Genomic DNA, 72,089 nt, shown 5'->3' with positions numbered 1-72,089 from the left:
TCGTTCATTAGATGTGATGAAAGATATATTTCAACCTTAAGATGATAATGAAGAACTTCTTGGTCCTGAAGTACCATATTTTAGTGTAATTGGTGCATTTATTTATCTTACTAATAATACAAGACAAGGTATTGCATTTTCAATAAATTTATTAGCAAGATATAATTTTTCTCCAACTAAGAGACATTGGAACGAAATTAAAAATATACTCTGTTATCTTCGGAGAATGATTGATATGAGTTTGTTTTATTCAAATAAATCGAATTTTGATCTGGTTGGTTATGCAGATTTTAGATATTTATCTGATCTACACAAAACTAGATCTCAAACAGGTTATCTATTCACATGTGGAGGAACTGCTATATCATGACGATCAGTGAAATAAACCATAATAGTCACTTCCTCAAATCATGTTGCAATTCTTGCAATGCACGAGGTTAGTCGAGAATGTGTATGGCTAAGATCGACGACTCAACACATTCGTTGAACATGTGGTTTGTCTTTTAGTAAAAATCTTCCAATAATATTATACAAAGACAACATAGCATGCATATCTTAAATCAAAGGAGGATATAGTAAAGGAGATTGAACAAAACATATTTTACCAAAACTTTTCTACACTCATGATCTTGAAGAAAATGGTGGCATTATTATACAACAAATTTGTTCAAATGATAACCTGACGGACTTATTTACGAAGTTATTACATATAACAACTTTTGAAAAATTGGTGCACAACATTGAAATGCGGCGACTCAGAGATCTAAAGTGATGTTTCCATGAGGGGAGTAAATATACTGTATTCTTTTTAAGAATATTAGATTATATGAAATATGTATTTTTTTTCCTTCACTAGGATTTTTTTCCCAATGGGTTTTTTCCTAGTAAGGTTTTAACGATATATTATATATATATAATGAGCTTCTAAAGGGGAGTATTATAAATATTATAGAGTATAAATGTCCATTAAATGCTCGTGCTTAGTGTCTATTGACCATGTGTCATGCCCCCATTTTTTTAAAGTGTTGTCCACGTGTCTTGTAAATACTCATTCTTAGTGTCCATGTAATCCACCTTGTACTTGTCAAATTTCCTGTAAATGGTGTTATTTGGTGAGTTTTGAAAAACACACCCACATTGGAAAAATTCCAAAAAGTTTGGAGAAAGTGGAGAAATCTCTAATTTGTTATTTTATTTACTTTTGTTATTTATTTTATATATTTATATATATCATGTTTAAATTTTTTTTAATATTTATTTATTTCATATATTTATATTATATCTATTTATTTTAATATTATATTTTATTTTATATATTTCGTCTCAAATTCACAACAAACTCTAAATTGATTCCTCATAGGGCGACTTTGGGACCATCTGATCCGCTTCAAATTTAGGAGGCTCGGGTTGGTCGAGGTCCTTTGGTAACGGGCAGTCAAGTCATCCGTCCCGAGAGAAGGTGGGTCAGCTGTTGGTGGGCCGTAAATCATTACTGGGTTACCGGCTGTTGCAAGACACCTTGAATTTGGGGAAGATTTTTCCCTTGGTGAACCATCCATCCATCACTAGTCTCACTGTTTGAAGCTACGATCTGAATCGGAGAGAGGAGCTTCTTAGTTCCTTTGCTCATTCGAACTTCTATGTATGTCGATGCGGCCTGCCAGATTGGGAAGGATGTTACCGGTTTTGGTGTGGTTTTGCTAGATGCATCGGGATGAAATGTGCCAAATATCGTTTCTGAAATTCCTATTTCTCTCCTATATATTTTTTTTAATAAATATGAAGTCGGAAGGTCTTTGTTATTTCAACACTAATAGAATAATTCAAACATCTAATCTTTTGGTCAGCGACACATATTTTATGCCAATTGAACCATGTTTACTTTTGATATTTGACACATCAATTATACTAATGTCTTATGAAAATTTGAACTTCATACTTAAAAGAATAGGTATTTGTCGATTGACGTTTAGTTATATTCGTGATAAATACTTATTAAATATAAAATTAGGGGGTCATTAAAAACTTTAAACCCACGCACCATTTTAATTACAAAAATCTTATTGAGACAATTTTAAAACTTTTGAAATTAAAGAAAAGGGAAAGTTAAAGTTTTCAAGACAACGCTCATGTGTGTATGTAAATAGGCGTTTTTCTCAATTGCTTCATATCCATAATTACCATTTACCTTAACAAAATGTCTGAACAAAATTGGTTCAAAAACTTGAAATAATGTATTATTTCAATTTAGAAACTATACAGAAAGTGCCAATGGTTTTTTCTAACAAAATATATAACACACAATGGAGAAATTTTAAACATATAAATGACAAAGTAGGACATTTAATATCGTCACAAGCCAGACATATTTATCCATCTTTTTTTTTTTCCTTTCTATTGAACCCAACAAACACTTTGAATAGAGAAGTGAACTTTCTAACCGTTTGATTGATGATATATGTCACGAGTTAGGTTATTGTCAAATTGTTGATTATTAAGTTTAACTACATGCTATATTGTCAAAGTAAAATTAGCTTAATAGTATTAACATACGCTCATCTCTAGAAGTTAGAGTTTAAATTCCCATCCAACAATTGTTGTACTAAAAAATAAATAACAACATATAAAATGTTTGAATCCCGTATCAAGTATAATTTTATTTTTCCTTTTGCGACAATATATGGGGATAGCATATAGGAGATTTGAACCTATTAATCATAATCCATGCTAGTTATAGATTGAAATTAAATTAAGAGGAAAGTATATAATCGTTTCAAAAAAAGGAAAAAGAAAAGTAGGGTAGATAAGTGAAGGTTGAAATGTCCGCCATATAGATATATTAATTATCCCATGTTAATCTAACAAATGTGTAACGGTCACTATTCTTACCTAACAAAGAGAGGCAACCAATGAGATATTTTAAAGCCATAAAAAAAAAAAAATTTAAATTTAATACATTGATCCGAAACTTGAGATTTATTACAACAATGCCCTCGAATTTATGAAACACAGACCCATTTCCCCGCAGGGGCAATTCCGGAGTTATCCCTAAAATGAATGGCCAATGCTTATAATGGATACTGACCGCCAAAAAAGCCCTAGTTACAGCCGTTCAGGCGCCAGCCATAGCTTCTTTTCCTTCTCCGATTGAATTATGAACTGCGTTTATTTCGTTCTTTTTTCCTCTTTTCATTTCCCTCCATTACTTATATCTTAATTCAAATCATCTCTTACTTCTTCAATCAATCAACAATTCCATTTCTTTTTCTTTTCTTATTCTCTTTTGATTTGAATCCGTTTCTCTCCTTTTATCGCTTTTACCTTCTGATCGCCATGTCTAAAAGGTTAGTTTCTCGTTTTGATTACGCTTCTTTATATGTTCTTGTTGATATTGGCACTTGTTTTTATAAGTATTGATGATTGGATGGCGGATTAGGATTATGCGCTCCGATCATCGCTTCTTGATATTGATATTCTTGCATAGTCGAGTTATCTTCATCACGGTTCTTTGGTATCTGGTTTAATTTATTAGGCTATGTAGAGGGGCTGGGTTATTCGATATTTGGAATTAAGTTTCTTGAAAGGTGTTTTGTTGGGTTGGTGTTATTGATGCTGTATTTTTATGTTTATTATGAAGTTTGGGTTGTTGTTCATTTACTTTTGTGGTTTGTTTAGGGTCCTATGCAAGTATTTTGCGCATGGAGCATGTTTAAAAGGGGAATATTGTGAGTTTTCTCATGACTGGACGGCTCCACCAAGCAATGTAAATATTTTTACTTCCACTCCTCTGCGTTGCCATGTATTATAGAAACCAACAGTCAGTTTGGTGTTCCGACTATTGTTTCTTTCTGATGTATCTATCGTCCATAATAGGTTTGTACTTACTATCAAAAGGGAAGGTGTGCTTTTGGCAGTCGATGCAGATATGACCATGTTAAAGTTTCTCACGCAGAATCATCTTCGAATTCTCAGCAATCTCATGTGTCTGAATCTGTTTCTATTGCGCATCCTCATTTATCAAGCCCACTTTCTCCTTTTCCTGGATCTACAAGCGAGCTTGCTGGTTCAGAGATACCCAGTCTTCCCTTGCGGGTTGAAAATGCTTGGAGTGGAGAGTCTGAGCGTCCAGATGGTCTTGATGATTGGGGGAATGGCGAGGCAAGGATTATTCATCCAGCTGATATACCTATTTGTTCTTTTGCTGCGGCTGGTAGTGAATGTCCGCGTGGTGAAAATTGTCCTCATATTCATGGGGACTTATGCCCCACATGTGGAAAACAATGTTTACATCCTTATAGGACTGACGAAAGGGAGGAGCACATGAAGGCATGTGAGAAAAAGCAAAAACATCTCGAGTCTTTGAAACATAGCCAAGACATAGAGTGTAGTGTCTGCCTGGAGCGTGTTCTTTCTAAAACCGAAATAGCTGAGAGGAAATTTGGACTTCTATCAGAATGTGATCATCCATTTTGCATATCTTGTATTAGAAACTGGCGCAATAGTTCATCTACCTCTGGAATGGATGTTAATAGTGCTTTAAGAGCCTGCCCAATTTGTAGGAAGTTGTCATACTTTGTTATTCCAAGTGTCATTTGGTATTCTTCGAAGGAAGAAAAGCAGGAGATTGTTGATAGCTACAAGTCAAGGCTGCGGTAAATCTATTTACATAACTCCTAATATGTGATTGCAATCTGGAAACTGTTCAATTGTTTTCCATCCTGTTCATGTTTTTTGCTTCCCATTTGTTTTGTTTTTTATTTGTTTTCTGTCAAACTCAATTTGTCAGTAGAAATAATTGCATATCAAATGTAATCTGAAAAGCTCCATAGCCCACAGGAATGATCAATAAAAGTTATTTAGAGAATTGAGATTGCGTAACTGCTAAAGTAATTGTATGAGCTATTATATGAGATAATTTTGTTACTCTGATCTCTGAGTTTATATTATTTTCATGCACAGATCAATAGATTGCAAGCACTTCAACTTTGGAAATGGGAACTGCCCTTTTGGATCAAGTTGTTTTTACAAGGTAAGTTTACCTATGAAAGCATTTACTTCAGTTTCCTTATCTTAATTGTGCTCTTCCAAGCATGCTGGATGCTGTTATAGATGGCCTTTTGTTGTGAGGAACTTGCAATTTTCCTGAATTTTATTCTTCTTCCTTTTTGTTTTACTTATGCCTCTGTCCAAATTGTTTTTTCTTCCTCCTTTTATTGACCATTGATATGCAGCCTGCTGAATGGAAATCCAACCTGTTTTGGTTTTGCTAATTCGTGAACGCCCTAGGAAATGTGTTGAATAGTTACATCATTACATGTTTGGCTTCATGGACATGAGTTTATGGAATGAAATCTTGTTGAGAGATTTGGATATCTAGTACGACGGAAGATACTTTTATCCTTGTTATCCTCTGTTGGTTTCATAAAGGTACCCCATCTGCGATGGCTATCCAATCATGGCTGGTTGTATAATGATGAATAGTACTCATGTCAATTTTTTTTTATTGGTAGAAACAACTGCTTTCATTGAGAACTTCCAATTCTCATAGTGATCTTCTATTTGAAATCCCCGTTTCAATTAGAGTAGTTTGAGGACGAGGAAGGGGGGATGAATTTCCTTTATTTGCTCCCACCTGTTTGCCTACTATGACCAAGTTTTATAAACAATAATTCTTTTTGGTGTATACCATAGATAATCTATATCCATGAACTTTTAGTTTTCGATTTTTTTAAATTTATGTTTGTTCATTAACAATTTTCTTTGTTCTTTGATCTATTTTTTAAAATGTAAACAAATTATATTTAAAAAGAAAGTAGATTTAAAAAACATGATAATTTTATGTTTGAGGAGTGGCTAAAAAAGTGATTTTAAAATGTGAAGGCTAAATAAAAAATAGTTTTAAAAAATATATATATTTAATTTGCTCGAACCTTTGAGTAACCATTTCTTCAATTTTCTATTTAAGTTTTAAGAATGTTTTAAAAATCTAAACCAAAATGTTAAAAGATTCCAAATAATTGTCATTTTTATTATTAAATTTTGGGTTAGCATCTTCAAGTGTTATTTCCCCAAAAAACAAAAGGGTTTATTTTTTATTTTTTTTTAATAACCATTTCATTTTTTGTTTTGTTTTGTTTTTTTTTTAAAAAAATTAAGCTTATAGACATTGCTTCTATCTATGAGTTTCTTTGTTATATGATGTGATTTTATGAGTATTTTAAAAACCAAGTAAGTTTTGATAACTAAAAATAGTACTCTTTACAAAAAAAACTTGGTTGTTATGGAATTTGATTTGAAGTCACGTCTCTAGGCAATATGGAAACCATTATGGAGAAATTGTGTGAAAACAAACACAATTTCCAAAATTAAGAAACCAAATGGTTATCAAATAGGGCCTAAAAATCTAAAAAACCATACTAGGAAATGGTCAGTAATCTAGCTTAATCTTTGCAATTACTGTTGTTGTCCCTCTAAGAAAATTTCTATGGCTCCGTTCGGATTGAAAGTGATGTGCTGACTACTTGGGCTGGTTGGCTCTGCCGCCTCTGTATAGTAATGTGCCTAATCGGTCTTAGTTAATTTCTTAGTACAATGAAATTATATAATATATTTTGGACACCGAGATTGTATTGCTGGACCTGCTACAATTGATTGATAGGATCTCTCTGATTCAAATTAATAAAACGTAATATACTTCCGGCCTTACAGATGTTTGATTTGAAGGTGTTATCCTGGGAAGATAATTGTAGGTTAGCACTGTAGCAAGACTGGCGGGACCTCTTCTAAACTGCATTCTGTTAATCTATATATGCTTGCCATTTGCCAATCATCTGCACTCGTCTATTTTAGAAAATACATATGCAACTGCTATGTCTCATTCTTCTTCGTCCCATACCAATATGAGTGTTGCAAACTCGACGATCCTTGTATTTTTGGGTGACGTGTGACATGTCATAGGTGTCACATAAGCAGTGCTGTACATTTTCAATCAGTTTTTGTGTTAGATATTGAAAGATGTGATTCATAATGGATGTTATCTTCAGATCTATGCTGTTTGTCATTTAATTTCATTAGAGCAGATTGGCTTTCCAATCTTTTGATTGATGCAATGTTTGTTGTGTTCCAGCATTTGGTCATTCCTGGTTCATACACATGGAAATATCACAGGCCACCTCCACGCCGACCACACTCATGGAGAACTCCTCCAAGCAGATCTAATATTGTCGATATGGATGCGTTTTTTGATATGTTCGAAGACTTAGAGGATTTGGATTTTAGTGGTGAAGATTTAGATTTTGAAGATTTAACACTTTTGGAGATGGCACTAATGCAGTTGAGTTGTGAAGCTAATTCGTCAAGTGATGAAGAGTCATAGTTTTTGGGCTACATTTTTCTTAGGTAGTCGTAACCTGGTGTATGTTTGGTGTTTGGCGAGTTCCTTTGCCCAAAAACTTTGAATATTTGCTACTCTAGCATTTTTGATGACCTAGCAGTGCCCTGTGTGCAGTAAGACAAGCTTGTAGACTTCTTTAATTGTCATAAATGCCATGTTACTTGGGAAGAATACTTTGCGGAAGGCAATAGTCACCCTGGGGCAAGTTAGTTACCAAGTTAACAAAGATGAGGATGGTCGTCTATTTATGGAAGAACCTTTCTTTGTGTAGATTATGTTATGACTTCTTAAGTGTTGTACTTTATTACTGGGAATTAGGAATATTTTTTACCGGCTAACTTCTTCATTCCTAGATTTTACTCAAAGTTCCATTTCACCCTTTTGCATACTAAACCAAGTACACTCTCCTAATGTTCGATTTGTGCATTTTGCAAAGTCCTGTGCAGGCTGAATTCTTCCCAGTTTGGTTGTTTATTATTTGAGTATGCCTGTAGTTTGAAGTGAATGTTCGATTAATATGTTCTATTATCCATGAAGTAGTTTTCCGATATCTGGACTTTTTGCACATGGTGATGCTTGTTTCTCGATTGAAGCCTTGTCTTTTTGCAATTGGGAAGTGTATTTTTGTTTTTTCTTTTTGTTTCGAATATTTGGCTTCTTTCTTCCATCCTAATATGCATCTGCTCTGTACTCTGCTGTTTTAACTTCAAAATGAGAGTCAAATTTTCATGTGATTTTTTCACTGCAGCATGCACATCGGGATGGTCGGTTGGAAGAGATAGCTCTGCGTCATATTGGGAATGAAGATGGCCTCACTGTTATAGCTAAAAATATTAGGTTTTGTTTTGTGCATTTCTTAATAATGTCAATTTCTTGTGCATCTTTACCTTCAAATAAATTTGAAGCTATTTTCAGGTTGTCGGACTTTCTCAGTGACTTGCATATCAGGTGAAGAACCAATTCATTCAGGTATGGAACATACTAAGCACTCCTTACCCTTAAGCTCAGCTTCTTGCTATTTTGCTGTCTACTACTTGATATTTCACATTTTATTATGACAATCATTTGGCGTTTTGGATGGGGGAACTCCAACCAACCTTAAAAATTTATAAGGCTGGTCATTTCCAGCTTTCATTAAGTCTTGGGATTTCGAAATTCAGTATCTTTATCAATTGGAATTCTAACATATTTATTAGAAATAGAGTCTATTAATCTTGTTATCACTATATTTCAACACTTGGACCTTGGCTCAAAGAGTCCATGATATCCCAAACTTGGTGTGTTGTATCAGTCTTTAGTAACTCTTGCAATGTCATCTAATAGTTTGAAACCGAAATCAATGTGTATTTTTATATTATTAGTCTTCATTCTCACGTGCAATGTAATCAAAGAGTTTGAAAACAAAACTGTTTCAGATGTCGAATTGCTTGGTGTGGAGTCTGATATTGAGAAATGGAAGGGTGGGGTATCGGACATGGTGCTTCAAACTTCATCTTATACAAATCAAATAAAGCTAAAGGCATTGTCATAGTGAGAAATGAATGTTGGAAATCCAAGCTTATTGTTCGGATGATGGTGAAATAAAGGTTATCTCACATTCACATCTCACATGTATCACAGCTGAATAAAATAATGTACTGGTTCTTCTACATGCTGTACTCTAAAACAATTGGAAAATGACGGAATGTATTGGTTTTGTATTTTGAAAGGAAGATAAATGGGATTGTCAATGTCGTGTTTGGTTTGATACAGAAACAAAAACCAAAAAGAAAAAAAAAAAAACAAAAGTAACATCAGGGTTTGGCTTTGGATGAAACATTGTACTCAAATTTTACAATAAAAGAAACAGTTGTTTTTTCTTTGTTTTATTATTATTATTATTGCTGTTGTCGTCATTATAATGCTTTTATCTTTTTGTCAGTGATAATTTGTAATATGGGTAATTATTAGAGGCAAAAACTGTTCTAATGGTTTGATAGCATCTTGATGAAATTGTTTCCCATTTTCAGTGAAATATGTGTTCGGTGGTAGCTGTCTCTGTTTTATCAATTTTGAGAAATCTTTCCATAAAATGGAAAAAATCAGATGAAATTTTTAATTGCTTGACCAGTATACATATAATTTTTAAGAAAGATTGAAAGTTTACCATTCTTTTTAGATGTAATATAATTATATTTGATTATATCCCGTGTTCTTTATTTTTAAATAATTCAAAAGCTTTAATAAGTATTAATTTAGTTATCGTATTGTTTTTTTAGTACAATATAAGTAAGTGGATTTCAAATGACAGATTTTTTGGTCACTAAACATCCTAGATTAACTATGTTCTCTTTATACTTTTAATTTTGTAACTATTTAATTTTTAAACTTTAATATGTATTGATTTAGTCATTTTATTCTACAATTTATAGCGATTTAGTCTCTATAATAAAATATACTATTAAGATTTGATTAAATGAATGTATGTAGATTGAAAAACGGATTAAATATCAAGTTTGTAATATACTAAATCATTATATAATCAAAATTAACAATTTAGTTCGATACAATTTTTGTCGGGAGAGGGGTTTGATTTTTCTTTCTTTCTTTTCTTTTCTTTTCTTTTCTTTTAATTAATTTTTTTAAAAGCTTTGTGAAAGCAATTTGAAGTTACGGGCGTTCATTACTTGTTTGATTTTCGAGGATGCCGTCGGCTTGTAATCTTTCAAAAATAGAGGCTCTATTGCAATTGCTTTTCTTTTTCCTGGCTTAAAAATTCTTCGGAGATTATTAATTATAACTTATGCATGACACATTAATTTATTCAAATATTTCATCTTTGATTTTGAGCTTTTTTTTAGGTATGTAGGCCATTCAATTTATTTTCCCCAATTGAAAATATTAGCAAGGTTTTGAAGTCTACGTTACTTTCCTACATATGAGGCCATTTTTGTTTGTTTTGGTTTAGAATTTAGGTTTGGAAATTATATAAAAAAATTAATGTTTATGTTAAAATGAGCATAGCTCAACCGACAACATAGTATTTATATTGTCAACTTCAACATCAAAGGTTCGATCCCTTTTTCATATTGTAAAAAAAAAAAAAAAAAAAAAAAATTGATGTTTGTTTCTTAGATGTTTACTTATAAAAATCTAGATTATTATTACTCATGTATAAAATATCCTATGAAATATGTGTATCCTTTTCCTTGGGAAATTAATAAGAGAAACTGCCCAAATTATTTTCTAGTTAATATGTAAATTAATTTAAAATGCTTTAACTAACTAACTAATTAAAATATATTCTAAAATAAATTAAAAATGTTAAAATATTATTTTAGTCCTTGTATTCTATGTTTTATTCCTTATCGATTCATTTACTTTAAGTAATCCAATTTTTAATCTATATGCTTTGAACAAATCTTAATATTAACACATTTAATTTATTGTCGATTTTCTTCAAAATAAAAAGTTAGTCTCGATGAACATTATTTTTATAAATTGTGCAAATATATTTACAATATCTTTTCTTGCATGAATATTATTAATATTATTTAATCAATTTCAATAATGATAAATTTTGACTAAATTTAAGATTCATTAAAAATACAAGACGTTAATATTATTTTAACCACTAAAATATTTTTTTAATTAAACCTAATAAATTTGAATAAATCTTTTTTCATAAGAATGGTATGTAATAATTTAATATAATATTATTTTATTATGTAAGAGGGTTGCAAAGTAAGATGAATATTTGATTATTTTGGTGGGGCACTTGCAAAAAGAGCAAACTAAACTACTAGGCTAATAGCCTATATGTTTGTTGTTTGCAAAAATAGCAAAAATGAAGTCTAATCCACATATAAAAGATGTAAAATTTCACAAATGTCCGCTGCTAATATACACTACTAATATACACTCAATACAATTGATTGATATACTTGATAATGATGCACTGGATTGAGATATTTGACATACTTGTCAATCATGCACTCATTTATACTATTGATACACTTGATTAATATATTTGATATACTTGATAGTGATATATGTTACTTAGAAATTGATCTTATGTCACACAACGCATGGATGCATATGATGCAAGCAAGGTACAAATCCATGTGATACTACTTCTAGATATGCATTAATTAACAATGTTCTTGTAGTATGTTGTGCATTGTCACAAGTTTCCTTGCGTTGAAACCAAGTATAATTTCACCACAAGTTTCTCAGTCTGATCCAATGTCGAACACAGGGACTATTTGAGGTTATTGCGTTATGCTTGTGATACATGCGACAAGGGGTTTTCAATTAATAAAACTTGTTGTGTACAAGAATATAAAAGTAAAGTAAAGCAGTAAAGATGCGATAATAAAATAAATTGCGTTAAAGTAAATCTAAGCTAAGATGATACAAGATACAAGTTTCATGATACAAGATAGTGAGGTCAAGGCTGGCTATGAAGATTATGCAAAGATCGTGTAATGCGGTGACAAGTCTTATGTGTGAAACAGAAAGGGAAAAGATAATTAGTACAAACATCGCAAGTTCTTTAATTGCGTTAAAGGCATAAATACGGTTCCGCTTTTCCCTTAACGTACACCTCTCGGTGATCAACCACGTTTCCACATCTCTGTGGTGAAACAGGGATAAATGTAATGAACGCAAGGTTGCTTCCATCCCTGGAAGTACTTCTTACTTTAGTTAACGCATTCTTCTAACCTTCTCTCGACAGATCAGAATGACATCTTCACTTCTACTCTCACAGGTGAAGATGCCATCTAGCATACTTTAGCTAAACGTTCTTATTTCTTTAGCACAGAGTAAGTTACTTGTTTAATTCATATTAATTACCAAGGGATTAAGAAGACTTTATGAAGAAAGCGATAAATGGAGGAACGAAAATAGACAGAAAAGGGGATATGAAATCGATCGAGACATTCAATATTTCTATTCAGCATCTGATACATGATTTGTGAATGAAGAGATTAAGAAGATGAAATACAGTGATGAATAGAGTTAGAAACAAATACAAATAAACGTCAACGTCTTGGCGCCAATCTAGATGGAGATTTGCTTGCCAACGTGGATGGATCGTGCGGACGGATGAGCTTCCCTCTCAGGCTTGCTCAACCGGTAGCAGGGATCTGAGTATAGAGCTTCGCGACGGGGATCTGGCAAAATAGCACTGAGACTCACTTCTCGGCCTTGTCTCTCTTCTTCCCGGATTTCTTCCGTTCAATACTCAGCTCAACCTTTTCTCTCTATAATTTAGCAGCAATTAGCCCTCGTATCAATTATACCCGTATCAAGTATATATTTCTCTGAATTCTATGGGGGTATTTATAGGTGAAAAGCTTTGACTTTTGGCTTGTGGACCCCACTTTTTGTTATGGAAATTCCAGAGATGGAGGAATAAATATTCCTTCTGTTATGCAATCAGACTGTCAAATCTGCACAACAGTTAGTTATACACGTGTCGCAATCCTCCGCCTTTGCGTTGCTCATTTGCATCTTTCGATCGGTTGCTCGTATGCAGTGTTGTTTTTATTACCGCATGCGGTTGAAATTCAGCTCAGGATCGACTGTCGCATTGCACCATCATTGCGTTAATTGTCTCTTCATTGTTGATTGACGGGCGCGATGTAATAGAGATGCGTTATTCAGTTTCTCGTTGAGCCTTTATCGCAAGCGGTGACTTGGTTTCCTACAAAATAGAGTAAAAATATTCTCTTCTACCATCTTGACGATGTTAGTGGGTGTAATTGCGTTAATTCATAATTATTGTATTTCTGAGCTAATTTTCATACAATCAACGCATATTTCTTCTCTTTTGGCCGCAATATCTAGATAAGGCAGCATAAATAACTTGTATTTCTACAAGTTATCAATATACTAGACTGACAAACTATTGATAAATTTGTCAATCATTTACTTGTTTATACTGTTGATAAACTTGATACACTTGACTGATATATTTAATATACTCGATTATGATGTACTTGATTGATAAATTGTTGATAAATTTGTCAACCATTCACTCTTTTATATTGCTGATGAGTGTGATACACTTAACTGCTTTCTTGCCTATTGCCATGCTGAAGTCTATCTAAATCCTCCTATTCATTGCCTCATATTATGACTATGAGATATGAAAAAGGGATGTCAAGACTGCTTTTCTGAATGACAGTCTTGAGGAGACTATTTATATGGTGCAGCCCAAAGGATTCATACTCCAAGGTAAAGAGCAAAAGGTTTGTAAGCTGAATCGATCCATTTATGGACTGAAACAAACATCTCGATCTTGGAATATAAGGTTTGATACTGGTATCAATCTTATGGCTTCGATCAGAACGTTGATGAGCCTTGTGTCTACAAAAAGATCATCAACAGTTTAGTAGTTTTCCTAGTGTTGTATGTAGATGATATCACTCATTGGGAATGATGTAGGCTTACTGACTACAATTAAGAACTGGTTAGCAACTCAATTCTAAATGAAAGATTTGAGAGAAGCTCAGTTTGTTCTTGGTATTTAGATCTTTCGGGATCGAAAGAACAAAATGCTAGCACTGTCTCAAACATCGTATATTGACAAGATGTTGATCAAATATTCGATGTAGAACTCCAAGAGGGGCCTATTACCTTTCAGGTACAAAGTTACTTTGTCTAAGGAACAATTTCCTAAGACACCTTAAGAGGTTGAGGAAATGAGACGAGTCCCCTATCGTCTGTCGTAGACAGTTTGATGTATGCAGTGTTATGTACTAGACCTCACATCTGCTACGCAGTGGGGATAGTCAGTAGATATCAGTCTAATCCAGGATATGATCACTGGACAGCCGTAAAGAACATCCTCAAGTATCTATAGAGAACGAGAGACTACATGCTTGTGTATGGTTCTAAGCATATGATTCTTACAAGATACATGGACTCTGATTTTCAGACTAATAGGGATTCTCAGGAATCTACTTCAGGATCAGTGTTCACTCTTAATGGAGGGACTGTAGTATGGCGAAACACCAAGCAGTGGTGCATCACGAACTCCACAATGGAGGCTGAGTATGTAACGGCTTGTGAAGCTGCTAAAGAGGCCGTTTGGTTCAGGAAATTCCTGACTGATCTGGAAGTTATTCCAAACATGTCAAAGCCCATCACACTTTAATGTGATAATAGTGGTGTTGTGGCTAAGTCCCGTAAGCCTAGGAGTCATAAGCACGGCAAGCACATTGAGCGGAAATACCATCTCTTCCGAAAGATTGTGCATCAAAGGGACGTGATTTTCACAAAGATAGCTTCGGAGCACAACGTTGTTGATCCGTTTATGAAGGCCATCACAGCTACAGTGTTTGAGGGTCACCTGCAGAGTATGGGTCTATGGAACAGACCACGGCTAGACTAAGGCAAGTGGAAAATCTTGTATTAGGCGTGTTGTGCCCTAGTTTATTGTTTTGTGTACTTGTAATGTGAATATCTTGTACACCTCACTAGCTTTAGGACAAGTAGGAAATTTTTGGTGTTGATACCCTAAATCTTATAGGGTCTTTTAGTTTGTAAACCTTGTATGATTTCTCTGATTAATAATATTTGATATTTTATTCACTTATCCCACAAAATATATAATATTTTAGTTGCATTAACCACAAACTAATAAACTAACATCCATGGTTATCGTTGTAACTTAAACATGTATGTGGAGACATACAGGTGGATCATGTTTAAGTGATAACCCAAATGGTCTGTAGTATATGGATAAGGCTAGGTACCTTATTCTGGTGACACTACGAGTATGATCTACTTTGTAGGTGTTACAAATGTTGTAAAGTGCTACAAATGATTTGATCCTGATCATTCATGTATTAGACATACGAGCGTGGATATTCTATACAAAGAAGTTTGTATAAGACTGGATCATAAAATGTTTAGTCTTGTTATATAACACCGTTCATAATAAAGACTTTCATTTCACTAGGATGACCATAGGTAAGATGACCTTAATCCTGAGTGAGTTGTGAACTCCTGCCTATGAGGGTGGTCATTTGATTTGTATGGGTAAGAATGGCCAAATCGTCGATCAACAAGTCTATCATTTTGGGGATTCGCCTGATTGGGGAGTTGGGAACTCAGCTACATAAGATGGAATTTACTTCTTCCTCGAAGCAGAGGTAAGTAGATAAATTGCTCCCTTAAGGGTGATTCCGGTTCTTGAACAATGTGACGCTACACCCTTTCTTGGCTCGAGAGGGGTTTAGTCATAGTGGGACTATGATCAATTGTTCATTAGAGGGATTGATGATACTTAAGGTGTTAGATGTAACTATAAGGGCAAAATGGTTTTGTCCTAACTGTACATACGAGCAATTTGTGAAGGATCATCGTACTGTTGATTGGTTATATCCAATGGACACAAAAATATATTTGTAGTGTGAAGAGTGTAGGTCTTTAGTGGAGTGTCTGACAGTTAACAGATGGTGGATAATGTGATTAAAAAGTTTAATCAGTTATTCACGTACATTGAAGCTTCAAGCTACATGTCCATAAGGTCCCCTTAGTAGCTCAAAGGATTTAGTTGAGAATAAGTTTTTGGGTTAATTTGAAATGTTCAAATTAATAAGAGAGAATTTAATTATATATGATATAATTAAATTAGTTCAATTATATATGATCTAATTGACATAATGTATTTGATACATTATAGTTTGATTGGAGGAACAAATATTTGAATATGATTCAAATATATTTTCTATAAATAAGATTCATAATTGCCATAAAATAGAGAAAAAGAACTATGGTTTATATATTGTATATGATGCAATATTAAAACTATAGGTTATAAATATAATATGATAAGTTGGTTATCATATTTATTTCTAATTTATTAATTATCGGATAATTATCCATTTTTCTCTCTAACCACCTTAGTGGGAGGTTAGTGGTTTTTTTTTTTTAATGTAAAATTGAATAAAAAGAAAACAATTTTCTTTTTCTACCTAAGTCTTCTATACGATTTACAGAGCCTATGCGATAGCCTCACTAAGACTAAACGATCAATGTGATAGAGACTATCTTCCTCCTCCAACTCCAAAACACCCTCCTAACCAAAATAGCCACTCTTAGGTTCTCACATCAAGAATATCAAGGTAACCAAGTGGCAGTGTCCTCTTTTGGTTTTAGAGTTGCGTTGCTGTATGGAGTGTTCGTGTTTGATCGAGGCGTTCGTGAAGGTTTGGGGGATTAATATGAAGAAGAGTTCTTCAAAGGTATAATCTCTTAAACATTGTTTCTTATTTAGAAAACATGTTGTAATTTATGTTTTGATGCATAATCTGTCTTGTTGACTGTAAATGTTTGTTTCAATCGAAATAGGGATTTGGACAATTCGCTTTCGCTTATAGGTTCTCTGTACAACAAGTTCCTTCACTTTGAACTCTTATCTTGTGGAGTTTTTCCTTTGTGATTATTATTTTACATGCCTCTTTTGAAATTTAAATGATTAGAGCGACCACCACGAAAATAATAATGATTTCTTCCTCTACCACCCTCATAACCTCGACCACAACCTCAACTACGATTATTAACATTCACAACATTCATTTCAGGGAATAGTGTCATTTCGGTTGGTCGAGATTCATGATTTTTCATCAATAACTCGTTATTTTCTTCGGCCATGAAAAGACATGAAATTAATTCATAATACTATTTAAAACTTTTCTCTCGATATTGCTGCTGCAGGAGCATATTCGAGACATGAAATGTAGAAAATGTTTTCTCTAACATATTAGCATCAGTACTTTTCTCTCCGCATAATAACAATATCGAACTGATTTTAAACAATGCGGAGTTGTAATTACTTATTGATTTGAAATCTTGTAGCCTCAAGTGCATCCATTCATAACGAACTTTAGGAAGAATAACTGTTTTTTGATGATCATACCTCTCTTTTAAATTTTTTTCACAAGATACAAGGGTCTTTTATTCTAAGATACTTCATTTTCAATTTGTAGAGATAATGACAAAGGAAAATCATAACTTTTGCTTTATTTTGACTGGATGTCGTATTTTCTTCTTTAATAGTCTCCCCAAGATTCATACCATCTAGGTGGATGTCAGCATCAAGTACTCATAACAAATAAGTATTGTTATCAAGAGCGGCAAATTCTAATTTTGTGAGATTTTTCATGGCAATACTATCATAAACTATTGTACTTATTTTAGAAATTTATAGATATTGAATATACAAAATAACATTAAATTTATTAATTATAACGAAGAGGAAAAAATCGACATATCTTTAGGACCTACCTTTAGTAGAGAAACAGCAAGAACTCGTGTTGATATCGTGCTATAAAAATGAAGAGCACGACGGAATCACATATATGGAGAAAATATAATATAACAATATATTTATATAATAACAATAAATATATATAATACAATATAAAATTAAATAACTAAAATTATAAAATTGGATAATATGAAAATTAATNATATATTTATATAATAACAATAAATATATATAATACAATATAAAATTAAATAACTAAAATTATAAAATTGGATAATATGAAAATTAATGAAATTTTGAAGTAGATTTTTTCACCAATGTGCACTCTTGAGATCTATTAAATGCCACTAGTAACAAATAATAATATAAAAATGACACATGACTTTTAGGACACTAAACCTGAAATATCCACTTATATCATATTTATAATATAAACAAAATTGTCGTGTAAATGGTTTAAGAAGATATCCGCTTTTACCAATATCTTTTCTCACTTGAATTCAAGCTTTTACGTGTCAGTTTAACGTCGACATTCGTATTGTAATAATTTGACACATCAACCTTAATTAAATAAATAAATCCCGACGTAAGTGAAATCTGGCATATAAGGAACAAAATTCCCATTTTCTCACTTTACATTATTAATCATATTTTATATTGTCCAATCACTGACTTTAAAGTCTAAAATTGAAACAGAAAGAACGAAAGTTCACTATTATTAATATTAGAAAAATACTTGCTGCATGGACGGTCTATTTTTGTCCATCAATTTTCGACCAAATATTAGAAGTACCGTTTTTTTTTACAATATCGACATTCAACGTTAAATTTCTATGTATTTTTCAATTTTAAGATGAGAATAAAAGATATAAAGAGTATAAGAATAATATAAAAATTTGGAAGAGGTGATCTTCTAATTAGAATTGAGAAAAAAATTTATTCTATATGATTGTAATAATCTAATTTATGATGATAATTTTTATGTTTCCAATTTCATTATTTTCTTTTAATCTTCTCAACAATTATAATATATCACATACTAAATCAATTAATACTCTTTTAAAAATACTTTACTTGAATGTTCGTGAGTTTTGTTATTATTTTTAGTAGAGAACTTAAAAATCAGACAAATCAAAAGGCAAAATAGAATTTATCAATAGAAGATGATCACGAGGATTTTTGAAAATTTGATGACAAGCAAGGGAAAGCTAACGCACAAGAATCCATAAATGGAACGATCTTTATGCAAATTGCGGAGAGAATCAACAAAATCTTAAATCTGATTAGCATATTTAAATTTTTCGGTAGGTTTGAGATAATCAGCAATCGGATACATATTATTATTATAACCTTTTTTCTTATATATAATAAATCACACTAAAAATACATCACTAACAATAATGAACAAATAAATAAACCTAAAGAGATTCCAGAGATCTCCTTTTTATTTTCCAATAAAATAAACCTCTAAAATATAAAATGATAATAATTAAATAATGTATATGAATCAACGATCGGCGATCGATTTAATTAGTGCTTCAAAAGTGCAGGAAGAGAGAGGAAGAAGGAAGCACATAGCAGAGCCATGGAGGCTGAAGCAGGAAAAGACGACGCCGCTCCTCTGTCGAGCTCCGGCGCCGGCGCTGGAGCTTCCTGAGCGGAAGCGACGGCCGAGAAGATCGCCACGACAGCAAGGACTACGACCGCGAAGATCTTGGACGTGCCGGAGATCGCCATTGAAACTGGAAGTTTGGTGGAGAAAGAAATTAAGAGGAGAAAAGGAATCTGTGTGAATTCTGATTTATGAGTCGGTGAAATGAGAGCTCAATGTGCGGAGGTTATTTATAGTGTGGGCCGGAAGCCGTGTGGACCCCACTGGGACTAGGCGTCCAATGGGGTGGCGAAAAGTCGCGTGACAAATGTGGCCACGTGGAGGGCACGTAGTATAGAAAAAAAAAACAAATAATATAATTAAATTATTTATGTTTCGTCTCAAATTATGCGTGTTTAATAGGCCGTTGAAATTTGGTCTCTGGTTCTTCAAATTATGCGTGTTTTTTTTAGGATAGTGATTTATGGGAATAAAAAATAATTTTTATTACCATATAAATTTTTAATTTTATAAATGAGAATATCTTATTTCAAACATTACATACTCTCATATATGAAAGTTTTTTTTTGTAACCACCTAAATAGATACGTTTTTTCCATTCTCAATTTGTTTTTTTCTATTACTTTTTATCTTTTTATTTTATTTATTTTTCTTATTTGTTGATATTGGTTAATTTATTTAATTTTTATTAATATATTTAAATTAAATTTATAATTGACATATATAATTATTAATAACAATGTTAACATAATATTTATTTTATTATTATGAATTAATATGAAAAATCACAATTTTTTTTTAAAAGAATATGTATAACCATTATTTACTTAAATTTATTTTTAGTGGTAATATATATTAACATCATAAACTATATATTAAAATTATTAATTAGTTTTTAAGAAATATTAACTAATTAACTAATAATAAAATAAGTTAATTTTTTCAATTAAACCATCTTGTACATTTGTATTTTTAGTTTTAATCTATGATCATAGTTATCTTTTTTAAAATTAAAAATATTATTTGATGATTTAAAATCAATTAGTTCATATCAACTTCTTTTGTATATATATAAGGCTTATAATTGACATTAAACAATTAGTTAATTAACTCTTCAATTAACAAAACTATGTGAAAAAAATAAAATAGATATTTAAATTAATTACCAATAATTTTTAATAAAAATTGATAATATAAATGTACAATAAAAAAATTTAATTGATGATAAATATATTAAATTGGAGGATGAGTGGTAAATTTAATTAGATTTTAATGGCTTAAAATTGATTAATAACTTACTGTAATATAAATAAATTAACAAACAAAAATTAATTATTGAAATTAGTATTAATTTTGTACTTTATAATTGCATAAAAAGTCACACATTCCCAAACATTCTATTCTCTTTCCCATACATAATCGAACAAAATCATGTTTGATTTCAGATATCTTATTCTCAAACATCCTATTTTTAGGCATCCTTTGTTCTCAAGCATCTACAAAATCTTAATCCAAACTACCCTTATAGTATAATATTTTTATCAAGGTTAAAAATAATATTTTAGGCCATGTTCGATAATTATTTCGTTTTTTTGTCTTTTATTTTAGAAAATTATATCTATTTTTTTAATATTTTACCATAATTTATATCTTTTTTAGTTTCAAGAGTTAAATTCTTAGTCAAATTTTAAAAATGAAAAGAAGTTTTCAAAAGCCTTTTTTTTAATCATCAAAATTTGACAGATTAGAAAGCAATGAAGGTTAGAGTTGAAATGAGTGTTGATAATCAAATTATTACCAATCAACAAACTAAAAATCAAATTGTTATCAAATAGAATCTTAATAATTTATTTTCTTTGAGTTGTTCTCAAGATGACATTTTGCATTTACAATTTAGAGATCTTGGTTATAGCGTCGGATAGATGTCTAAAATTAAATTAACGTCAGTTTCAAAGTCTTATTGAATGTAAAAAAAAATATTAAAAATCTATTAGACATAAACAAAATATTGAACACTCATTTAGTAACATTTCGTTTTTTTTATCCTAAATTAAGTATATTTTTTTCTCATTTTTTTATAATGATTTGTAGTACAATAGTTTATTTTTAGCCCAATTCCAATGCAAAAACAAAAATTTTTAAAATTATTATCATTTATCGTTTTTAGATTTTAATTTGGTTTTTGAAAATACTATTAAAAAGTAAACAACAAAGCAATAAATATAGCAACACCGCTTATATTTTATACTCTCTACTAAGCTTGTCAACAACAAACAAGACTCTTATAGACGAGATTTATTCTCCCGTGAAAATGAATCAAACTTCAAGGAAGATTGATCACAGCTGAGTTTGAGCCCAACACTTCTTCAATTTACTAAGATATCCTTGAAAATGGTATTTATAGACTTAAGTTTCAAAAACTAAAATTTGAAAACCAAATAATTATCAAATGTTACCTAAGAAATTTTTTCAAAATTTAGGACCACATTAAACATCAAAAGGTATTCCTAAAAAATATTAAATTTGAATTTTGATTTATATGGTTAAGGCATGGTTTAAATTACATTATGTTTTTCTTTAGAGTTTTGTATGTAATGTGGTTTTTTTTTTAATTGTAAAACAGGAGATTAAATCTCAAACCTCGAAGTCAATAATACAAGTTCATTTTATTTTTTTTCTTTTTTATTTTTGAAACATACGAGTTCATCTTAGTTAGGATATAATAACATGACATATTTATTTTTTTAACACAACTACAGGATGCAAAATCAAACCTCCGACTTCTTTAGATGAAAGTCATGTCAAGTTCACTTTAACAAGTGACACCTTGGAAATATATGTATAGTTGTTTTAATTTAACTAAATCATATTCATCACATATAAACTTTTAAAATTAGTATGAAAAAAAAATTAAGAATTGACTCAGCTAAATTAAGAGCTTGCAAAAGTATCCATTTTTATCTCTAAACTTTGAAGTTGTTCTAGTTAAAATTGAATGAATATTTATCAAAACTTACCCCTCTATTACATTATGTTTGAATAAACATTCTGGGAGATTTATAATTTTATCTATTAAATTCTAAAATTTTTGCAAGAGAATCAATTTAGATTTGTAGTCAAGATTTACTTTGAAAATTGCTTGTATATCAATTTTAATCGTCCATTTTGTTAATTTGACATTTGAAGAGTAAGAATTAATGTATAAACAATTTTCAAAGGTAAAAACTAATGTATAAACAATTTTCAAAAGTGATTTCAATAAATGGTCTAAATTAATTTATTTCTAGTAATTTAGGATTTTAATTGATATAATTTTAATTCTTACACTATGTTTTTCTAATGAAATTTGATTGATAGATGTAAATTGACATAGTAGAAAAGTTTGAGTCGAAATTGATGCAATTACTTAGTTCAATTTTTTTAAGAAAAAAATATCAATTTACAATCCTAAAGTTTGAAAATTGTATCAATTTAAATTTTGAACTAAAAACTGTATCAATTAAAATTTTGAACTTATATATATATATATATATACACACACATCAATTTACACCCTCCATTACATCATGTTTGAATAAAACATCACGTGAGACTTATAATTTTTATCAATTAATAAAATTCAAAGTTTTCATAAGCAAATCAATTTAGACTCTCAATTAAGATTTCCTCTTAAAACTGTCCATATAACAATTCTAGTTCTACATTTTATTAGTTCGATATTTATGAAAGTTACTCTAAGTGTAAGAATTGAATGCAAGAACGATTTTAAAATGTAATCTCAATAAAGATCTAACTTGATTCACTTGTAACAATTTAAAAATTTATAATTGATAATATTTATAAAAATTCAGAATTAGAATGGATAGAATTATTAGTTTAAAACTTGAATTGATATAATTCTCAAAGTGGATGAATATATATGTAAAAAAAAAAAAAGAGTTTGAGTTGAAGAAGGAAAGAAGAAAAGACGGCGTTAATTCAAAGGCGGTGGCCGAGCCGTTGTATCGCGAAGGGTAAAATTGACATTTGACAGGCTGGGAGCTTGAAGTTGTTCAACCAAAACAGACGAAACGGCCAAGTGTTCTTTCCCCATTTCTTGACTTCAAATTCATATGGTTTGTTGTAATTTGCTCCAAAAGCGAATCCTCTTTCACATCTACCCTAGGCTTAATGTGGGGCCATATTTGACATTTTTTTTAAAAAAAAATAGATAAATTAAAGATAATATCTTTTTCGTTGGTAAACCTGAGTTTGACGATATGGTGAGCATCGGTCGATTGTAATCAGTTTTCTAATCAATAAATCCATTGCGATCGGTTGAGTAAATATTCACACCGACCTCGATTGTCAAGGAGTAAAAATTGGTCGGTCGGTTTGATTCGTTTTATTTTTTTTATTTTTTTAAATTTGTCAATTTGAAAATTTTCCAAAACTGACACCTATCAATTTCGGTTCGATTGGTCGACTTAGTTTTTTGATCTATCATGTTCACCACTACTTTATAGCAATGATTTTTTTTTTTTTAAAAAAAATATTGTCTCTAATATGTAAAGATGAGAAACTTTTACTTGAATCATGTTCTACATGTGGGAGAATCCTGATTTAATTTAAGTTCCCTCTTGCTCTCTCTGATCCCAAACTAATTTTAATTAGAATTTTAAAGATATTATTTCATAATGTAATAAAAATGTAAAATATTTTATTAATTGGTTATTTGAATTATTAATGTTAATTATAGTAACTAAACATGAAAATATATACAATTTTAATATATTCATCCATTTTAATGATCACAATTAAGAATAGATTTTTACATGGATGATTTCCAAACGGATACGATTGGAAAAAATCCCACAAGGATGAAGATGGGGGAGTGCATCATGGCCTCACTCGACCCGTTACCATCCCTATCAATATGTCCTTGATTTAGTAGTTTCATTTTTTTAAATGGAAGAATCCATTTGACAAAAAAAAAAAAAAAAAAAAAAAAAAAAAAAAAAAAAACTAAATTTTAAGAGATGTCAATTCATATCCATGAACTTTAGGAGTTGTATTGATTTACACCATGAACTAAGAAATTGTATTAACTTTTGTAAGTGTATCAATTATTATAAAAATGAGAAAAAAATGTGACTTTACTAAGTAGTACATCTCTCTACAAATAAATAATAATAATAATAAATGTCATGATACTAAGATTTACAATTAGTTCTTTAATTTGAAAATATAAGTTTATATGAGATTTAAAGATGACCCCTAACCCTTATCCCACATGGGATTGTCTTCGTGTGCCTCTAAATTAGCTTCGCCCTGTTGTCGTTGCCGTCTATGAAGAGTACGTCTTCGATCAGTGTCAAAAAAAATTAAGTCGTCTTATTTGTTGAATAATAGTTTCAATGTTGACCAATGTTTGGTCACACATTGAACCCAACTCTGGTAAATCGTGCGTACTGAATATCGTGGTACTTCTTTGATAAAATTATTATGTACGATGAAAAAATTAATATTAAACAATATTCATATCATATATTTGGGAAATGTCTGATTTTAAATCTCTTATGGTAAGTGTCGTCAGATGTGATAAATCGCCTAGTGATTGAATCGTACAAGGAAAAGTAGTCGTCTAATACAACTGGTCTATTTGTTATTTCTCCCTGTGCACAACGATCATGTCGTGCATGCAGTAGGATATATATTCCGTGTGAATTCGACGCCAGTCTTGATCGTGCTTACCTTTCAAATCAATCTGGTGTAGTGCTGGGAGTGTATAGTACAACGAAGGTACAATTTGTTGTAGACCGAACTATCTCAACACACGATCTGAATGATGTCACTCTACTATATAGAAGCATATAAGAGGGCTAACGATCAACCAGATGTCTTGACCATCACGACAGTAATCAGGTAGTGATGACCAAATATTTTGCATGTATGGCGTCTAATTAATCTGACCAAATGTTTTAAATATTCATTTATATATACATTTGTTATCTGATTGTGCATCAATATGTTAAATATTTTTCAGTATACTAGCAACATATTTGCTGACTGTTCAGAGACAGCTAATACACAACTCCATCTAAAATTATAAAAAAAATACAATTATTTTATATTCTTACATAAAATGATAACGAAATAAATATATAAATAAAATAATACCTGGTAGTAGATGATGACCTGATGCCTGTAACTAGACTTGTGGAGCTATGATTTGAAATCCTTCATAAGCCCACACCTGTAGTAGTATCAGCGGCCCCGCAATTTCCAATGCTTATGCATTAGTAGCCAGACAAAGTTCTTTATAAAGCCATGCAAGATAGGCACCAGCCCACGAGTACGTACCAACATGTTCGAAATCAGAAGTAAAGGGAGAAACATAAGATGTACTTGAGTGTTCGACTTGTCAGCGAACAAAAATCCTCCAATAAGTTGCATAATGTATACTCGTGCATACCTACGTATGTTGATGTCGTCGACATCGGTGGTAATTCTGAAAATTGGGACGCCAACCACATGATACTCAATCTCGAGCCTTTTAGATCATTTGGTAGAACAGCCAAGAGCTCGTCACAAACAGTTTTCCAAGTATATTGTAATGAACCTGTCAAAGGTTCTCTGCCCACTCGTAATCCAAACAGAATAGTAACATCCTGCAACGTAATTGTACATTCCCTACAAGGTAGGTGAAATGTGTGGGTTTCTGGTCTCTAATGCTAAACTAAAACAATAATGAGGTGTCAATCAAGTTGGATAAATCTGATCTGTGCAACCCAAGAAACTAGCCTATTCAATGTAGGGAATAATACATGGATCAAATGGGATAGTATGTTGTGTAGATGTCTCCCTTTTCTGACAACCCAAAACTACAGTAGAAGAACTATCCCATATAATTGTGAACAATGGATATTTTATTGATATAGTTGTACAGGATTAGAAGGAATATACTCAATTACCTAAGAAGTTCAAATTACATTACATAACAAAATTACATTATATAACAAAATCCATTACATAACAATAATTCATTATATAAAAAATACAATTATATTAAAAAACACAAGTACATAAAAAATACAATTACATTAAAAACACAAGTACATAAAAAATACAATTACATTAAAAAATACAATTATATAAAAAATTCAATGGCCCGAAGAGGAAGCACCTAATGTACGATGTGGACAAGTATGCTATGTCCTTCTCCCTTGCAAATTGTACATCGAACTTTTTAGCTTGTCTCTCTCCAATCCATTTCATTATGAATGTGCATACTTTTTGGTCGACCCTGTTCTCTTAGGAAGCAACCTTCATAACACCGCTTGAAATGGGACAACTTGTAGCATTAATCAATAAGAGGTATGTATGTCAAACGCATGTAATTACAAACTGTAATTACATGAGAGCATGGAATCTTGAATGACTGCCATTTATTACAAGAACAAGTTCCTTCTTTCAAGCTCAAAACTTGTGTGTTGTTCTTTATAGGGAGAAATCATACTTATGCCAGTTTGTACTTCAAAAGTTTGAGATTCCCTGTCAATAAATGTCACTATGTATGCAGATACTCGTTTTTCCCACCTCTTAAACTTTCTCATGACATATTCTGTGTACATGTCCCCACGGTCGACTGCTTCATTAATCTCTTGTCTTCGACGATCAAAATACAGTATTGTACGATAGAATATTAGCCTATCCAAAGAAGTAATTGATAACATTCTAGCACATTTGAAAACACTGTTCATACATTCAGCTGCATTGCTTATCATCCATCTATAACGGTATCCACCGTCATGTGATTGGGTCCATTTTCTAAGTCAATATCAAAAAAATATTCAAGGCATTCAAGGTTCAATTGTTTCAACTCTTTCATGCACTGAATGAATTTATGCCTTTAGTGTTGATTTTCTACCTTAAACACCAAATCATTTAGTTGATTTGATTTATAATTACTAGTAACATGACGAAGACAATATCGATGGTATGCTCTAGGTTCACTCCAACTAATTTCCTCATTATTACTTGCAGCAAGAATGCCCTTATATCTATCAGAAATCAAGCAAATACCATCTTGTTGGGTAACATATTCATGAAATGCCTACAAAAATCATGACCAATCGAACGAATTTTCACCTTCAACAATAGAAAAAGCAAGGAAAAATATATGCCCGTTTGGATCAATAGATAAGGCTGTCAATAATTTCCCCCTATACTTTCCGTAGAGATGAGTTCCATCGATCTAGATTAATGGTCTACAATATTTGAACTCTTCTTTTGCAGGACCGAAAGACCAGAAAACTCGATAAAAAATAGTCGTACCTGGCACATTAGACGGAAATAAATACCAATCCGATCGTGTTCCTAGATTGTAATTGTTGGGGTTGATGCCTTAAAGTCTCGTGTCCTATAGTTTGTAAACAGTATGTGTGAACGCTTGTGTTGTTAATATATGATATTTACTTCACATCTTATGTTTGGCTCGGTTATTTGTTTTATTTGCTTTACCACAAACCAATAAATATAAAATCCTTGGTTATTTGTATGTGACTCAAACATGTATGTGGTGACATACAAGTGGATCATGTCTTGAGTGATAACCAAAATGGTCTGTAGTATATGGATATAGGAGGGAAACCTTATCCTGGTAATGCTACGACGCGGCCCGCTTTGTGGAATGGTCACAAGTGTTGTGACTTGCCACTGATCTAATCCTGATCATTCGTATTGGGGACATGCGAGTGGGGGCGTCCTATACAAAGAGTTTATATAAGACCTGACCACGAAGTGTTAATGTCTCGTTATATAACACCGTTCATGATAGAGACCTCACTTCACTAGGATGACCATAGGTAACATGACCTCAATCCTGAGGGAGTTGGGAGAACTTCTGTCATTGAGAGCGGTCCTTTGATTTGTATGGGTGCGAGTGGCCAAGTCGCCGATTCAAACCTACATTTTGGGGATTCGTCTAATTTGGGAGCTGGGAACACAACTACACAAGATGAAATTCACTCCTTCCCCGAGGCAGGGTAAGCAGATAGATGGCTCCCTTAAGGGCTGATTCGGGGCTTGAACAATGCATCATACACCTCTCCTGGCCCGAGAGGTGTTCACACATAGTTGGACTATGCTGTATTGTTCATTAGAGAAATCAGTGGTACTTAAGGAGTAAGATGTAACTACAGGGGCAAAACGGTAAATTTGCCCAGCTGTACTTACGAGCATCTATGAAAGGTTATCGTACTCATGATTGGTTATATCCAATGGACACATAAAATATATCTGTGGTAAGAAGAGTTCAGCTGTTGGTCTTTAGTGGAATCACTGACAGTTAACAGATGGTGAATCTCGTGGCTAAAGAGTTTAGTCAGTTATTCACGTACCGTTGAAGCTTCGAACCACAGGTCCATTAGGTCACCTGGGTAGCTTGGATAAAGTCGAGAACCAGTGTTTGAGTTAATTTGAAATGTTCAAATTGACAAGAGGAAGTTCAATTATTATATGATATAATTGGACTGGTTAATTATATATGATATAATTGGACTGGTTATTATATATGATATAATTGGCTAAATGTATGAGATACATTATTTTGAGGAAATTAGATATAAATATGATTTATATCAAGTAGAGGAAAAATACTATGTAGATATATGATATCAAACTATAAGATATAAATATAATATGATTATATTATATTAATTAAATTAATTGATTAATTATTTAATAATTAACCAATTAATCCACGTTCGAATGTTGGGAAGATGGGGCCGCAAAGTTATGGTAACCAGAGGGTTAAAGTTTTTGAAAATCGTTTTCATTTGATGAAATACTTTCAGTCGTGCATTCTAATCGCCCCGTGTCCAAAAAAGAATCCGTGAAAGAGCGATCGCGAGAGCCTGTACGATAGAAGCTCATTTGTCTAAACGATCGTCTAGTTCACGCATTTTCCAAACGATCGTATACCTTTTTCCTAAACGATCGACGATTGTGTAGCTCTACTATACGATAGTAGAGTTCTTCTCGCGCGCGCTTATCGTCTACACGACGTCTTCTCCTCTGTCCTCTACCAAACTCACCAGAGCCCACTCTTTGGATTTTTGACGCCGAGGATAACTGGGTTTCCGTTGTGGTGGTGTTGTCCCCACGGCCTTGTTCATGTAAGTTCAGATCATGCAGTAACAATCGACATACTCGCCAGGTGCTGGTAGATCGGTGGGAGGTTTTCCGCTGCTTTGGGTTCAGAAGTGCGAAGAGAGTCTTCAACTGGTATGAACCCTTTTTTCCTTGTGTTTTATTATATTTTGAGCATGCCGATAATGAATTTTAATATGCATAACTGTTAGTATGGAATGTATATCGTTTATGTTTCGGTCACTGTGAAATCGGAGCGATTTAAGCCCGCTCATGGAACTCTCGGTATGAGATCCTTCAGTAATGAACAAGAGCACTCAACCAATACGAAAGCTCTGAATATGATTTCTCCCAATCACCAAACACAACAATCAATGTTTTTCTCTTAGCTTGCCACACTCGTATATAATTAACATCATAGTCATATTGTTTTTTAATTGCTTCTTGAAGTAAGGCCACATATACCCTAGGATCAGCTCTAACCAAATTTTGGATTTCGACACTATTAAAATTTGAATCAAGCAGTGAATGATCTTGTGTTAATTTTGAATACAAACATGAGTGTTCCCCTTCAAGTTTGGTAATTTCGAACATCCTATAAGTTTTACGCCGACATGCCCGTAACCTCCAATCACAACCTTCCTTCCACGGTTTGCATCTAACATACCAAATATCTTGATTTGATTGCATTACAATAATCTCATAATGTTCTATCACGCAATATTTTTTTTACAATAAGTTGTAAATCTTCTTTAGTATTAAATAACATTCCTTTCTATATTAAACTAGAATTATCTACACATATACTCCTTTCCTCCAAAGTTGATCCTCATTCACATGTTGAATTAGTAATTTCACAATTTATTTGGGTGAAAATATCTGACGGTACCAATTCAAGATCAAGTTCCTTACTTCTATCATTTCCAAACAATTCATCAATTTCAACATCAATATCACTATCTCCATCATTTCCAGGTTCAAGAATAATTAAATCTTCAGGACGCATCGACATGTTTATTTAAATTTTTTGTTGGTTATAATTGACAAAAAAAAAATATGTTAATACAATAAAAAAAAATTGTTTCTTCTTTTTTAAGAAATTCAAATATTTTCTTAAATCAATCCAACAAATAGCCTAACAAAATTTATAAAGTATACCTTATAAAAGTTCAACCGTCCAATTACAAAAAAAAAAAAAAAAAAAATAATCAACCAAAATCTAATACATTTAAATCAGCCAAAATCTATAATATATATATAAATCAGCCCAAATATACAAATCTATAAAAAATTATGTAAAATCACATAAACAAATCTATAAATCAGTCCAAATGAAACAATTTTAGAAAAAAAACAAATCTATAAAGTATACATAAATCAACCCAAGTATACAAATTCATATATTAGAAAAAAATAAAGAAAAAGTTCTACCTAAAGCAGATAACGACAAAGATTGGAGACGGCGGATGGTAGATCGACTCATAGTGGCAGCAACAACAAGATCGAAGACGGCAGATGGCGGCGGAATTGGCGACCGACAGTAGTGAGGAGGAAGAAAATGAGAAATGTTTTGGATGGGAGGAAGAAGAGGAAGGACCACGAGTGATTTAAGGGACCACTAAGTCGTGTACCCCGGTTCATGACTTAGGGTAGTCGTAGACCCTGTCCATGTGGCAATCTGCGCGTAAATGATTCAAACACCAATTTTTGTGGTAATCGTGGATCCTGTGCACCTGTCCATGTTGCAGGTCACAGGTAGTCGTGTACCGAGTATACGATTTAGTGATAATCGGGTATCCGATACACGATTTAGTGGTATTATGAATACACAATTCAAACACCAATTTTGTAAATAATTTCTACCTAACCTTATTTTCGTTAATAATTATTAAAATAACATTATACGGAAAAAAAAATTCTAGCATGGACATAATACAACAATTTTGACATTTATACCATTAAACAAATCAACATATAGTCATTTCTTTCGAACATGAAGGTTCAAATCTCCATATCTCATTTGTTGTATTAAAAAACTCTTTAATCTCTCTTTTCAAAATTGCAATCTAATATTAGATTTCTGTACAAATTTAGTATATAATTCTCAATCGCGTTGAAAGTTTCAAACCACTAAACTTTAACCTTTTAATTCACGTCTAATAAATACGTTTAACTTTATTATATACTTTTTAAAGTTTAACCACATATTATATACAAAATTGATTTGTTTTTTCATTCAAAGTTGCATTAAAGTCGAAAAGTGAAAAAGTGAAGGAAAAAAAAAAAAGTTGTTATTAGTAATATTTTGAGTCAGCCGACCAGCCACAAGTTATAAACGGCGAAAAAGGGCCGACATAAGACTCGCTCAAACCAGTTAATTAATTTTTAACGAATTAAATTGTTAATAAAGAAAAATCCCAAAATTAGCATACTGATTTCAGCTATAAATAATCTGAATTAGCTTCATTATTCCTCAGGCAGCAATCCAACAATCTAAGGCTTCTTCGGTTCGATCGCTCTCATCTCAATCGGAAGTGAGTTTTCTGCCGAAGAAAGCCAATTCAATATAATCAATCTCATCATCCGCCATGGAAATGAAGAAGATCGCTTGCGCCGCCCTCTTTGCCGCCGCCGCCGTCAGCTCCGCTGTGGCTGCCGATGAGTCTCTTTCTCCCGCCGCTGCCCCGGGGCCGAGCAGCGCCGCCTCCGCCGCTCTCCCCGCCCTCGGATCCCTTGTCGGTGCCTCACTTGTTACCTTCGTTGCCTACTTCTTGAACTGAAGCCCCGCCTGAGAAGGAAATTTTAAGTTTATTATTATTTTTCGCTTTTTTTATGTGTTTGGTTTTTACGATTTCCATGGAGGATGTGATTTGACGTCATATATGAATGAAAAATAAGAAGAAAAAAAAAAGAATCCGGATTCATTATATTATAAATTTTTACAAATTCTGTCCTTTTAGTCTGCATTCTAATTTAATATTCACATATTTTAATTACTTAAAAAATAAAAAGAATATCCATTATAACAAAATTTAAGGTTTAAATTGATATATTTATGAAAATATAATCGTGAACGTTTAGGGTTTAAATTTATAATTATTTGTTTGAGGATACAATTTCAAAAGTTTGGTCTAAATTGATAAAACCCAAAATTCAAAAGAAAGTTTTTTATACCTTATAATTTAAAACAATTTAGCCCTAAAATAAAAGTTCGTACCGAAGTATGATCTGATCAGTTTATTCATCTAAAAAAATGATATCATATAATAATTTTTATAATAGGAATTAAATTATTACATAGCTAAAAATAAACATAATAATGTGTGTAAACAATTTGTACAGTATGATATGATCAGTTTATTCATCTAAAAAAATATCATATAATAATTTTTATAATAGGAATTAAATTATTACATAGCTCAAAATGAACATCATAATGTGTGTAAAAAGTTTGTACCGAAGTAATGATATGATCAGTTTATTCATCTAAAAAAATATCATATAATAATTTTTATAATAGGAATTAAATTATTACATAGCTCAAAATGAACATCATAATATGTGTATTCTTTTTTCTTCTAATCTATGAGACAAGTACATTTGTTTAATAGAAGTAGAATTTTTTTTTCCTCATATATGATTTTTTAAGCATTTTAATATAATAATTATATTTTTATAAAAGAAAATTGTTTTAAATGATAAAACTATTGAAAATATTTATAAATAATAGTAAAAAATCACATATGGTTTAAAATCTATTTAAATTTATTTATTTTTTTTTATTTGAAAACAACTATTTTATAAAATTATTACGAATAAAATAGTAGTCATCCTTGAAAAAAAAAAAAAAAAAGTTATTTTAGAACCAGTTTATAAAATTAAAATATAACATACGTAAACAGTTAACAATACATAAAAATTCCTCTGGAAAAAAGGAAAAATTTTCCATTTAAAAAAGGAAAGCAAAAAGAAGAAAAGAAAATATTATAAATGTAATATATATTATAATATACTATTTAATGTAGATATCTATAACCATTTCGTGGTATAACTTGCACTCTATTAAATTCTATATCTTACAATAATAGAGTAAGAAAATATAGTATATATACATTGCTATAAAAACATTTCATAGTCTTGGTGATTAAGACTATTGTTAATGAATAATAACTTGTCCATAATGCTATCTTTATCATATAATTTCTTCTTTTTTAGTGTTATCTTTACCATATAACAATTTTTTATTAATGCTATATTTAATATATAATGACATTTTCTTAATACCATTATTATATCCTAGATTTAATTTTATGCTACAACAAACTTATATATCAAAATTTCATAATCAAATTACATTAGAATTATTTATTTTTAGCTAAATACACACATGAAATACTTGGTAATACATCAAATATCATGACTTCCTTTACTAATAAAAATTTGTAATCCATTTGTACATTATAGAATATTGAAATTATCCAACAATAAAAGTATACAAAATATAATTTGCAACTATATAAGTTCACAAAATACAAAATTTACAAGTTCAAAATTATAGATTATGGAGAAAGAGTTTTGAGTTGTGGAGTTGTAGAGTTGGATGAAGTGAAAGTTAGATCCCATCGAGAAAGCAACGTCAAAAGAAGTCGGGGGTTGGCCAACCAACTGCATTCTTAGTTGTTTCAGTGAGAACTCCTGTTCCTAGAACAGAGAAGAGAATACCTGTAGTGATCCATATTGGAAGTTCAGCAACAAATTAAGCTTAAATGAAAACAAAAATTCATTCAGTTTTTGAAGCATAATCACCTAAAATAGCATCATGAAGATCATAGGCATCTCTTCTACGCATATACACCAAGCAGAAAGATTGCAATTGGCAACACAACTGCATACAACTAACACCATGCAATACACAAAAAAATTATCAGCCCTCTCTTTTTTTCCTCAAAAGGATGCAATGCCGATTTTGTTTTTAGTTTGTTTTATCTAAATCCAAATATCTTTGTAATTAGAAGCACGAACACACAAATACGACCCATAGATACGTCAAGTTAATTAAACTATGTATCATTTTATTCAAGAAAAAATTCAAAAGTTGATGAATTTATACATTTGTTGATGGATTTTGCTGTAAAAATTTATTAATTCTTTGGAAAATTACCTCTTTGGTCTCTAGGTTCTCGATATAACCTAGAGACCAAAGAATTAATAGATTTTTACAGCTTAAATGGCTTATTCTCAATCGTGATCATCCAGGCACATGGAAAGAATCAATAGCTAAAAGGTACATATTTCTTGTAGTAAAGAATCAATAGGTAATGAAGCAACAATGTCATTTGTTGAATGGATAGATATACTAGATGTTATAAGTCATATTAATGTTAAACAAGATTTCATAAACATCAAATCTTTGCTGACTAGAAACATAATAACAAGATACAATATAGGCACTAAACAATGATAGGTAACAAGATTTCACTATGATGTTTTTAGTAACCTTTCAAGATTTCACTGTGATGTTTTTAGGAAAGCTGTTTTTAAGGGCAGGTGATAATAAGAAAACTATTTGAATGTTATAAGGATATTGAGGGTATGTTAGTAAATTGGCTAAGGAGTTCTTCTCTTTAGAAGATCTTCAAATTTTGCTAAAACGAGATTGCAACATTCAAATTATTAGTCCATAATACTTCTAATTGATTGGTTTTCCAAAAAGTTACATAGCAACAAAGGGTTAAAATTCAAAGCTTCAGTTCAAAGTGAAGAGATTACTAAAATTAAAAAGATCAAATTGGAGGGCAATAAACAAATCAAATACAAACCTTTGAATAGAGATCAAACAAGATCCATAGCAGAAAGTATAGAAAAAGAAAAATAAATTGGGTTGGATTGTAGGTTCCCTCAAATACTTCACCTACAACAATGAAGAAAAACGAGAATCAAAGCTTAATCGTTGACTAAAAAACTCCAAGAACATTGTTCGGAAAGGGAAATCAATGAGTAGGAAGACGAACCATGGTGACAACGACAACTTCAAGCTCTGAAGAAAATTTTGGGTTTTAGTGAACAGAAGAAGGGAAATGCATTATTTTTTTTTTCCCAATAGGTGGTCTACAGAGATTTTTTTTGAAATTGTGTCGTCGTTGGTTCTTCGTACCGCCTATAGATGAACCAACAAGGAAATTACGAGATGGAATGGAAAAAAGTAAAGGGAAACAGAAGAAAGAGAAGTATCAGATGTCCTAAATGTGGGAAATTTGTACGGATGACCCAATTTTTGGTCAAATGACCAATTTTTAAAAAATAATGTCAATTGACCCTTTGCTTACGTCATCACGGTACGAGATTATATGAATTACCCCTGATAACCGTCTCGCTCTCGCTACTTGGACCTCGCTCTCGCTGTCTGTTTATCTTCCATCGTGATGTGATTGTTTGTCACTGTACGATTGATTTGCAATTTTCACGAAATCTGTCTACAACTTAATCGTTAACACACAACAAAATATGTAATGGTGAATTCTTTAAAATCTAAACTTCATTTGAACAGTCATTTTGTTGAACGGAGATTTATTGAACGAGGTTTTCCAGAGCGGAGTTTTTCGGAACCAAATGGAGTTTTCAGAACAGGTTTTTCATAAGGGAACAGACTTTTCTTGAACTTGGTTTCATTGGTGTTTGTAGAAACGTGGTCTCAAGAAAGGTATGTAAATAGACATTGTAAATAGCATAACGAAAGGGGTGTGAGAAAGAGCGACAATGAGAAAGGTGGAGAGAGAGAGCGACAGCGAGAAAGGTGGAAAGAGCGACATTGAGCAATAGGGAGAGAGTGAGATTGAGCGGCAGCGTAAGAGCGAGAGCACTTGGGAGTGACAGTGAGAGAGATTCATGTGTATTACTATCTGCTTAATAAAAAATGTTCTCTTGCTTTGTAGGATGACAAAAAAGTGTGTACTAATTCAATACAGAGGTCATTGGGATGAAAACCAAAATTTGTATGTTGGAGGCGAGCTAACATGAATCGTTGTACCTATTACCTTGAACCTTGAAGTATGAAGAACTTAAAGCTTACATTTACAGGGTTGCAAATGTAAGTTGCTTAGAGTTTGATGTTGTTATAAGAGTTAAATATAAGCTTGACTTTGAAGCCCTTCTATAGTACATACGGAATGACGGTGATGTTTGCTTCCTTCTTCCGGGGCGATTTTTCTGTTAGATTTTATGTCCTAAAAACTCGCAGTTTGTAAATAATAAACATTTTCTATTATATACTTGTTATTGATCTCATAAATTGTATGAAAGTCTAAATCCAATAAAATAAGACTCATGACTATTGTATGAGTATGTGAACTTTATGTGGAGACATAAGAGTGGACCGGGTTCGAGTAAATAGTCAAAATGATCTATGGTATATGAATGAGGTTGGGTACCTTATTTTGGTAACACCATTGAATACGCCCTACTATATAGTAAGTGTTACATACGATGTGATCCTAATTCGTACATGTTGTGATATGAGGAGTGAGGGCTTCCTATGCAATGACTTTGCACAAGATCATGACCAAGAAATAAGTCACTCTTACTTTATAATGTTGTTTACTGTTTAAGATGGACTATTTCACCTAGATGACCTAGGTAACTCGATCTTAATCCTGAGCTAACTATGAACTCCTGTTTATTCAGGATTGCCCTTAGATTTGCATAGTTGAGGGTTGGCTCAACAACACGGGCTCAATAAGACTCCCATTTCAGGGGTAAGATCGGATAGATAGCTGGGGACATAGGGTGCAAAACGGAGTTCACGCCTACCAGATTTAGGGATAGGAGAAAGGTTGTTCTTTCAAGTACTAAATCCAGGTCTTGAACAAGGGGCCCCAACTTCTCACTAGACTGAGAGAGTTTGGTTTAGTGATTGGATCACAAACCAGTTGTTCATTAGAGGATCAATAGGGACTTGAGGAATAAGACGTAATCTCGGGGGTAAAACAGATATTTGACCCAACCGTTATTACGAACAAACTGTGAAGGGTCAACTTGCTGATTATGGTTAAATCATGTGGACATAATTTTTTTGAGGAAGAGTGATTTAAAAATGAGATTGTCTATTCTGTGCATAAACAATAATTTTGAATATAAGGTAAGGAAGTCAACGAAATCTTTGTCTACTATTAAATGTATAGAGGATAATTGTAAGTGGAGCCTTCGTTTAGTGAAAATTCCAGGATGTGACATATTTAAGATCACGAAGTATATGCGGTCGCACACACGTTCTATTGAAATTTTAAATAGACAAGCAACAGCTGCGGTAGTTGGTGAACTAATCAAAGACAAGTTTACAGGCATAAGACGTGTTTATAAACCTCGTCATATCGTTGAGGACATGAAGAAAGAGTACGACGTAAACATAAGTTACGATAAGGCGTGGCATGCAAGGGAAACCACTTATATCTAATTTCCTCCAAAATAATGCATCACATACATTTAGTCAATTATATCATATATAATTGAACTCCCTCTTGTCAATTTGAACATTTCAAACTGACCCAAACACCGACTCTCGACTTTATCCAATCTACCTTGGGGACCTAATGGACCTGTGGCTCGAAGCTCCAACGATACGTGAATAGCTGACTAAACTCTTTAGCCACGAGATCCGCCATCTATTAACTGCCAAACATTCCACTAAAGACCAACAACTGAACTCTTTTTACCACAGATATATTTCTGTGTCCATCGAATATAACCAATCATGAGTACGATGACCCTTTACAGATGCTCGTAAGTACCGCTGGGCCAATTTACCATTTTGCTCCTGTAGTTACATGTCACTCCTTAAGTACCACTGATTCCTTTAATGAAAAATACAACATAGTCCAACTATGTCTGAACACCTCTCGGGCCAATAGAAGGTGTGTGGCGCCACATCGTTCAAGCCCTGAAATCAGTCCTTAAGGGAGCTGTCTATCTATTTACCCCTGCTTCGGGGAAGGACTGAATTCCATCTTGTGTAGTTGAGTTCTCAACTCCCAAATCAGGCAAATCTCCAAAATGGTAGGTTTGAATCGGCGATCTGGCCACTCGCACCCATACAAATCAAAGGACCGCCCTCAATGGCAGGAGTTTCTAACTCACTCAGGATTGAAGTCATATTACCTATGGTCATCCTAGTGAAGTGAAGTCTTTGTCATGAACGGTGTTATATAACGAGACGTCAACACTTTGTGTTCAGGTCTTATACAAACTCTTTGTATAGGACGCCCCCGCTCGCATGTCCCCTACACAAATGATCAGAATCAGACCATCTGTGACAAGTCACAATACTTGTGACCATTCTACAAAGTGGGCTGCATCCGTAGCATTACCAGGATAAGGTTTCCCTCCTATATTCATATACTACAGACCATTTTGGTTATCACTCAAGACATGATCCACTTGTATGCACCACATACATGCTTAAGTTACATACAGATAACTAGGAATTTTATATTTATTAGTTTGTGGTAAAGCAAATAAAATATACAACTGAGCAAAAAACAAGATATGAAGTAAATATCATATATTATACAACATAAGCGTTCGTACAAACTGTTTACAAACTACAGGACACGAGACTTTAGGACATCAACCCTAACAATCTCCCACTTGTCCTAAAGCAAAATGGGGTGTACATAAAACTAGTAGACCCATGGTCCGTAGGTAACCCTCAAACACGATAGCCGTGAGAGCCTTCGTAAACAGGTCAGCAACATTATGCTCCAAAGCTATCTTTGTGACGATCATGTCTCCTCGATGCACTATCTCGCAGATTAAATGATACTTCCGCTCTATGTATTTGTCATGCCTGTGACTCCTCGACTCCTTGGAATTCGCCACTACCCTACTATTGTCGTAATAAAGCGTAATGGACCTAGACATATCTGGAACAACTTCTAGTTCTGTCAAGAACTTCCTGAGCTAGACGACCAACTTAGTAGCTTCCCAAGCCGCTAGGTACTCCGCCTCCATAGTGGAGTCGGCGATGCACCCCTACTTAGTGATTCACCACACTAAAACTCCTCCGTTAATAGTAAAGACTAACCCTGATGTGGACTTGTGAGAGTTTTTATCAGTCTGAAAGTCAGAATCCATGTATTCAGTAAGGATCAAATCCCTAGAACCATACACGAGCATGTAGTCCCTCGTTCTCTGAAGATACTTGAGGATGTTCTTCACTGCGGTCCAGTGACCCTGGCCTGGGTTAGACTGATACCTACTGACTATGCCCACGATGTAGCAGATGTCTAGACGAGTACAGAGTATCAAGTACATCAAACTGCCAACGGCAGACACATATGGGACCCGTCTCATCTCTTCAACCTCTTGAGGCGTCTTAGGACACGTCCTTAAACAAAGTGACTCCATGTCTGAACGGAAGTAGGCCCCTCTTGGAGTCCTGCATCGAGTACTTGAGCTACATCTTGTCAATGTACGATGCTTGAGACAGTGCTAGCACTTTGTTCTTATGATCCCGAAAGATCTGTATACCTAGAACAAACTGAGCCTCTCCTAATTTTTTTCATTTGGAATTGGGTCACTAACCAGTTCTTAATTGCAGTCCATAGACCTACATCATTCCCAATTAGTAGTATATCGTCTACATGAAACACTAAGAGGACTACTGAAGCGATGATGATCTTCTTGTAGACACAAGGTTTATCAACGTTTTGGTCAAAGCCATACGACTTGATCACAGTATCAAACCGTATGTTCCAAGATCTAGATGCCTATTTCAGCCCGTAAATGGACCAATTCAGCTTGCAAACTTTTGCTACCTTGAGCTATGAATCACTCGGGTTGCACCATATAAATGGTCTACTCAAGATTACCATTCATAAAGGTCACCTTGATGTCCATTTGCTAGATCTCATAATTATAATAAGCTGCAATGGACAGGAGGATGCAGATCGACTTTAACATGGCAACAGGCGAGAAAGTCTCCTCATAGTCGACTCCCTCTACCTGGGTATAACCGTTTGCCACAAGTCGAGCCTTGAAGGTTTGTACCTTCCCATTAGCACTCGTTTTGCGCTTGTAGATCCATTTACAACCTATAAGTCTTACCCCATCAGGCTGATCTACAAGATCTCATACTCAGTTGAAGTACATCGACACCATCTCGAGATCCATGGCTTTAACCCATTCATCCTAGTCTACATCCTCCATTGCTATCTGATAAGATAACGGATCTTCAACATCGCCATTTGTTATCATAGCAAGAATTTCCGTGAAATCCAGATAGCGAATGGGTGAGGTCGCAACCCCCCCCACTATGTCAAGGTTCCCTCAACTCTTGAGGTGGAACCGACCTACTAGATGAACTCCCATCAACAACTCTTACTGATGTAGCAGGCTCTTCAACAACTCTTGTTGAAGTTTCAGTAGTTTCATTGAAAAGCTCACACAATGCGACTTTACTTCGTGGACTGTGCTCCCTTATATGATTCTCCTCCAAGAAAGTAGCGTTCGGTGAAACGAACACCCTATTTTCCGTTGGATCATAAAAATAAACCTCTCGTGTACCTTTGGGGTAGTCTACAAAGAGGCATGTCCTCGACCGTGGTTCCAACTTCTTGGGATTAGCCTCAAGCACATGTGCAGGGCAACCCCAAATGCGAAGTGACGTAAACTAGCTTTACGCCTATTCCACAACTCCAGAGGTGTTCTCGTAATACTTTTAGAGGGAACACAGTTGAGTATGTATCTCGCAGTATCCACTGCGAAACCCCAAACGAGTCCGGTAAGGAAGCGTAACTCATCATCAAGCGAACCATGCCCAACAAGGTTCTATTTCTCCTCTTTGCTACACCATTTTGCTAAGGTGTATATGGTATTGAGAGTTGGAAAACGATTCCATGTTCTATCAAATAGTCCTAGAATGCCGAGTCCAAAAACTCTCCACCTCGATCCGATCGAAGTGTTTTAGCCCGTCTATCCAATGCGTTTTCAACTTAGCCTTGAACTCTTTGAACTTTTCAAAGGATTCAGACTTCCGTTGCATAAGATAAATATACCCGTACCTAGAGTAATCATCAGTAAAACTGATAAAATACTCATAGCCACCTCGTGTTTGCCCATTCATAGGACCACAAAAGTCAGAATGTACTAACTCAAGAGGCTCCTTAGCTCTATAACCTTTTCCAGTAAAAGGTTGTTTAGTCATCTTACCTTCAAGGAAAGACTCACACACTAGTAAAGAATTTTCTTCTAACTCACTTAGAAGTCCATTCTTCACCAATCTCTCAATCCTATTGAGATTGATGTGCTCTAAACGTAGATGCCAAAGATGGGCATTTTTTTTGGAGAAATATGTCGATGTTTTGTTTGAGTTACAATAGTTTTAAACAATTCTGTGTTATGGGGGGAATTAACGGCTAAGGGCCTTAGCACATATAAATTAGATTCCATATTTTCAGTACAAATAATAACACCATTTTTATAAATAAACGCTTTATCCACATTAAAAGAGATAGTATATTTATATTGCAATAAACACTTTACAGAAATGAGGTTTCTCTTAAGTTCAGGAACAATATATACATCATTCAAAACTCGAAACCTATTCTGTAAAACTAACTGGAGCCCTCCCAATGTCACAGCTGATACGACGTGCCTGATGCCTACTCGCATCATCATCTCACCAGCCTCTAGCTGTCGCCAAGATCTAATCCCCTGAAAAGAAGAATAAACGTGGTTAGTGACGCTTGGATCAATTATCCAGGCAGAATCATCATTCTCCACTAAACAAGTTTCAAGTACAAGTAAATCATATTTACCTTTATCTGCCTTGGTCTTAGCCTTGACGACCTTCCTCTCTTTCAGATAGCGAGGACAGTTCCTCTTCCAGTGTCCATTTTGATTGCAGTGGAAACAATTTCCCTTTTCAACCGGTAGATGCCTCCTTGGGGTGACAGACGGTGGGTTAGCAGACGCCTTCCCTTTTTCCTTACCACTCTTCTTCTTCTTTCCCTTTGTAGAGTTAGAAGTAGAAGATGCAGACTTCTTCCTAAGGTCGAACCTCTATAGAACATCTTGGAGGATGAAGCAACATTTGCCTCACCCTTCTTCCTCTCTTTACTTTTCAGTAAAGATTGGTAGGTCTACAACTTGTTGAGGAGAGTTGTAAGGTTATATTTCACTTTGTTAAGAATCACATTACTAACAAAGTATAGGAAGTTTTCTAGCAAAGAATGCAAGATTATGCTAACCTGGTTGTCCTCATTGATGGTAGACCGATTCAACTCTGCCACATTGAAGTGGACCATTATGTTAAGCACACGTTCACGAACAGAGGTGCTTTCTTCCATTTTGAAGTTGAATATATATTTAAGAGCCTCATGCATAAGTTGTTCAGACGATTGTTCAAACATCCCTCGCAGGGACACCATGATCTCACGTGCTGAGACCATAGGCTCATGTTTCTTGGCCAAGACTCCAGAAAGACTTGCCAAAATATAGGCTCGGGACTTTTCATTCACCTGGGTCCATCGCTCGTATGCCTCCTGAACATTTCGAGCGACATTTGAAGCTGGAATAGGATGACATACATCCGTAAGAGCGAACATGAGATCCTCGATGATTAGGATCGTCGCGATCATGTGTTTCCATGTCGAGAAATTATTGCCAGTTAATTTTTCGGCGCTTAGCAAAGCTAACCTAGCTGTTGCCATTTTGAAAAAGTTGTTGCTGGAAATACGAACAAAACTTTATTAGATTTTTCTAAACCACATTTAACCAATTAGTTTTGCAAAACAGTTTCAAGTACCCCAGTGAGGCAGGACAAACATCACCGATGAGGTAATCAGATGCTTCTTCGCTAGGATGAGACATTCTCAACCATTAGGTAGAACCAACTCTTGGAATTGAACCTAACAACCACCATTTTTCGGTCCATAACTGTTAACCTTTAACAATTCTGCGTAAGTGTGACTCCTCGCTTTCGGTACCAGAGTCCCACCCTAATGAGCCCACTCTAGGAAAGAAGCAGATTGAGACAAGAGACCAAGTTACCTTATCCTCTTACAGGAGATCAAATAAAGAAACGCGCAATACTGCCATTCTTTAGAAGGACACTCCCAGGGTGCCTCGAGGCGATGCGCAGTAACTTTATTCAACCCAATGAGGGAGACCAAGGGATATATTATTGCACTTCCCGCTTCTACTTACTATGAGCACTCTCTTCATCCACCTTGATATTGACCTACCCAAACACTATCCGTTAGGGGGACACGTCAAAGGTGCCTCGAGGCTAAAGGTAGATCTCACGGTGTGGACTATTTAGGAGATACGTGAAAGTATAAGTGAATCATTTTATGTGCTAAGTACTTCCCACTGAATTTTCTACATAGGGGTTCATTAACCTAGACAATCCGACTGCTGATTTTAATCTAAGTCATCTTTTTAAATTCCCGCTCAAACGTTTGTCTATGAAATATGAACAAGTTCAAGTAGTCACATTTAAACACTTTAATGGACTGTCCTTAACTTGCATGCATGCATAAAATCTATCTAATTCACCTTTCCAGGTAAGTTTCCAGGTAGGGGTGTTACATTTCCCTCAACTTAAATATCCCAGCCTAGATAGAACCTGCCTTAGACAAAAGGTCCCTTATAGATAGATTTGTTACATTTAACCTTTTATTAGTCAATTTAATCCTATTAAACTGATGAAAAAGATTAAAGCCTTAGGGTTGCTAATCATATTAGAATCGTGATCTTAGGTCTATGTGATCCAAGTTTTAAGCATTTTAAAACCATGAATTTAAACCTAAGTGAGCATGCATGTCTTTCTTATTTCTTTTAGTTCTAATTTCTCTATAACTTTTAAAAAGAAACAACCAAAAAACTTTTGCACACAACAATGTGTTTATAACATTTATAAAGTAACCTATGTGTCATGTTTCATGCAATGTCCCGTCATTACTATACATAACTTTTATATAACGCGTAAAATAACCAAACAAACATGCTATCATTCACTCTTATACTATAACAATTATAATATAAAGATGATGTATGTTAATATTTTTTATGCATGCATAAATATAACTCTTATATTATATGATGCATGAGCATGCTCCATAATTAAATCATGCTTCTCTAAATTATAACATTTACAATAAAGAGATGATGCATGACCAATGCATAACCTAAGGTGGCATTTGCTATATACATACCAAATGACATATAATAAACATACATCGCATGTAATAAATTAAGGATTAATGGACCGGAATGAGCCTTTACAAAAAATTGAAATGAAATTACCCTATCTATTACATTTTTCATCGAGCGAATCGATTCACAGGCGAACCGGGTCTTGAACCGCTAGGAGAACTCCATCGTGTAGCAAATGCTGAAGGTAGATGACCGTCCAGTGCGCACTAGACGATAGACACAAAAAACTAAACGATCACGTAGACGACAACGAGGCTACGAAGCCTGATTGTCTAGGCGACCGTTTAACGCGGCGAAAGGTAAATGATTTACCGTGCGTTACTAAGCGATCGTTTAGTCAGTTACTAAGCGATCGTTTAGTCAGTTACTAAGCGATGAAGCTTGCTGAGCTAAACGATAGTCTAGTGCGTGCACACATTAAACGATACATGAGCATCCCATCATCTAGACGACCCGATACTCAAAGATCGCTTACCCATCGTCTACACGAAACGATTAACCCTTGATTGTCTCATTCCTTGAAGAACTGCAACCCTTGCTCCGATCTTCTTCACGAATGACTCAATACTCAAACAGACTTTGAATTACAAACTCGATAACGATTATTAATATCTAAAAATGTAGGGGCCTTTACAAACAATCGAAAATATAAAAGAATTAAATCAAATTGAGGCTAACATCCACGAAAACATCCATTAATCCGCACATCCAACAATTTAATGATTAAACGGAGTAGATATGCATCCACCAAGAATGTATATGTAATTCCTTGCAACAATGAAATTGGAATATCAGAACCTGAATCTGATACCAATTTAAGGAACTCTTAACGAAAAGTATCCATGAGCGCGTTCGGATCTTTCCGATTTCATTACGACCAAAATTACCACACACACATTCTATCAAACAGTTATGCAATTTACACTAATTAAGGGCATGCTTTGAACAATAAAAATACAAAGGAAAGAGTTCTCATACCAGTTGAACCCTTTTCAAACTTTGAACTCAGACGCAGTGGAAGAACCTCCACTCGCAGTCTATTGCCTTGCAAACCAGTCGACTATAGTAGCATGATCGTCTACACGAACGACAGCAACACGAACAGTCACGAACAAGTGAACAACAGTGGGAACGACACCACCAAATGGAGCCCTGGTATTCTCCGATTGAGAATCCAAAGTGTGGTCTTTGGTGAATTTGGAAGAGGTCGGAGGGAAGATAAATCGTGTAGACGATAAGCAAGTGGGAGAGAAAGAGCTATCATATAGTTGTGTGCTTATCGTTTAGAAGAACCTACACGATCGTGTAGGTTTTATTAAGTGATCGTTTAATAAATGGTAGATGATCATTTAAAAAACGCGACACACTATACGACGTTTAAGGACGAGCATGCGATCGTTTAAGCACTGGTGTGCGATCGTTTAGGTGATGAGCAACTATCGTATATACTCTCAAGCTAGGCGATCATTACGTTTCCACACCGATTGCAAATTTTCAAACTTTTTACAAAATGAAACAAATTTTCATTTTATTCTTCGGTTACAATAATCGACTTCGTATTCTCCCACTAACGCACGTTCGAGGAGAGGTTTTTGGCCAATTATCATATGTGAATACGAGTCATGATGATATAGGTGTAGACAGACAATACGAGGCATCATATGAGCTTAATCGAGAAGAGGGTGATATTCCATTTTCTATGAACACTCAACCATCAACATTATCAATAGGCAATGATAACATTCATGCAGTGGACTTGGAAAGAAAAACTCAATGTAACGGACCTGTGCTTGGTAATGAGAGATCAACAGACTTGAATTTTATGGATTGTGGTTCTTCAGAAGAGCGTGATCTTATCGTGGTTGATAATGAAAGATCAGTAGGATTGAATTCTATGGACTGTGGTCCTTCAGAGGTGAATAGACCTACAGTGGCTGTTACTGAGAGATCAACAGGATTGAATTCCATGTCTTCATATTGTAAAGGGGAATTGACTATGCCTGACACTTCTTCATCTGAGACAGATATTGAAGTTGGTCAATTTTTTTGAGTAAGAGTGATTTAAAAATGAGATTGTCTATTCTGTGCATAAACAATAATTTTGAATATAAGGTAAAGAAGTCAACTAAGTCTTTGTTTACTGTTAAATGTATAGAGGATAATTGTAAGTGGAGCCTTCATGCAGTGAAAATTCCAGGATGTGACATATTTAAGATCACGAAGTATATGCAGTCGCACACACATTCTATTGGAATTTTAAATAGACAAGCAACGGCTGCGGTAGTTGGTGAACTAATCAAAGACAAGTTTACAGGCATAGGACGTGTTTATAAACCTCATCACATCGTTGAGGACATGAAGAAAGAGTTGTCGTAAACATAAGTTATGATAAGGCGTGTCGTGCAAGGGAAACCACTTATGCTCTCGCTAGGGGTACTCTAGAAGAGTCGTACGCTGTTTTACATGCATATGGTGAAGCGTTAAAAATGGAGAATCCAGGTACAAGGTTTGTAATCGAACTTGAAAATGATGTCCATTTCAAGTACATGTTTATGGCATTAGAACTTGTATTAGAGGTTTTTCAAGTTGTCGGTCTGTGATAATTGTTGATGGATCGCATCTAAGAGGAAAATACAAAGAGACCATGTTGGTCGGCATCTCTATGAATGGCAACAACCAGATTTACCCACTAGCATATGTCATAGTGGACAATGAAACTGATCGAGCTTGGAAGTGGTTTATGTCGAACTTGAAGTGTGCCATTGAAGAACTCCTTAACTTGGTGTTCGTGTCCGATCGAGCGGTATCTATTGGCAATGCCATTCATGTAGTTTTTCTCACAATATTTCATGGATTGTGCACCTACCACCTAGAAAATAATATTCTTTCCAACTTTAAGGATAGCACGATTGTTGGGATGTTCAAGGATGCAGTCAGGGCATTTCGCATGTCAAAGTTCCAAGCACACTGGGACCAACTACGTACTTTTCGAAATGGTGCAGTATCAAAATATTTGGAGGATATTGGTCTTGAAAGGTGGGCGCGTGTTTACCAAAGAGAACGAAGATGCGATAACATGACGTCCAATTGTGCCGAGTGTTTCAATTCATTGACCAAAGAATATCGACAGTTGCCCAAAATGTGCTTGTTGGAACATGTTCGAGGCCTCATCCAGTCATGGTTTTATGAACAAAGAAATTATTGGGCATATCAAACGACGTCACACTCGGACTACTGTGAAAATCGATTAGCAACTGAGTATGACAAGGGCAGACTATATCAAGTTGAGCCGATTGATTGTTATAGGATCTATAGGCAGGAAAATTGATTGAGCGGTATTGTGAATCTCCATACGAAGGAATGCAAATGCAAGGAGTTTGACTCACTCGGTATCCCAAGTTCGCATGCAATTGTGGCTGCGCGAGAACGAAACATCCCCATCCATGGTTTGTGCAGTCCATTTTATAGCGTTGACTCCCTCATGGCTGCTTATGCAGAGCCTGTAAATCCACTCGGTCACATATCTGAATGGAAGAGACTTCTTGGATATGTGGAAAAGCATATTGCACCTCCTAGAAGGGTGGTACAGAAGGAACTCTTAACGAAGAGCATCCATGAGCGTGTTCTGATCTTTCCGATTTCATTGTGACTGAAATTACCACACACATATTCTATCAAACAGTTATGCAATTTACACTAACTAAGGGCATGCTTCGAATAATAAAAATATAAAGGAAAGAGTTCTCATACCAGTTGAAGATCCTCTTCAAACTTTGAACTCAGACGCAGTGGAAGAACCTCCACTCGCACTCTATCGCCCAGCAAACCAGTCAGTTGCAGCAGCACGATCGTCTAGATGAACGGCAGCAACATGAACAGTCATGAACAAGTGAGCAACAACGGGGACGACACCACCAAATGGAGCCCTTGGTATTCTCGGAGTGAGAATCCAAAGTGTGGTCTTTGGTGAATTTGGTAGAGGTTGGAGAGAAGATAAATCGTGTAGACGATAAGCAAGTGGGAAAAAAAGAGCTATCATATAGCTATGTGCTTATGTTTAGAAGAAGCTACACGATCGTGTAGGTTTTACTAAGCGATTGTTTAATAAATTGTAGACGGTCATTTTGAAAACGTGGCACACTATGTGATCGTTTAGGAAAGCTAAGCAATCGTTTAGGGACGAGCGTACGATCATTTCGACGCTGGTGTACGATTATTTAGGTGATGAGCAACTATCGTATAGGCTCTCAAGCTAGGCGATCGTTACGTTTTCACACCGATTGCGAATTTTCGAACTATTTACAAAATGAAACAAATTTTCATTTTATTCTTCAGTTACAATAACCGACTTCAGATTCTCCCACTAACGCACGTCCGAGGAGAGGTTTTCGGCCAAATATCATATAATTAACCAATTTAATATTAATGAATATAATCATATTATATTCTTATCTTATAGTTTGATATCACATATCCACTATAGTAATTTCTCCTCCACTTGGTATAAATCATATTTATATCTAATTTCCTCCAAAATAATGTATCTCATACATTTAGTCAATTATATCATATATAATCGAACTCCCTCTTGTCAATTTGAACATTTCAAACTGACCCAAATACTGATTCTCGACTTTATCCAAGCTATCTAGGGGACTTAATGGACCTATGGCTTGAAGCTCCAATGGTACATAAATAGCTGACTAAATTCTTTAGCCACGAGATCCATCATCCGTTAACTGCTAGGCATTCCACTAAAGACCAACAGCTGAACTCTTCTTACCACAGATATATTTCTGTGTCCATCAGATATAACCAATCATGAGTACGATGACCCTTCACAGATGCTCGTAAGTACCACTGGGCCAATTTACCGTTTTGCCCTTGTAGTTACATCTCACTCCTTGAGTACCATTAATTCCTCTAATGAATAATACAACATAGTCCAACTATGTGTGAACACCTATCGGGCCAAGAGAAGGTGTGTGGCGCCACATTGTTCAAGCCCTAGAATCAGCCCTTAAGGGTGTTATCTATCTACTTACCCCTGCTTCGGGGAATGAGTGAATTCCATCTTCTGTAATTGAGTTCCCAGCTCTCAAATCAGACGAATCCCTAAAATGGTAGGTTTGAATCGGCGACCTAGCCACTCACACCATACAAATCAAAGGACCGCCCTCAATGGCAGGATTTCCCAACTCACTCAGGATTGATGTCATGTTACCTATGGTCATTCTAGTGAAGTGAAGTCTCTTTCATGAACGGTAATATAGAACGAGACGTTAATACTTCATGGTCAGGTCTTATACAAACTCTTTGTATAGGACGCCTCCGCTCACATGTCGCCTACACGAATGATCAAGATCAGACCATGTGTGACAAGTCACAACACTTGTGACCATTCCACAAAGCGGGCCGCAACAGTAGCGTTACCAGGATAAGGTTTCTCTCCTATATCCATATACTACAGACCATTTTGGTTATCACTCATGACATGATCCACTAGTATGTCATTGAAGGAAATCGGATCTGAGATTTCCATGAGCAGCAGAACAAGATTATTCCAAATCACAATCATGAATGAACAATATATTTATAGTCGACTTCAAACAAACGGTTATACAATTCATACAGAGAAATTACAACATGAATAAACTCAAATGAACAGAGAACAAACTCTACACACATTGTTCTAAGTTTGTAAACCTCGAATGCTTGATCTACATGACCACAACAGAGCATGAACACTTCGCGCTCGTCCTCAATGATCGCTAAGGCCATGAACTCTTCAACAACACGAACGACCTCCACAGCACCACGAACGTCCTCCAGAAAATCTCGATGGTGTCGAGTTGAGTCTCAAACCACCAACAAGGCTACCTTGGTATTCTCGGTGTGAGTATCCAGAAGGTGGGCTCTGTTTGGACTTGGTGTGAGCGCAGACGGAGGAGGAAACACCGATCGCGTACACAACTGGGCAAGTGAGAGATGCCTAATCATTTAGATAAAGCTAAGCGATTTTCTAACAAAAGCTATGCGATCGTTTAGCTCAATCTGTCGCCTACAAACTCTACACGATCGTTTACTTAGGGAAATCGATCGTCTAGCAAAATTATGCGATTATTTAGTAAATACTGCGCGATCGTTTAGCTCGCCACTACACAATCGTTTAGCTCATCCAACCGTCGTCTAGTAAATCTGTATTTATTTGACGACCACCGTGAGATCCTTTGCGCCGAGAGAAAAATTTCAAAAACTTTTTCGATCGTTTTTTTCAATCTCTTTCAAAATAGGAAAAACCATTTTCCTTTTAAACTCACAGTTACCATGAATCCAATAACCACCCACTACTTTGGTTATTAAAAGAAAATGAGTTAATTATCTAATAATTAATATAATTATAAATATAATTGATAACCAACTTATCATATTATATTTATAAACCTATAGTTTTAATATTTCATCTCATAAAACATATAAACCATAGTTTATTTTTTTATTCCATGGTTACTTAATGTAAATCTCATTTACATCAATCCTCCACTAGATGTATCTCATACATCATACCGATTATATCAATATAATCAAAATACATCTTGTCAATTTGAACGTTTCAAATCAACACCAAGAACTGATCCTCAACTGAATCCATTGAGCTACCAAGGGGACCTCATAGACTTGTAGCTCGAAGCTCCAATGGTACATGAATAACTAACTAAAATCTTTAGTCATGGGACCCATCATCCTTAACTGACAGACACTCCACTAAAGATCGACAGCCGAACTCTCCTTATCACAGATATATTATGTGTCCATCTCAACCAATCGACAGTGCAACAACCCTTCATAGATTGCTTGTAAGTACAGTTGGCTAATAACCGTTATGCCCCTATAGTTACATATGTCTTCTTAAGTACCATTGATCCCTCTAATGAACATAAGTCATAGTTCTATTATGATTGAGTCTTCTCTTCCAAAGAGAACCTGTGGCCACTATGTTCAAGCCCCAGAATCAAGCCCTTAAGGGAGCAATCTCTCTACTTATCCCTGCATCGGGAAAGAAGTGAATTCCATCTTGTGGATTGAGTTCCCAGCTCCCAGATCAGACAAGTCCCAAAAAGGTAGGCATGTTGAGTTCGCAATCTGGCCACTTTCACTCATACTAATCAAAGGACCGCCCTCAAAGGCAGGAGTTCTCAAAACACTCAGGATTGAGGTCATGTCACCTATGGTCGTTTAGTGAGATGTAAGTCTCTAGTATCAACGACGTTATATACAGAGTCTAGTCATTCTCATGGCCAGGTCTATAACAAACTCTTTGTATAGGACACCCCTGCTCGCATGTCTACAATGAATGGTCAGGATCTATCATCTGTAGTAGTTTACAAGACTTGTAAACCTCTATAAAGTGGTTGTATCTGTAGTGTCACCAAGATTAGGTATCCCACCTTAATCCTTATACTACAGACCTATTTAGGTTATCACTTAAGGCATGATCCACTTGTATATCACATATACATGCTTAAGTTCACATAAGATAACCAAGAAGTTTTGTTTATTAGATATGAGTAAATGCCAGAATTAAATAACACTTATTTTATTCATTGAATAATGTGTATCTTTACAAAACAATGAGACTCCGGGAAAATTAGAATACCAATCCCAACAGTCACCACATACAAGCTTAAGTTACATACAGATAACCAGGGATTTCATATTTATTGGTTTGTGGTAAAGTAAATAAAATATACAATTGAGCAAAAAAATAAGATGTGAAGTAAATATCATATATTATACAACACAAGCATTCGTACAAACTGTTTACAAACTACAGAACACAAGACTTTAGGGCATCAACCCTAACAATCTTCCACTTGTCCTAAAGCAAAGTGGGTTGTACATAAAACTAGTACAAAACAATAAACTAGGGCATAAAAGCCCAATATAAGAAAATCTCCTACTTGCCTTAGTCCAGCCACGGGCGATCCATTAGACCCATACAAATCAAAGAACTGCTTTCATAGGCAGAAGTTTACAACTCACTCAGGATTAAGGCCATCTTACCTATGGTCATCCTAGTGAAATGAAAGGCTTTATTATAAACGGTGTTATATAACAAGACTAAACATTTTGTGGTCCAGTCTTATACAAACTCCTTTTTATAGAATATCCCCGCTCGTATGTCTAATACATGAATGATTAGGATCAAATCATTTGTAGCACTTTACAGCATTTGTAACACCTACAAAGCGGGTCATACTCGCAGTGTCACCATAATAAGATATCCAGCCTTATCCATATACTACAAGCCATATAGATTATCATTTAAACATGATCCATCTATATGTCTCCACATACATGTTTAAGTTACAACGATAACCATGGATGTTAGTTTATTGGTTTGTGGTTAATGTAACTAAAATATCATATATTTCATAGATAAAGTGAATAAAATATCAAATATTATTAATCACAAAAATGTTTGTTCATACAAGGTTTACAAACTACAAGACCCTACGAGATTTAGGGCATCAACCCCAACAAAACCGTCATTGGTTTCTTTTCACCCATGATACCATTCATGAAAATGAGGATTATGAACCTAGATCTGTTGAAAAATGTTGTCATAGAAAAGATTGGCTCAAGTGGAAAGAAGTCATCCAAACAGAATTAAAAGCACTTTCAAACACATGAGCTTTTTAAACTTGTAGTCCATACACCTGAAGGTGTAAAACCCATGGGATACAAATGGCTATTTGTACGTAAAAGAAATGAAAATAATGAGGTCACAAGATATAAAGCACAACTTGTTGTACAAGCATTTTCTCAAATACAAGGCATTGACTATGAGGAAACATATTCTTCTGTGGTGAATGTTATTACATTAAGATATTTAATTACCCTTATCGTATATGAAAAGCTTAACGTGCATCTTATGAATGTTGTCACAGCATATTTATATGGATCTTTAGAAAATGAAATTTACATGAAAACCCTTAAGGATTTAAGATACTTGAATCATGTAATTCAAAATCTAGAGAATTATATTCGATCAAATTACAAAGATCATTATATGGATTGAAACAATCAGGATGAATGTGGTACAATTGTCTAAGTGAATATTTATTAAAAGAAGGTTATCAAAAAGATCAAATTTGTCCATGTGTTTTTATTAAGAAATCACAGCTAGTGTTTGCTTTTATAGCTGTATATATTGATGATTTAAACATAATTGGTATTCCTGAAGAGCTTTCAGAAGCAATAGAATATCTCAAAAAAGAATTTGAGATGAAAGATCTTGGCAAAACAAAATTTTGCCTTGACTTGCAAATTGAGCATTTAGTCGATGAAATTTTTATTCATCAATCAACATATACATAAAAGATTTTACATGGACAAAGCACACTCAATTAACATTCCAATGGTAGTTCAATCACTAAATGTGAAAAATGATATCTTTCAACTTCGAGAAGATAATGAAGAACTACTTGGTCTTGAAATACCATATCTTTGTGTCGTAGGTGCATTAATGTATCTTGCTAACAACATAAGACTAGATATAGCATTATCAGTAAATTTATTAGCAAGATATAGTTCTTCTCAAACAAAAAGATATTCGAACGGAGTTAAGCATGTACTCCATTATCTTCAAGGAACGATTAATATGGATTTGTTTTATTTAGAGAAATCAAACTTTAATCTAGTTGGATATGCAGATGCTGGATATTTATTTGATCCGCACAAAGCAAGATCCCAAATAGGTTATCTGTTTACATGTGGAGGAACTGCTATATCTTGGCAACCTATAAAGCAAACCATCACAGTCACTTCCTCAAATCATGCAGAAATTCTTTCAATTCATGAAGCTAGTAGGGAATGTGTGTGGTTGAAGTCAATGACTCATCATATTCTTGGAACACGTGGCTTGTCATCCGGTAAAAATTTTCCAATGATATTACTTGAAGACAATACTGCATGTATAGCTAAAATCAAATGTGGGTATATAAAAGGAGATTGAACAAAGCATATCTCATCAAAACTCTTTTACACATGACCTTGAAGAAAATGACAACATCAATGTTCAACAAATTTCTTCAAAAGACTACTTGGTGAACTTCTTCGAAAGACAACTTGGCAAACTTACTTACAAAGGCATTATCCACACAAACATTCGAAAAGTTGATGCACAACATTGGAATGCGACGATTCAGAGAAGTCCAGTGACGTATTCATGAGGGGGAGTAGAAATATTGCACTCTTTTTCCCTTGACTATGGTTTTTCCCACTAGGTTTTCTTAGTAAGGTTTTTAATGAGGCAGTCACTGAAGTATATAAAATACTGCACTCTTTTTCCATTGATTACGGTTTTTTCCACTGATTTTTTTAGCAAGGTTTTTAAAGAGGCAGTCACTAAAGTATATAAAATAATATACTTTTTTCCTTAACTATGATTTTTTTCTAGCGGGTTTTTTCCTAATAAGGTTTTAACAAGACATCTATTTTATATAATATTGATATCTAAGAGGGAATATTATAAATGTAATATATATTATAGTATACTAATTAGTGTCGATATCCATAACCTACATAGGTTATCAAATATCATAAACCTCGCATTGAATTTCTTGTTGTAACATGCACTCTTCATTGAATTCTATGTTGTAATATATACAATTCCATGTCTTATAAATAGTGATGTATGGTGTTTTTGTAAAATAGAACACAATTGAGTTCAATATTTATTTTCCAATCTCTCTTCTACTTTGCTTCTTTTGTTTATTTATTGTTCTTATTTTCACAACATAAAAGGGAAAAAAAAACATATGTGTGAAAATGAAAAATAAAAAATAAAAATCGAAACAACGGTATTAAAGCAATACATTATGAAATATAAATTAACAAAGGGGATTGATTAAATACATAATTAACGCGATTAGTATTTCAATAATATCTCGATTCTTTCTTTATCTGTCTCTCTCGCTGAACAGCGAACACCTCCAAATTGATAGTCGAGAACCCAAAAATGGCCGCCATTGTTACGCGAAGGTTAAGCTCCAACTTTCTCAGGCCATGCCTTCCTTCCACCTTTCTCATCTCCCAAAACCCTCACGAACCCTTTGCTCGAATCCCTTCTCCACATTCTGATCCCTCATTTCAGCGATCTCCTCGACGAAAATTTCCAAACCCTACAGTTGACCTCTTCACTTCCCTCATCGCTTCTCCAAATCCCTCCCTCAGTTCCATTTCGAAACTTATCTTTTCCGATTTACAGATTCAGAGTAATAGCCCTAATTTCAACGGACCAATCGGATCCGGTCCTTGTTCGATTATGAAATTAAGAAACCCTAGCTTCGTCTCCATCTCGGGTTTCGATCAGAAATCTAGATTTTCTTCAACCTCCGAGAAAGAGAACGAGCAGAAACCGGCTGATTTCAAGCACCAAGACATCGAAGGGCCGACCGTGGAGAGAGACTTGTCGGCGCTGGCTAATGAAAACAGAGAGGTGGTGGAAGAGATGATGAAGAATGTGTACAGGTTAAGCAAAGCTATGGCGGTTTTGGGTCTGGTTCAACTCGGCATTGGGGCTTGGATTTCGTATGCAACTCGGGCTTCACCGATGACTGAAGTTTCGATTCAAAGCTTTGTGGCGTTTGGGTTTCCTTTCTCGTTGGCGTTCATTCTACGGCAGTCTCTGAAGCCGATGATGTTCTTCAAGAAAATGGAGGAACAAGGTAGGTTACAGATTCTAACGCTGAGTCTTCAGATCGGTAAGAATTTGAATGCCCTGTTTGTTAGAGTGCGAACTGTTTCTTTCTTGTGTGTAACTGGATTGTCTGTTGGTGTTCTGTTTGCTTTGCTTTCGAGATGAATCCATTTGAGTTGGAAATTCTTGGATTATCTAGTCTTGATGAGTGTGTTGTGTTAGCGTCGAATGACTTGAATTTTGGGAACTTTCAATGCCAATCCCACCTTTTGCTTAGATCACACTCGCAACTTTCTCTGTCTCTCTCGTTTGCACTCCCATTCATGTTTACACTTTAGTCTACCGATCGACCTCTCATCACTTGCTTTGACAAACTCTGCTTCTACCCACCTTTCAACTGTTTATCACGGACGTGAGGATTTGAAAGAAGAGTTCAAGGATTTGCTCTTCTTCCAGTATCTCAAGGAGATAACTGGAGCGATAAGAAGTGAAAGTAGTCAATATGTAAAAGAAAAAGAAAAAGAAATAAATAAAATGTCAAACTATTTACAGAAATAGTAAAAAAATATCCATAGATTTACATCGTTTTCAATCTCTATCAACAATTATCATTATTATTCTTATTATTTATCATACAACTTTAAGAGGACCCCAATCCTATTATATCAAGAAGGTTGAAGTCAGAAATATCCAGAGCATGTAAAAACAAATTGAAATCTCTCATTAAAAAAAATATTAGGAAGAACTATCAATTTATACCTTTATTTTTAAGAGTTATATCAATTAAAATTCTATATTAATAATTATATCAATTCAAACTCAAAAAATTTTCTTCATCAGTCGATAATTCAAGTTAGACTACTATTTATTATAATTACTCTTCTCCAAAAAAAAAAAATTGGAAAGAAAATTTATCATATATATTTTTTTTTTTGACACAAGTAAAGAAAAATGGAGCAAGACAACCATATGAAACGACTCAAATTCAATAAAAACAAATTACTACTATCTATTTGGTTATTGTATTTTTCTTTAATTTATATTAAATGGTAAGACATAAATAAAATAAATAATAGACATACTCTTAGCATTTCAAATCAATATCAACCAGAAGGTTCAAGAATAACAATATTGGATCGAATAAAAAATTAGAAGAAAAATAAAAAATGAAAAATGAAAGTGGTTTTTTTAAGGGGGAAAATCTATATAAAAAGCATCACCACGATGATGATGATCATCCTTCCCTTCCTTTCAATTCAAAATTTTGCTATTAAATAAAAATATTCCAAAAACATCACTTTCGACGTGTCGTTCAACCAAGGACTAATACACATAACAAAGAGTAGAATCGAAACACGTAACCCAAACCCCGTAAACGGGACTCATAGGAACACAAGCTTTTCTAGCTCGATCGCCTACAGCCAGTTCCATGTAAACTCGCCACTCTCTTCATTCTCATTGGTCACTCTCTTTCCTCCAATCACAACACTCCATGTATTTCCACAACCAGCCCTTAAGAACTCGTAACGTTTTTGTTTTTATTTATTTATTATTTTTGGCCCACATCGGACTTCCGATTGCTCTATAAATGGGAAATCCCATTGTAAAGAAGTGGCTTTTCTCTCCACCTTCGAAACCCCATTTCCTTTCTGATCGTTGTAGGGTTAGTTTTCCCAATTTCATCTTCATTTCTTTTTTCTTTTTTCTTAATTTTGTTCTTCGCATGTGGGTTTTTTTATTTTTTATTTTTGATTTACATATGTTTTTCTGTTTTTTCTTTCCACTTTTCTTCTGGTTGATTTTCAGTGGAAGGAGGGGAGCGAAGAATCGTCATCTCGCTGGGAATTTTATGGTGTTTTTCTATAATCATCGATAAGGCAGCGGTCGAATAGAGCAACCTCCTACACCTAACAACGAACAGGTTAGAATTAAGAATTGAAGGGCTTCTTCCATTTCTCGAAATTGATTTGTGGGGTTTCGATTTTTATTTTTTATTTTTTTCGCTCTCTGTTTGTTTCTATGCGAATTGGTTCGTCTTGATTGTTTCTGGGGGAAGCGATTATGTTTTTGAAAGCGTTGACGATGCTGTCTTGTGGGTAATTTAATTCTTAGTGGTGCTTTTTTAAAGTTTCGCTCCAATTCTCCTGCTACTTTAGGGGGATTTTTAATCAAACTTGTGGGTGGAAGTAATCTTATGTTTGTTTTTTTTTTTTTTTTGGTGGTAGATGCTGGAGTTTTTTAGACAATACTAGCAGATTTTTGCATGTCTGTTTATGTCTTGTTGAGGAATTTCACTTGTTGGCATCCGATTATTTTTCATGTTTTTAATTCTGTTGCTAATCAATATCTCTTTCTTCTCCTTGCTCGTGAGATGTGATGAACATGTTCCTTTTCTTAACTGGCCCAGCTTTTGTGTAGCCTGGAAGTTTCGTTTTAACCTCTTTTGGAATGGAGTTTTGTTTTAGAGAGGTATTTGAGTTGGACTTGGCCCTAGCATCAAGCATGTATATGCATATTTCCATTCTTTGAAGAAGAATTTGAGTGAGTTTGTTTTTCTCTGTTTACCTTAGGGTTCCATTTTTGTTGAATGGTTTTGGACCTCCTTGTTATGGAATTTTCCATTTCGTGAGAGCTTAATGGGAGGGAAGAAAAAATCCTCATTGATATAATGGAATAATGGAAAAGAATAAATGTTCGGGGATGCAAACTCCGAAAGGGAGTGAAATAGAAAACGAAACAAAACAACAAATATAACCATATAGAGGGTAGCCATGAAAATAAATAAACGTTTAAAGAGCAAAGAACTTTTGCAAAATCTTTTCCTGAAAAACTTAGAGAGCTTGCAAAGCAATGATGAAACTATCGGTAAAGCCTTGACTAAGCATTGGAAACTGAGAGCCACTTCAAACCTTCCAAAGAAAACTATGAATTTGACCCCCATTCAACAAAAGAAACATTTTGAATGCAACCTGTTGCAACATTATTAGGAAGCTTCTCAAGACTAAATAAATTAATAGATAGATTCCATTGAACTCCCAATCTTCAAGCCATTTCTGTACATGACTCCTTGAAGAACCCTTTAGCTTTACCTGAACCTCTAACCCATAGAGAAACTTTAGACGAACTATCACCAGCAGAGAAACAAAAATTCTCCTCATGCAAGACAATCCAGTTACCTGTTTTGACCAGAAAATAATATTTCCCATGCATAACCACCGAAATTAAGTCATTTGATGCACCAACCAAAGTTATAAATTGATCTCCATGCAAAACAAATGGAGTAACTTCCTCATGCAGAACCTTAGCTGGACCTCGAGATCCCCTTGGCCCTACTAACACATATTGTCAGAATTAGAAGTCATAGATATATAGTAACTCAATATATTTGGAGTTATTTGAATGGATTATGTAGAGCACTTGATTTTCATCATTTGGATCGGAATATGAGTAGTCTGGAAGATGTTCGGTTTCATATGGGCAATTGCAAGGACTCTGCTTCATCAGCACAATGAGAAAAGAACATTAGGAGAGTGGATGGGAGGGAATTAGAGATGTAAACTAGAACTTGTGTGAATTGAAGTCCAGTTGCTTCAATGGTTATTCCTTCTTTTTTCTCTGTAAATGACGTTCAACGATCAACTTGTAATACTCTGTGCTTAACATCTTCTGTTTGTCAGGAATTGTACTCAGTCATTCTCCTTTTTCTGGATGTTGGGTAGTTTCATTTCAGATAATCAATCAATTAACATAATTTGCTTGAATATTTCATCCCGAACATCCTATTTTTTAACATACAGAACATTAATTTACTTGAAAATAGCTGATGGACTAATATTTACAGGAAAGTTGAATAATGGAGCATAAAGAGACAGGATGCCAAGCTCCTCCAGAAGCTCCCAAACTTTGTGCAAACAACTGTGGGTTTTTCGGAAGTGCTGCAACTATGAACATGTGTTCAAAATGCCACAAAGACTTCATCATGAAGCAAGAACAGGCCAAGCTTGCAGCATCTTCATTCGGAAGCATTGTGAATTGTGGACCAAATGACCATGGCAAGAAGGCTGTTGTCACTTGTCCAACTAAGCTAGAAACTGAACCAGCTGAATCATCCATCATTCCAACTCAGGCATCTCATACGTCTTCAAATGCAAGCAGCACAGTGGAGAAGGTGAAAGAAAGTCCAAACAGGTGCAGCAGCTGCAGGAAACGCGTGGGTCTAACAGGGTTCAACTGCCGATGTGGAAGCCTCTTCTGTGCAGTCCATCGCTACTCTGACAAACACGAGTGCCCTTTTGATTACCAGGCTGTTGGTAGGGAGGCAATTGCAAAAGCCAACCCTGTGGTGAAGGCTGAAAAGCTGAAAAAGATATGACCAGAACTGTGGACCCGAGAAAGTCGAGTTGAGGTGCAGCACCACCTATATTTTTCTTCTGTGTTGAATGAAATGTATGATGTTTTGTTGGTTGATGTTTTTGGTGAAATGGGTTGTGTGCAAAGGTTGGTGAGACATGTTTGTTACTTGGAAGAGCATAATGTTGTGGGATAATCCGCAGGAGAAATGGCGTGAGTGTGATTGTAGGTTTTGTTTGTAACCAGTCAGTGTATGGATGAATTTTGCTACAGTTAAATTTCTGCTGGTTAATTTTGCCTCTTGGCGGATTGAGCTATGGTAAAATGGAGTAAAAAATTATTAAAAAAAAAAAAAAAAAAACAAAATTTTATGATTGTTGAGATATTGATCATGATAATCTTCATAATATTTGTTGGTTTGGCTCCAAGAAGTATAAAGAGAAACAGGCTGCATTTAGAAGTTGTATTGGGATCAAATTTATGTCCAACAAAGGGTTTATGGGATGATATTTTATGAAATTTTATTTCTCCAAAGTATGTGTGAAATATGAATGTTTATTATAGGGTGTCGATATATTATTTTGATAGAGAACTGTTAGGAGTATCAATAGGGTTAGGACCGGTAACACAGTCAGGTAATCATTTTGTTTTTAAAATTAAGTTGGACTTTTTTTTTTTCTACTTTTCATTGATTGTTTAAAAAATTAAGTTAAATTTTAAGAACTTAAAAAGATAGTTTTTAAAAAGTTTTTTTTTTTTTTTTAGGATTTAGTTATCTAATAAGTGTAGATGAAACATGTTTAATTTTGAAAAACAAGTCCATCATAGAAAAATTGTCACCTAAACGGCCCTTGCACCTTAGATAATAGATATTTTTTAATTAAATATTTAAATTTAGATTATTTAATTTTCTTTTTCAATCCAAATTTACTTTTCATTGAAATTTTAACTATTTAGTCAAAACTTTCAGAATTTTTTAAGGGGTTTTTTTTTTTTTTTTTTTTTTTTTTTTTTTTTTTGAGGAACTCAATTCTACAAATTCTTTGTAATAATTTCCACTTCGATGCTTGCAAAATTAAATCGAGAGCCGATATGGGTATGAGGCTAATCATTTTTTTATTAATCTATCTTCAAAATTACATTTGAAGTTCAGAAACAAAAAATTCCCAAAAACATTTATTCTTTCGTTCTTTTTTTAAACAAATTTAAAAAGTAGATAAATTAAGAAAAATTATAGACATAACTCTACTGGTCAACTCAGTTCAAATCTTACCCTCCATTTATTGAACTTGAAAAAAAAACAAAAGGTAAGAAAATAGTTTCAAAAAAGAAAATTGGTAAAATAAAAAATATAATAATTATTATAAGAAAGAAGTTGATAAAATGAAAAGTTCCCCTAAATTGGGATCGATTTGTTAGCCACAACCATAAGTGAACTAAAACAAAATAATTGAGTGGGAAAATGAAGGGCATGAGCTGTGTAAACAGTATTTGATATTTAGTGCAGAAACGACATGTCGTAATGGCATGTCGGAAGCTGGGTAACGACACGCGTGGGACATAACATAACTAAGCGGGCAATTGGGTCAGTTTATAAAGCGAAAGGGACGGGGGGAATGTGTTCCGGGCAGCGCCGGTCAGATTTGGCGGCTTAATAAAAATAATAATAAAAAAAAAGGTAATATTTGCTGCCTTTTGCGTTTAAGTTCTCTGCTCCGTTTCTCTTACGCCAAAGCTCACCGTTTCAATGTGAATGCCCCATTTTGCCCTCCCCTCCTTCACGTTCTCCAATTATTGTTTCTTATGCCATTATCATTTTACCTTTTTTATCCTCTCTCTTTTCTGAATTATCTATTTGTTTCTATGATTACACTCTACATTATATTTGGAATTGAGCGAGGCGTTAAAAGTAATTATGATAGGTTTTTTTTTTTTTTTTTAATACCATTTTTTAGTGTATTACTTCTTAGGTCTTGCCATATATTTGAAGGTCTATTTGAATTGACTTTTTAAATGTTCATAAACACTTTTTTTATATTTATAAATACTTCATTAAACACTTAGAAAGTCAATTTAAACATGTCCTAATTTGAGTTGAGATCCAATCTCACAGTTTGGTCATATCATACAAATGTGATTAGGTGTAAGAATTTTCTGTTTGACTAAGAGTTAATTGACAATAAGTTTGTAACTAAGTAAATATGGATAGATTGGGAGTAATTGGTAAAATTGACTTAAAAGCCACATTTATTAATTCATAATGAAAATTGTTACAATCATAATTGAGTTCCATTGATAGATCCATTATAATGGTCCATAATCATAAATGTTTTTTCTTTTTTTATCATGTTTACTTAGAATTATGAATATGTCACATGTACTCTTATCGTTACCTTTTGACCTTAAACGTAACGGTTGCGATAATAGTAACAATAAATGTGACAAATTCACACTTTTCATATTGATAACATCATTTCCAAAGGAAAATAGATAAATCACTCTCCGCTTGTTAATCAATTTATATTATTTATTACATATTGGGCTATAGGTCCCATGTGTTAGTACAAGTACGGAAAACTTACTAAAAAACAACAAACGTGATTTGTTGGGGTCACTTTTTAAATTACTATTAATTTATTACTTTTCTACCGAGAGTGACATGAGTTAAGTTCAGTTAATTTAAAATAACTAAATTGAAACTTAGAAAATACATCGATTAAATTAAAACCGACCTCAAACCACTACCACAAAATTAATAATTTGGCATTATTATTTGCATCCCTAACATCATTGAAAATGATCAAATGTAAGCCCATAGATTTTGTTTCCTTTACTATCTAGTTTAGTATTATGAGGTAAATTAGAAGAAGAAAAAAAGTGCATACCATATTAAAATCAAATACGTTTCTTAATCTTGTTATTTTCTTGAGGTTTTTTTTTTTTTTTTTTTTTTTTGTCTTTGTTAGGCAACTAAAAAAAAGAATAAAAAAAGGATTAATTCACTAGTAATTTCTCAAGAAAAAAAATTAAAAAGAAAAAAAAGAAAAGAAAAAGAAAAATTTCAAAGTGATTCAGTCCTTTTATTTAAGATATTTGTCCCCAATTTCTACTTTTGGTATTACATATTTTACTTTTCAACTTCTCGACTTTTTTATTTGAAATGTTTTGATAAATAGGACATCGAATAATAGTTGGATTTTTATTTATTTACTTTTATAGGGATGACCAAATTCCAATAATTCATTCCTAGCTATTGTTGTCACAACAGTGTTGAATAGTGATTTTTAATTTTATCAATGTTCGAATTTTATTTATTTATTTATTTTAACCATGAGCTCTTGCAAATTTTATGGCTTCCTTTTACTTGGTCGTGTCAGTAAAACATGAGTAAGTGGTGAAATTAATATCTTATCAAAATTAAATTGTGATTAAAATATCAACCAAAATCTAACTAATGTAACATTCGAACACAAATTGAAAATTTTGAATATTTAGATCCACCTACAAAACCTTTTTTTTTTTTTTTAAAGAAAACTTCAAAATTCATTGAGAATGTCAAAGTCTATTTATTTTTATTAATAAAAAAATCGAACCAAACCCCAACAACTAACCCAACAAGACTTTAATTAAGTGCGATAATTAATTTATAAAAGTTAAAATATTATTATAGTTCATCTGTTTTACCTTCCGTTTGGATTCAAGAAAGTTTAAAACATGATTTTAAATCTTGTGGTTTGAAATCCAAGAAATGATTTAAAATCAATTACTTTATTTGAAACGAGAGAGATTTGAAATGATTATATTTAAAATTTTGTGTTCGCATGGTACCTAGAAAAGAAAGTCAATACTTACTACTATAGGCTTTTAGGTATGATATGTTAATTGAAAATTAGAACTTGGGTTAATTAAATAATTTAATTTCAAATCCTATGAAATCTTGCAAAATCCAAACATTTTAGTTAGGAAAGTTTTTCAAGTAAAACAAGATTTAAAATCACTTCGAATTTTAAAATCATTTTTATTTCTTGTAGTGTCAAATAATGGAATTCATTTAAAATCCATCATGAATTAAAATTCTTCAAAACCATGAGGATCCAAACTGGCCATTACAAAGGAAATTATAAAAAATAACACGTTTAGATTTTTACATTACAAAATTAGCATATATTTTGAAAACTCGTAAATATAGTTTTTCTCAGTTCATCTCGAACGAGATCGATCATGAGATTTTAGTTGAAAAACTGACTTTTTTGAAGTTGATTGTTTGGGACTTTCTAAATACATCTTACCTGATTATACACAAAAAGACTCCAAACTATCGATAAGTTAGAAAAAGTAATGTAATTTTTTTTAGAAATAGTACGTTTTTGATAATTTTAGATTTATTCAAAATATTAGAGTAGAATTAAATATTTTATAATATAGAAACTGAAATTGAATAAACATATTATGAGACCAGATAGTATTTTAACCTCAACTTTTATCCCTTATTTAAGTTTAATTAACTCATTAAGCTAAATATCACAAAATAGGAAATGATTATAGCATCGTAAGTAACTTATAAAATTAAAAAAAATGGAAATGGAGGGATAAATTCAAACAAAAAAAACAGAAGTAATAATAATCTTCCAAAAGAAGAAATTGGCAAACGTAATTTGGCTAGTTACCATAATGACGAAGAACACGTCACAACCGATTAAGAACAGAGGAAAGAGGGAAGGGTAAAAAGGTAAATAAAGGGAAAAAAGAAGGGTATTTTAGTAAAGTAGGTAAAAAAATGTTCGATACGCGTCTCTATGAGGCCCATATTCCATCGCCATTACCGACCTTTCAATCCCTTCATATTCCCTCATTTCCCCGTTTCTCTCTCATCCTCTCAAATAAACCCAACCCCCGAACCAAATCTTCTCGTTCTTATCATCTTTTCTTTGAATCTCTCTCGGGATTTCTTGTTTGAGGATCCGATCGGAAGATATGGCACAGAGAACCGAGAAGGAGGAGACGGAGTTCAAAGTTCCGGAGACGATCACGCTTTGCGTCAACAACTGCGGCCTCACGGGGAATCCGGCGACAAATAATATGTGTCAGAAGTGCTTTAATGCTACCACGGCGACCGCGTCCATGGCGATGAAGTTTTCCGGTGAGAAAAGTCCGAGATCTACTACCTCTCGCTCGCCTGAGAAATTTCGGTTCGTTTCAGAGTCCAGGAGGATTATAACAGCGGCTGATCGTCCGAAATCTGACGAATCGACGAAGCGAGAGGTGAATCGGTGTTCTGGATGTAGAAAACGCGTCGGATTGACTGGATTTAGGTGCCGATGCGGAGATTTGTTCTGTGCGGAGCACCGGTATTCAGATCGTCACGATTGTAGCTTCGATTACAAGGCGGCTGGTCGTGAGGCGATCGCGAGAGAGAATCCGGTGGTGAAAGCGGCGAAGATTGTTAGAGTTTAATCCGTAGATCGATTTGATTACCAAAAAAAGAACGAATCTGAAGATGATGAAATCTGTGAAAAAAATCTTTGGGCTGATTGTTGAAATTTTTCTTCGGAATATTGAGGATTAATTCCTCGAAATATCCTCTCGATCTTTAGGAGAGAAAAAACATGAGAGAACGAGAAAAAAAAAAATCCTTGATGAAGATGATGATGATGATCGTTGTGTTTTCTCAGATAATTATGTTCTTATTTTATTTAAATTTTTTATTTTACTCTTTTTTTCCTTTTTTTTTTTGGTTTGTTCGAAAACAAAAAGAAAAGATTATCGTGGGCTATGAAGATGATGGCGGTGTTCTTTGTTAATTCTTTTTTATTTTTCTTTTTAATTTGCGCTTGAAAATGCCAATGGCATGTGATGTAAATTCGATGAATTCTCGGGGTTTAATTGGCAGTTCAGAATCATAGCACCGGAAGAAAAAAAAATTGTCGCATTCTATTCCATTTGAATATTTTCTTTATTTTTTATGATTTTATTTCTTTATTTTTTTCCTTTTAATATCTTAGAAAAATTAATGAGATCGGCGATTAATCGCGATGGGGACACTTGCGTAAGCCACTTTCCTTTCAAATTGATTCATCTATGCGAGAATCCCAAGTCATTGCTTACTTGCCGCTTTTAAGCTGAAGATTAAAAAAAAAAAAAAAAAAAAAAAAAAAAAATTCAGGAAAAAAAAATAAAATATTTATTGATATTTGATGTATGATATTTTTCTGTTTATATGGATCCAATTGATGAATTGATGTTTTATCATGTACATTGAATAATATATTTAGCTGTCAAAAAAATATTTGGATTATTTGATATTGGTTAACTCAAAAGTTCATTGCCTCAATTTTACAGCTAATTTTCAAGAATAAATGTATCTGGTCTCCAAGTTTTTTAAACATACATTTCTAGTCGTAAGTTTTTAGAATAGTTGTATCTAAAATATACATTGTATTTCATGTTTTCAGATTGTTTAATAATCAATTTAAAAATTAAATTTTAATTTAAATAAATTTTCAAAATATATCTGAAAAATTATGATCTTGTTTTATGTTGTACTTTTTGTATAATTATTATTTTATAATATGATGTAATATACCATATATACATTGCATATTTTAATTTATATAAAAATAATTGGGTATATAATATAAAATACTATATTTGTTTTTGTTTTTATCATATTAAATATAATTTTGTGTTTTAAAATTTTGAGTTCAAAGTCTAGATACACTAACAACATTAGAAGAAAAAAAACAAAGTTCTTTTCAAATTTTGCAATGTTTGGATCAATAATCTAGAAATAATTTTTTAAACATAATCCATATTGTCACACAAATGCATATTCACTGAACTTAGTGAATAAACATTATATGAGTTACCTACTAAATAAGCCTTTTTTTCTCTCTCTCAAGTTTTTGTCAAACATTTTGAATTAGAAAAAAAAATCGAGAGAAGAGATAAAATTTGAACATTGTTTTCTACTTAAAAATAAAAATTAATGCATGGACATAATTCAAGATACATTTTGAAAATTTGGAGACTACATGCACATATTCTAAAAAGTTCGAGGATTAAGAAGGTACATTTTTAAAGGTTTAAATCCTATTTTAATCCTCGAACTTTGAGTTTTTGTTCATTTTAGTGTTCAAACTTTTAAAATGTTTAGTTTGGTCCCTAAACTCTTAAAAAGTGATTGTTTAGTAAATTTCAAGCTTTTGTTTATCTTAGTTCTAGCAATCAACACTCTGTTAGTAAACTAATCGATAAGTGAAATAACGGTTATTCTTTTACGTGGTTTTTTAAGGAAAAATTTTATGCGGCTGCTTGTTGATGAATGATGAGCAAAGAATGTGAATGAGAAAAGTGTTGTATTTTTAGTGGGAAAAAATAATTTCGGAATGATTTTTGAAATTAAATTAAATAATTTAACTTGAAACTTTTAGAATTAAGAACTGTCACAAAAATGAACATAACTCAACTGACATTAAAATATTTTGATAACTAAGAAGATTTTGGTTTTGAATCCACAAACTCTTATTATACTTAAAAGGATTATGAATTTCAACTTGGTAAAAGAAAAGGTTGAAGCTTGGACACAATTTATGGGGCAAAATTGATAATTTATCCATTTATGGCCACGGGAAACTTGTAAATTAATAACAATAAATATTCTATAACTAAGGTATGAATTCTTTTTTATTAAATGAAAAAAAATTTTAAAAATGCATTATATTATAAATATTATAAAAATAAATAGATGTCCATTGTTTAGTGTCCTAAAAACCATGTGTCAATCTTCATATTCTCCATGGTGTCTATGTAAGACCTCATTCTACTTGCCACTTTGCATATAAATAGTAGCATTTGATAGATCTTAAAATCACACATATAGGTGAGAAATCAATTTTAAATTTCACAATACATTATCAACACTAGCTCCTGTTGCTTCCATCGTTGAAGTTAAGTCCTAAAGGTAGGTTGATTTTTTCCTCTTTATTATAATTAATAAATTAAATGTTATTTTACATATTTAGTACATATTAAATTTCTAATATAAATGCAATATTTTGTGATAGTGTTGCCTTGATAAACGTTACAAAATTAGAATTCGCAATCTTTGACATTAGTGACAATAATTATTTTTCATGAGTGCTCGATGCCGAAATTCACCTGGATGCTATGAACTTAGGAGAAATAGTTAAAGAAGAAAATACAACATCCAGGAAAAAATAAAAACTATGATTTTCCTTCATCATTATCTTCATGAGGGATTAAAAATGAAGTATCTTACAGTAAAAGATCTCGTATCTTGTAGAAAATTTTGAAAAAAAATGTATGATCATCAAAAAACGGTTATTCTTCCTAAAACTTATTATGAGCAGATGTATTTAAGGCTAAGATTTTAAATCTATTAGTGATTACAATTCTGCATTATTTTAAATCGATTTAAAATTATTGTTATGCAGAGAGAATTATTGATGTTGATACATGTCTCGAATATGCTCCTGCAGCAACAATATCGAGAAAAGGGTTTTAAACAATATTCTCAACTAATTTCATGTCTTCTTGTGGTCGAACAAAATAACGAGTTATTGATGAAGTACCACGAATCTCGACCAACTGAAACAACACCATTCCCTGAAGTGAATGATGTGAATATTAATAATCGTGGCCGAGGTTGTGGTCTTGGTCGAGGTCTTGACCATGGCAGAGGAAGAAATAATTATTATTTTCGTGGTGGTCGTTTTAATCATTCAAATTTAAAAAAAAACACACAAAATGATGATCACAACAGAAAAGCTTAACAAGATAAGAGTTCAATAAGTGATTACAATTCCTCATTATTTTAAATCAGTTCAAAATTGTTGTTATGCATAGAGAAAATCATTGATGTTGATATGTTAAAGAAGACATTTTCTACATTTCATGTCCCAAAATATGCTCATGCAGCAGCAATATCGAGAGAAAGGTTTTAAACAATATTTTCAACTAATTTCATGTCTTCTCGTGGCCGAACAAAATAATGAGTTATTGATGAAGAACCACGAATCTCGACCAACTGGAACAACACCAAACCCTGAAGTGAATGTTGTGAATGTTAATAAGAATGGTCGAGTTTGTGGTCGTGACCATGGCAGAGGAATAAATGATTATTATTTTCGTGGTAGTCGTTCTAATCATTCAAATTTCAAAAGGACCACATAAAATGATGATCACAAAAGAAAAGCTCCACAGGATAAGAGCTCAGTAAGTTTTTACAATTTCGCATTATTTTAAATCAGTTCAAAATTGTTGTTATACAGAGAGAAAATTACCAATGTCGATATGTTAGATAAGACATTTTCTACATTTAATGTCTCGAATATGCTCCTACAGCAGAAATATCGGGAAAAAGATTTTAAACAGTATTCTCAACTAATTTCATGTCTTTTCGTAGCCGAACAAAATAATGAGTTATTGATAAAAAACCACAAATCTCAACCAACTCGAACAACACCATAAATGTTAATAATCGTGGTCGAGGTTGTGGTCGTGGTCAAGGTCATGATCGTAGCAAATGAAAAAATAATTTTTATTTTCGTGGTGGTCGTTTTAATCATTCAAATTTCAAAATAACCACACAAAATGATGATCACACAAGCAAGATAAGAGTTCAAAGAGTGTTGAAAATAAATGCTTTCGATACGGAATGACTAGGCATTGGTCACGTACTTTTCGTACGTCAAAACACTTAGTTGACCTCTATCAAGCCTCCCTAAAGAACAAAGAGAAAAATGTAGAAACAATTTTTGCATACCAGGATAATGACATATTTGACCCATCCTATATGACAAATTTGGATGTGGCGGATTTCTTTGAATCTCTCGAAGAGAAGATTGGCACAATTGATAGAACTTTAAGTGTTTCTTTTAACTTTGAGAATATCTAAACTTAATGTTGTTGTTTTCTTTTATCTATCTTCATATTTTTTGTAGTAACTTTTGTATATTTTAGGTGTTGTTTTTCTTATTGTAATTATTTTCTTTTAATGAAGAAACATAGATCATTTTCATATATTGGGTGATTCAAAAATGAGCAAAGAAGATTTATATCTAGCAGACAATATAACTACACACACAATACTTACAAATAAAAAATGCTTTTCTAAATTGACAATGTTGAAAGTAAAAGTAAATATAATATCAGGTTCTGCAAACATGATCGAAGGTTTCGGAAAAGTAAATATTATTTTGCCTAGAAGAACAAAATTTACAATTGATAATGCATTGTTCTCTAGTCAATCAAAGAGAAATCTTCTATGTTTTAAAGATATACGTTATAATGGTTATCATATTGAGACTGATAGTAAGAATAACGTGGAATATCTATATATTATCTCTACTGTCTCAAATGAAAAACGTATATTGGAAAACTTGTCTGCTTTATCTTTTAGATTGTATTATACTCATAAACGAGTAATTGAAACATATGCAACAATAAACTTGAAGTTCATGAATCCAGATATATTTGCTATTTGGCATGATGGATTGGGTCATCCAGGGTCTATAACGATGAGAAAAATTATTGAGAATTCAAATGGACACCCATTGAAGAGTTAGAAGATTCTTCAATATAATGAATTATCATGTGATGCTTGCTCACATGGAAAATTAATAATTAGACCATCACCAACTAAAGTGGGAGCTAAATCACCTGCATTTTTAGAATGAATTCATGGTGATATATATGGACCTATTAACCCACCAAGTGGACCATTTAGATATTTTATAGTATTAATAGATGCATCCAGTAGATGGTCACACATGTGCTTATTATCAAGTTGAGATTTTGCATTTGCAAGATTACTTGCTCAAATAATTAAGTTAAAAACACAATTTTCTGATTATACAATTAAGACCATTCGTCTTGATAATGCTGGTGAATTTATATCCTAAGCTTTGATAATTATTGTATGTCAATTTATATAAGTGTTGAACATCTTATAGCTCATGTTCATACACAAAATGGTTTAGCACAATCATTTATAAAACGTTTGCAATTAATTGCAAGATCATTACTTATGAGAGCTAAGCTTCCTTCATCTGTATGGGGATATTCTATTTTGCATGCAACGTCACTTGTACGTATTAGGCCAATAGCTCATCATAAGTACTCACCATTACAATTAGTTTATGTCATGAGTCAAATATTTTCCATCTGAAAATTTTTGGATGTGCAGTATATGTTCCAATTGCTCCACCATAACGCACTAAAATAGGTCCTCAAAGGAGGTTAGAAATATATGTTGAATATGATTCTCTATCAATTATTAAATATCTTGATGAAGGGAGAAATTGACTACCCTTCGATGGCTTATGTCTTAAATCACTAAAGCATCATTATAAAATTAGATGTTAAATGGGGTTCATTTAGATTTTGCTAGAACTGATTGGATTTT

At 33.4% G+C, this 72,089-nt stretch overlaps 4 protein-coding genes across 9 annotated transcripts; all 4 read left to right on the top strand.

The window, feature by feature from the left end:
- The first annotated feature begins 3,047 nt into the window (after positions 1-3,047).
- On the top strand, positions 3,048-9,254 carry LOC120085859 (E3 ubiquitin-protein ligase makorin). 4 transcript variants are annotated; one of them, XM_039042088.1, is made up of 8 exons: positions 3,048-3,344; positions 3,676-3,763; positions 3,874-4,652; positions 4,960-5,029; positions 7,127-7,332; positions 8,142-8,230; positions 8,309-8,362; positions 8,809-9,254. In XM_039042088.1, exons 1-6 carry the CDS (start codon positions 3,334-3,336, stop codon positions 8,173-8,175), a joined length of 1,188 nt encoding a protein of 395 aa, XP_038898016.1. In that variant the 5' UTR covers positions 3,048-3,333; the 3' UTR covers positions 8,176-8,230; positions 8,309-8,362; positions 8,809-9,254. The 4 variants fall into 4 exon arrangements, with proteins under 4 accessions (XP_038898016.1, XP_038898015.1, XP_038898014.1 ...); XM_039042087.1 differs by lacking the exon at positions 8,809-9,254 and having other exon boundaries at positions 7,127-7,398; positions 8,309-8,339; XM_039042089.1 differs by lacking the exon at positions 7,127-7,332 and having other exon boundaries at positions 3,052-3,344.
- A 22,588-nt stretch (positions 9,255-31,842) lies between these two features.
- Positions 31,843-32,311, top strand: LOC120086758 (arabinogalactan protein 23-like). Its single transcript, XM_039043545.1, has one exon. The coding sequence runs from the start codon at positions 31,989-31,991 to the stop codon at positions 32,178-32,180; it is 192 nt and encodes a 63-aa protein (XP_038899473.1). The 5' UTR covers positions 31,843-31,988; the 3' UTR covers positions 32,181-32,311.
- Positions 32,312-55,467: 23,156 nt separating this feature from the next.
- Positions 55,468-61,031, top strand: LOC120085639 (zinc finger A20 and AN1 domain-containing stress-associated protein 8-like). 3 transcript variants are annotated; one of them, XM_039041737.1, is made up of 3 exons: positions 57,862-57,977; positions 58,121-58,235; positions 60,156-61,031. In XM_039041737.1, exon 3 carries the CDS (start codon positions 60,168-60,170, stop codon positions 60,684-60,686), a length of 519 nt encoding a protein of 172 aa, XP_038897665.1. In that variant the 5' UTR covers positions 57,862-57,977; positions 58,121-58,235; positions 60,156-60,167; the 3' UTR covers positions 60,687-61,031. The 3 variants fall into 3 exon arrangements, 2 of the variants coding, with proteins under 2 accessions (XP_038897665.1, XP_038897666.1); XR_005484002.1 differs by lacking the exon at positions 60,156-61,031 and having other exon boundaries at positions 55,468-57,977; positions 58,121-58,213; XM_039041738.1 differs by lacking the exons at positions 57,862-57,977; positions 58,121-58,235 and adding an exon at positions 58,759-58,783.
- Positions 61,032-65,483: 4,452 nt separating this feature from the next.
- Positions 65,484-66,598, top strand: LOC120087199 (zinc finger A20 and AN1 domain-containing stress-associated protein 5-like). The gene has a single exon (XM_039044106.1). The coding sequence runs from the start codon at positions 65,639-65,641 to the stop codon at positions 66,116-66,118; it is 480 nt and encodes a 159-aa protein (XP_038900034.1). The 5' UTR covers positions 65,484-65,638; the 3' UTR covers positions 66,119-66,598.
- The last annotated feature ends 5,491 nt before the right edge of the window (positions 66,599-72,089 follow it).

The sequence above is a fragment of the Benincasa hispida genome, chromosome 9 (assembly GCF_009727055.1).
Source record: "Benincasa hispida cultivar B227 chromosome 9, ASM972705v1, whole genome shotgun sequence".
NCBI lineage: Eukaryota > Viridiplantae > Streptophyta > Magnoliopsida > Cucurbitales > Cucurbitaceae > Benincasa > Benincasa hispida.
This window is presented reverse-complemented; position numbering and strand designations above follow the sequence as displayed.

Coding starts and splice junctions, on each gene's coding strand:
- LOC120087199 (XM_039044106.1), top strand. CDS start 65,639: ATGGCACAGAGAACCGAGAAGGAGGAGACGGAGTTCAAAGTTCCGGAG.
- LOC120085639 (XM_039041737.1), top strand. CDS start 60,168: ATGGAGCATAAAGAGACAGGATGCCAAGCTCCTCCAGAAGCTCCCAAA.
- LOC120085859 (XM_039042087.1), top strand. Junction 3,764..3,873: donor GGACGGCTCCACCAAGCAAT/GTAAATATTTTT, acceptor CGTCCATAATAG/GTTTGTACTTACTATCAAAA. Junction 5,030..7,126: donor GATCAAGTTGTTTTTACAAG/GTAAGTTTACCT, acceptor GTTGTGTTCCAG/CATTTGGTCATTCCTGGTTC.
- LOC120086758 (XM_039043545.1), top strand. CDS start 31,989: ATGGAAATGAAGAAGATCGCTTGCGCCGCCCTCTTTGCCGCCGCCGCC.